Source organism: Lolium perenne, chromosome 4, assembly GCF_019359855.2.
Source record: "Lolium perenne isolate Kyuss_39 chromosome 4, Kyuss_2.0, whole genome shotgun sequence".
NCBI classification, from domain to species: Eukaryota; Viridiplantae; Streptophyta; class Magnoliopsida; order Poales; family Poaceae; genus Lolium; species Lolium perenne.
In genome coordinates, this window is record NC_067247.2 from 193,200,356 (window position 1) to 193,272,444 (window position 72,089).

Genomic DNA, 72,089 nt, shown 5'->3' on the forward strand with positions numbered 1-72,089 from the left:
TCACCTGGCTGTGTCGGCGGATTTGACCCATAGGAATAAGAATTGAAACCTCGAACCTTCGTCGTGAAATAGCAGTATGGATGTATTGATTACTTCCGGAATCTGAGACATGGTGTTGCGGCGACGCGTGTGTCCCGGCCGCCGTGTCCGATCCGATCTGGGCAGTTCGCATGCTCTTTTCTGGACGTCGATCAAGTACTTGGAATCCATATTGAAAGGAACCTGCACGCGGACAGAATAGCACATGCCCAGAAGTAATCTTCCCATGAACCAATAAACAAATCGGGAGATTGGATAGATATCACCTAATGGCCTTTTCTCGCGTGTGGCCTGGTGAAGACACATCGAAGTCGGAGGCCGAGTTCAGCGGTTCCGCGGCCGCCATGAACTCATCGCGCGTTGATTAGATGAGTTGGCCAGATGCGATCTGGCCATCGTTGAAGACGAGGGATCCCGCCCGGATCACCACTCCAAGCATCGCATGCCCCACGGTGGGCGCCACTGTCGAGGTTTTGACCACGGCAGATGCTACGGGGTAGCACATGAGAGGTATGGAGCAAGGCGGCGTTGGAGATTCCGGGAACGAGATTGGCACACGATGTACCCAGGTTCACGTCCCCTCGGTGGAGGATCGCTACGTCCTGCTAGAAATCTACTATGATCATAGTGTCGCCAGCGTTAGGCGACTTGCTTGGTGGTAGCCGCCGGAGGCGGAGGGAGAGATTGTATCTAATGAGAAATTACATGTATCATGAGATGCCCCTCTGTGGGGTGCCCCTGGTGGCTTTATATAGGCAGCCACCTAGGGTTTACAGGTATAAGGCCTCTTGGGCTTGCTACGCTTCCTTCATGAGCCTGCATGGTCCAGTCGCTCCTAGGCTTCTGTCGCCAGGGCGCTTGGTCCAGTCGCCCGCTGACTGGAGCTGTCATGGGCTGTCTTCAACTGGCGAGTGAGCTGGGTGATGGGCCCCCCCAGGGCGTATCCCCATCACTATCTCATATCGACAATGCTTAATACATGTTTACATAGTTCATCGTTTAACTCTTTTTGCATTATTATCAGAATGCTGTTGTGATGAAGCAATCTTCATCAGAAGAGAGGCCCACAAAAAGTTCTGATCTTTCTTCTGATGCATCCTCTCATAGCCGTCAACCTAGACCATTCCTTTCATCAAACAGTAAATATCTCAAGGCTGTACTTTATAAAAGACATGGTATTGCTGCTTTAAGATCTGTAGCTGATATGTTGACCAAGAGTACACAAGATTCAATCAAGGCGATTGCCAAATGTCAACGTGTTATTGATGATGCTAATAGAAGTCCTTAATGATTCTATGTAATTTTTTTATTTGGGCACATTAATTGCCTTGAAATTTTCCTAGTTATTTTATTTGTGTATGTAATTGTGTGTATCATTGATATCACATTTTAGGCTCATGAAATTTAATGCAAGTTGACTAGTCAAACAACCAGGGCCCTACAACAGATTGGACCGGCCCACTTACAGTAGTGTGGGACCCACTTTCATTTTGGGTCGGCCCACCTACTTATTGGGCCGGCCCGTTAACAGGAAAGTGGGCCCCACCTGCTTATTGGGCCGGCCCACTATCTTGTTGGGCCACCCCACTTGTTATATGGTGGACCCCACATACTAAATGGGCTGGCCCTTTAACAGGAAAGTGGGACCCACCTGTGTTTTTGGCCCGGCCCACTATCTTGTTGGGCCGGCCCACTTGCTATATGGTGGACCCCACATACTAAATGGGCCGGCCCTTTAACAGGAAAGTGGGACCCACCTGTGTTTTTGGCCCGGCCCACTATCTTGTTGGGCCAGCCCAATTGCTATATGGTGGACCCCACATACTAAATGGGTCAGCCCTTTAACTGGAAAGTGGGACCCACCTGTGTTTTTGGCCCGGCCCACTATCTTGTTGGGCCGGCCCACTTGCTATATGGTGGACCCCACATACTAAATGGGTCGGCCCGTTAACAGAAAAGTGGGACCCACATGTGTTTTTGGTCCGACCCACTTTCTTGTTGGGCCAGCCCATTTGATCTATTGTGGACCACACGTACTAAATGGGCCGGCCCAATAGCAGGAAAGTGGGACCCACATGATAATTGGGCCGGCCTAATAACTTCTTGGGCCGGCCCACTTGCTTTAAGGTGGACCCCACTTGGTAAATGGGCCGGCCCGATAACAGGAAAGTGGGTCCCACATGTCTTGTGGGCCGGCCCTTTTGCCTGTTGACCGGTCAAACGAGTGCATTCGGTCCGGCCCACATGCTTAGTGGGCCGGCCCATTGATGTTTTGACCAGTCAACCTTAGAGGTTAGGCCCGGCCCACGTAACTAATGGACCAGCCCAGCTATATAGTTGACCGGTCAAACTAAGTCAGCTGGCCCGGTCCGCAAATTTAATGGGCCGGCCCGCTTACGACGTGGCAGGCCTCGTGTGGGCCTACCATCTACCACGGGGTTTCAGCCGGTTAACGCCGTTAATCGCGCTAATCTGCGTCTGCCACGTGTCAGTTTGCATGACGTCAGCAGTCAACGGACTCCCGGAAACACTTGGGCAACGGTCCGATTTTCCGTGGCGGAAGGGCGCCCAAGCGCGACGAACCGAAAAAAACGTCGTAGGACTTTGCCTGACGCAGTTTCGACAACAGAACCCATATCGTCGGGTTAGGCCCATAGGCGACGAAAAATACCCCTTAGCGGACGATTTTGAGACGTTGTCTATCAGAACTTTTCTTGTAGTGCCACCACGGGGGCACGGGGGCAGAGATCAGGCGCGACGCGGCGACGAAATCCGGGCTCGTCGACCGTGCGTGACAGGGGCTCGCCTGTGGCTCGTGCTCCTAATGCGGGCTCGCTGGAGAATCAGCGCGGCCCACTTGATCGACCGCCGCCGCCGCCTTCTCCCCCGTCTGCGGTGGAATCCCGGGCGAGCCGCTCCTGTCCACTCCGATTTGGCCTCCTCCAGCTTCCGATTTGGTTTGCTCCCGTATGAAGAGGCGCTTTGGCGTCCGATTCGGCCTGCTCCCGCATCCACGAAGAGGCGCTCACCTCACGCGCCAACTCATGACCGGCGGCGACTTGGCCGCCGGAGCTGTTCGTGCTTGTCCGTCAGGTCGATCTTGGGAGAGCCGAATTCTACACGGCCACGGCTGGGCGTGCTGCTAACACTGGTGTCGGCGTCGTCTGTGGGGGAGGGTGAGAACGAGGAGGAGGTCGCCTTCACGCTCTGCATCGAGGAATCTCTTCACGATCTGCATCAGCCTCAGCTAGCTGGTACTCCTTCTGTGAGTAAATATTCAATTCGATACCCCTTCTTTTGAGTTTGCTTGTGTACTGCATTAGGAGTACTACTCCTGCTAAGTGAACCACGGAGTATTCTGTGAATATTGCAATTGCTACTGCCACTGCACTTCCTAACTGAATATAACTGAATTAAATGTCAATGACTCAATGTGCACTTACTTACAGGTTAGGAAGAAGCCCAAGCTCGTGTATCTCGATTACTGGATCAGATGATGAAATGTGAAAAAGTATGGTGAACGGCATGGTGCAGTCTTTGGCCTGTCTGGAGCAGTTAAAGGATTTAGAATTGCTAGCGTGGAGAGACGCGGGATTGAGGCGCCGCACGATGGTGGAGTGGGGTGTCTTGGCCGTCGTTCTCCTTCGCCGGGCGACGCAAGGCCTGATGGCGCCCCACGCGCCAAGAGCAGATCGATGCCCTACTGGTTCCCCACGCGCAGATGGCGCCTCGCCGACCGAGAGTCATGGCGGACACACAGAGGAAGTCAAGGGGCGGCGCCGTCCGTCCTCAACCGGCCACCATCCTCAGCTACAAATGCGCGTCTCCGTCCATCCTTCTCCACCACCGCGCGTTGCCGTTCGTCCTCCACACGCGCGTGCCGTCTGTCCTCGACCACCGTGCCTCGTCCGTCGACCGGAAGGCATGGCTCACGAGATCTCGTCCACCGCACCCGCTTTGGGGTTAATTGGATTTGGGATCAATTTTTTCATATGGGATTCTCTCCCGTGAATTGCTGGGATCTCGTCCTCTGCTCCGTCGGATAGTTTTTGCGGGGACCTTTTTACTTGCGTTCGGGAAGTACTAAAAGAGAGAAGAAAGAGGAAGGAGAGAGAGTGCACCGGGTCTAGAACAACAGACAAAAAAACAGATTCCGTTTGACACCGTGTGGTGCCGTCAGTTCAGAGATCAGAATGGCAGAATCTCAAAGGCGATCCAACGATAGCTGATGAGTGCTAACATATACACGCGGTCACCAAATCCACTCTCTTTTTACCATTACCAACATTCCATCTATACCCAACCTTAGCCGATGAAGCAGCCCACATAATCCCTTTCCAAAAATGGGAGCAGTGTACAAGTTTAGCATTAAAGATATTAGGAGAGAGATTATACTTATAATCCACAATTATTTCCAAATTTTATTGTCATCTAAATGATATCTCCTAATCCAAGATGACAACAAACAGAGATTAAAATTCCAAATGATATTTATGAGAATTCCCAACATTATTCCAAAAGGAACGAGCCATTTGTGAATTAATCGCTTTAATAGGCCATATAAGAAATTTGAGGAAAGATAATAAGTACATTGGGATGCTAGCAATACATGCTTGCAAAAGGATCAGCCTGCCTTTGTAAGAAAGCAGCTTAACTCGCCAACTGGAAATTCGTTTAATGATCTTATCTAGAATGGCTGTAAGGCCATCTCCAACGGGGCGACCCATTCCGCGCCCGCACGTCCGGAGGGGTCAAATCGGACAAAAACACGGCCTAGCGCGCGGACCCATCCTAAAAACGGATGGTCGCGGCGTCCGGGACGACCCAAAGCCAACCCAAATATGGGCCTCGTTTGCGTGGACGTGGACACCAGGGGCTGGCCTCTCGCGTCTTCTCTTGTCCTCCCCTGGCCCTCCTGTCTGCCTCCCAAAACACATACCCGTCGTACACATCTCCCCCCGCTCCGCCGCCACCCCACGATCATTGATTTGTGACCGCTGTCGACGCCGACCACCGACTTTGAGACGTAGACAAGCGGTGCGGCAGCATAGGACGTGGCCCGGCGCTTCCGCTTATGCTTTCGTGGCCTCGGTGCAGCGTCGAAGGACGCTGCCACCGACGTTGTGGTCCTCTCGCCGCCGCGAGACCTCCCACCGTCATCAGCTTCGTCGTTGCCAGCAAAAGTGATCTCTCGTGCACCGTGCTTCCAGGCCACAAGTCGGCGGGACGGCCATTGCCTCCAGGTCTCTATAGAGGCATTGGATTGCCCCCGCTCACGGGGTGTTCGATGAAATGGGTGAACTAATAATTTGTCCCATTTCATTTGTAGATCATGGTGGACAACAACGACAAGTTCTTCTACAAGAAATTCATTGACACGTCCTCAGACGATGAGTCTGAGGACGACTTTCTCACGGAGGCTATGTTGCTCATCCAGGAGCACAATGTCGCGCAAATCCCCGTGTACCGGGGGTCCTGGCCGGGGCGCGCGCTGGTCTTGGACCGCAAAAGAGAACACGGCCACGACATGCTCTTCTATGACTACTGATGCGTGCAGTTGACACACGTCCGTTGGGAACCCCAAGAGGAAGGTGTGATGCAGACAGTAGCAAGTTTTACCTCAGAAAGAAACCAAGGTTTATCGAACCAGGAGGAGCCAAGAAGCACGTTGAAGGTTGATGGCGGCGAAGTGTAGTGCGGCGCAACACCAGGGATTCCGGCGCCAACGTGGAACCTGCACAACACAACCAAAGTACTTTGCCCCAACGAAACAGTGAGGTTGTCAATCTCACCGGCTTGCTGTAACAAAGGATTAACCGTATTGTGTGGAAGATGATTGTTTGCAGAAAACAGTAAAGAACAAGTATTGCAGTAGATTGTATGGGATGTAAAGAATAGGACCGGGGTCCACAGTTCACTAGAGGTGTCTCTCCCATAAGATAAATAGCATGTTGGGTGAACAAATTACAGTCGGGCAATTGACAAATAGAGAGGGCATGACAATGCACATACATGATATGATAAGTATTGTGAGATTTAATCAGGGCATTACGACAAAGTACATAGACCGCTATCCAGCATGCATCTATGCCTAAAAAGTCCACCTTCAGGTTATCATCCGAACCCCTTCCGGTGTTAAGTTGCAAACAACAGACAATTGCATTAAGTATGGTGCGTAATGTAATCAACAACTACATCCTTGGACATAGCATCAATGTTTTATCCCTAGTGGCAACAGCACATCCACAACCTTAGAAGTTTCTGTCACTGTCCCAGATTTAATGGAGGCATGAACCCACTATCGAGCATAAATACTCCCTCTTGGAGTTAAGAGTAAAAACTTGGCCAGAGCCTCTACTAATAACGGAGAGCATGCAAGATCATAAACAACACATAGGTAATAGATTGATAATTAACATAGCATAGTATTCTCTATCCATCGGATCCCGACAAACACAACATATAGAATTACAGATAGATGATCTTGATCATGTTAGGCAGCTCACAAGATCCAACAATGAAGCACATAAGGAGAAGACGACCATCTAGCTACTGCTATGGACCCATAGTCCAGGGGTGAACTACTCACTCACCACTCCGGAGGCGACCATGGCGGTGAAGAGTCCTCCGGGAGATGATTCCCCTCTCCGGCAGGGTACCGGAGGCGATCTCCTGAATCCCCCGAGATGGGATTGGCGGCGGCGGCGCCTCAGTAAGGTTTTCCGTATCGTGGCTCACGGTACTAGGGGTTTCGCGACGAAGGCTTTAAGTAGGCGGAAGGGCAACGCGGGGGGCCACACGAGGGCCCCACACGGTAGGGCCGCGCGGCCAAGACCTGGGCCGCGCCGCCCTGTTGTGGCGGCGCCTCGTGGCCCCACTTCCTTTCCCCCTCGGTCTTCTGGAAGCTTCGTGCAAAAATAGGACCCTGGGCGTTGATTTCGTCCAATTCCGAGAATATTTCCTTACTAGGATTTCTGAAACCAAAAACAGCAGAAAATAGCAACTGGCTCTTCGGCATCTCGTTAATAGGTTAGTGTCGGAAAATGCATAAATACGATATATAATGTGTATAAAACATGTAGATATCATCAATAATGTGGCATGGAACATAAGAAATTATAGATACGTTTGAGACGTATCAACTACTTCCACCACAACAAGGCATTGTTCACACCGGCCTTGTTTTGTCGCTGTTTTCGGATGTCCAGACCGGTGTTCATCTAGATAATGGATGGCATCAAGGTCTACGATGACTACTTCATCGCCAAATGATACGTCTCCAACGTATCTATAATTTCTTATGTTCCATGCTAGTTTTATGACAATACCTACATGTTTTATTCATACTTTATATCATTTTGATGTATTTTCTGGAACTAACCTATTAACGAGATGCCGAAGTGCCAGTTGTTGTTTTCTGCTGTTTTTGGTTCTAGAAATCCTACAAAGGAAATATTCTTGGAATTGGACGAAATCAACGCCCAGAACCTTATTTTTCCGGGAAGCTTCCAGAGCACCGAAGAGGGACCAGAGGGGAGCCAGGGGGCCCCACCCCACAAGGCGGCGCGGCCAAGGGGGGGCGCCCCCTATGGTGTGGCTCCACCAGGACTCCCCCGAGGCTGCCCTTCCGCCTATATAAAGCCTCTGCCGCGAAAACCCTAAAGGAATAAGCCACGGGACGAGAAAAGTTACGTAGCCGCCACCATCGCGAAGCCAAGATTCGGGGGACAGAAGTCTCTGTTCCGGCACGCCGCCGGGACGGGGAAGTGCCCCCGGAAGGCATCTCCATCGACACCACCGCCATCTTCATCGCCGCTGCTGTCTCCCATGATGAGGAGGGAGTAGTTCTCCCTCGAGGCTAAGGGCTGTACCGGTAGCTATGTGGTTCATCTCTCTCTCCCATGTGATCTTTATGTGATCATGAGCTTTGTGATCTAGTTGAATATCATCTATGTGCTACTCTAGTGATGTTATTAAAGTATTATATTCCTCCTTCATGATGTAGAGGTGACGGTGTGTGCATCATGTAGTTCTTGGCGTAGGTTATGATTGTAATCTCTTGTAGATTATGAAGTTAACTATTACTATGATAGTATTGATGCGATCTATTCCCCCTTTCATAGCCTGACATGACAGTGTGCATGCTATGTTAGTACTCGGTATAATTGCAATGGTCTATTATGCACTCTAAGGTTAATTAAATATGAACACCGAATGTTGTGGCGCTTGTTAACTCCGGCTTGAGGGAGCTCTTGTAGCCCTACACAATGAATGGTGTTTGTCATCCAACAAGAGAGTGTAGAGAAAGTAGTATTTGTTTATTCAGTTATGTGATCAATGTTGAGAGTGTCCACTAGTGAAAGTATGATCCCTAGGCCTTGTTTCCAAGCACTGAAACTCCGTTTATTTACTGTTCTATTGCATGTTAACTCGCTGCCATATTTATTTCAGATTGCTATTACCACTCATATTCATCCATATCACTTGCATCTCACTATCTCTTCGCCGAACTAGTGCACCTATACATCTGACAAGTGTATTAGGTGTGTTGGGGACACAAGAGACTTCTTGTATCGTAATTGCAGGGTTGGTTGAGAGGGATATCTCTGACCTCTACCTCCCTGAGTTCGATAAACCTTGGGTGATTCACTTAAGGGAAACTTGCTGTTGTTCTACAAACCTCTGCTCTTGGAGGCCCAACACTGTCTACAGGAATAGAAGCGTGCGTAGACATCAAGCTATTTTCTGGCGCCGTTGCCGGGGAGGTAAGGTAAAAGGTATTCACATCCTCCAACTACTAAGCTATTTCCTAGCACTGTTGCCGGAGTGTGAGTGCTCGAAGATATTTCCTTTAGATCCTGCAATTATATCTTTTTGTTTCTTGTTTTCACTAGTTAGGCTTAATGGAAAACAACAACAAAATGAGAGATCTTTATGAACTTTATCTTGAATTAGGACATGATGTGTTTGAAGAGAGAATTAAAAAACCCATGGAACTTTATATGCATGCTAATGGGAATGTTATTAGTATGAATGCTTTGAACACCATTGTTGCTAATGCTATGGAAAATTCTAAGCTTGGGGAAGCTGGTTTTGATGAGCATGATATTTTTAGTCCCCCAAGTTTTGAGGAGAAATTTTTTTTTGATGATACTTTACCTCCTATTTATGATGATTATAATGATAGTGGTATTTTGGTGCCACCTACTATGGAGGATAAATGTTATTATGATTATACCATGCCTGCAATTTATGATGATTACAATGATGGTTATGGTAGTTTTACGCCCACTATTACTAATAAAATTGATTATGCTTATGTGGAGAGTAATGATACTTTTATGCATGTGAATAAGAATGTTTCATGTGATAGTTATATTGTTGAGTTTGTTCATGATGCTACTGAAAGTTATTATGAGAGAGGGAAACATGGTTATATGCATCTTAATAATATTAAGTTTCCCCTCTTTATGTTGAGAATCTTGAAGTTGCGCTTGTATTGCCTTCCTATGCTTGTTGCATTATGCTTACATGACTTGTTTATTTATAAGATTCCTTTTCATAGGAAGTAGGTTAGGCTTAAATGTGTTTTGAATTTGCTTCTTGATGCTCTCTTTTGCTTCAACTTTTATTTCTTGCGCGAGCATCATTAAAATTACTGAGCCCATCTTAATGGCTATAAAGAAAGCACTTCTTGGGAGATAACCCATGTTTTATTTTACTACTATTTTGTTGTGTCTTGGAAGTTGTTACTACTGTAGCAACCTCTCCTTATCTTTATTTTATTGCATTGTTGTGCCAAGTAAAGTCTTTGATAGTAGGGTTGATACTAGATTTGGATTACTGCGCAGAAATAGATTTCTTACTGTCACGAAATTGAGCAGCCCCGTCTGTAGGAAACTCAGAAAATTCTGCCAATTTACGTGCGTGATCCTCAGATATTTACGCAACTTTCATTCAATTTGAGCTTTTTCATCTGAGCAAGTTAAGTGCCCCAGAAAAATTCGTCTTTACGGACTGTTCTGTTTTGACAGATTCTGCCTTTTATCTCGCATTGCCTGTTTTGCTATGTTTGATGGATTTCTTTGTTCCATTAACTTTCAGTAGCTTTGTGCAATGTCCAGAAGTGTTAAGAATGATTATTTCATCTCTGAACATGTGAATTTTTGATTATGCACTAACCCTCTAATGAGTTTATTTTGAGTTTGGTGTGGAGGAAGTTTTCAAGGGTCAAGAGAGGAGGATGATATACTATGATCAAGAAGAGTGAAAAGTCTAAGCTTGGGGATGCCCCCATGGTTCATCCCTACATATTTCAAGAAGACTCAAGCATCTAAGCTTGGGGATGCCCAAGGCATCACCTTCTTCATCGACAACTTATCAGGTCACCTCTAGTGAAACTATATTTTTATTCCGTCACATCTTATGTACTTTCCTTGGAGCGTCTGTGTGCTTTTATTTTCATTTTGTTATTTTCATTCTCTGAATAAATTGGATCATACCTTGTGTGGGAGAGAGACACGCTCCGCTTTTTCATATGAACACTGGTGTTCTTAGCTTTACTTTTAATGTTCATGGCGAAGGTTGAAACTGCTTCGTTGATTGTTATATGGTTGGAAACAGAAAATGCTTCATGTGGTAATTGGTATATTGTCTTGAATTTGATACTTGGCAATTGTTGTGCTCAAATAGATCATGTTTAAGCTCTTGCATCATGTACTTTGCACCTATTAATGAAGAACTACTGTAGAGCTTATTGAAATTTGGTTTGCATGATTGGTCTCTCTAAAGTCTAGATATTTTCTGGTTAAGGTGTTTGAACAACAAGGAATACAGTGTAGAGTCTTATAATGCTTGCAATATGTTCTTATGTAAGTTTTGCTGTACCGGTTTATACTTGAGTTTGCTTCAAACAACCTTGCTAGCCTAAGCCTTGTATTGAGAGGAAAAACTTCTCGTGCATCCAAAACCTTGAGCCAAAACCTATGCCATTTGTATCCACCATACCTACCTACTATGTGGTATTTCTCTGCCATTTCAAAGTAAATTACTTGAGTGCTACCTTTAAAATTCCATTCTTTATCTTTGCAATATATAGCTCATGGGAAAATAGCCTTAAAAACTATTGTGGTATTGAATATGTTGCTATGTATCTTATTTCTTATAAGTTGTTTGTTGAGCGGTAACCATGTTTCTGGGGACGCCATCAACTATTACACCTTTGTTGGATATCATGTGAGTTGCTATGCATGTTCGTCTTGTCTGAAGTAAGGGCGATTTTCATGATCAAATGGTTTGAGTATGCATATTGTTAGAGAAGAACATTGGGCCGCTAACTAAAGCCATGAATCATGGTGGAAGTTTCAGTTTGGACACTAAATCCTCAATCTCTTATGAGAATATTATCTGTTGAATGCTTAAGCATTAAAAGAGGAGTCCATTATCTGTTTTCTATGTTGTCCCGGTATGGATGTCCATGGTTGAGATCTATTAAAAACGAGAAATCAAATGCGATTTATCTCCTTGGACCTTTGTACAGGTGGCATAGAGGTACCCCTTTGTGACACTTGGTTGAAACATATGTATGCAATGATAATCCGTGTTAATCCAAGCTAATTAGGACAAGGTGCGGGCACTATTGGTATTCTATGCATGAGACTTGCAACTTATAAGATGTATTATGCATAACACATATGAATTATTACTACCGTTGACAAAATTGTTTCTATGCTTTCAAAATAAAAGCTCTAGCACAAAAATAGTAATCCATGCTTCCCTCTGCGAAGGGCCATTCTTTTACTTTATGTTGAGTCAGTTTACCTACTTCTCTCTATCTTAGAAGCAAACACTTGTGTCAACTGTGTTCATTGATTCTTACATGCTTACTTATTGCGCTTATTATATTACTTTGTGTTGACAACTATCCATGAGATATACATGTTACAAGTTGAAAGCAATTGCTGAAACTTAATCATCCTTTGTGTTGCTTCAATGCCTTCTACTTTGAATCTATTGCTTTATGAGTTAACTCCTATGCAAGACTTATTGATGCTTGTCTTGAAAGTACTATTCATGAAAAGTCTTTGCTATATGATTCAGTTGTTTAGTCATTGTCTTTACCATTGCTTTGAATCACTTCATTCATCTCATATGCTTTACAATAGTATTGATCAAGATCATGTTGGTAGCATGTCACTTCAGAAATTATCCTTGTTATCGTTTACCTACTCGAGGGCGAGTAGGAACTAAGCTTGGGGATGCTTGATACGTCTCCAACGTATCTATAATTTCTTATGTTCCATACTAGTTTTATGACAATACCTACATGTTTTATTCATACTTTATATCGTTTTGATGCATTTTCCGGAACTAACCTATTAACGAGATGCCGAAGTGCCAGTTGCTGTTTTCTGCTGTTTTTGGTTCCAGAAATCCTACAAAGGAAATATTCTCGGAATTGGACGAAATCAACGCCCAGAACCTTATTTTTCCCGGAAGCTTCCAGAGCACCGAAGAGGGACCAGAGGGGAGCCAGGGGCCCCCACCCCACAAGGCGGCGCGGCCAAGGGGGGGCGCCCCCCTATGGTGTGGCTCCACCAGGACTCCCCCGAGGCTGCCCTTCCGCCTATAAAAAGCCTCCGTCGCGAAAACCCTAAAGGAATAAGCCACGGGACGAGAAAAGTTACGCAGCCGCCACCATCGCGACGCCAAGATTCGGGGGACAAAATTCTCTGTTCCGGCACGCCGCCGGGACGGGGAAGTGCCCCCGGAAGGCATCTCCATCGACACCACCGCCATCTTCATCGCCGCTGCTGTCTCCCATGATGAGGAGGGAGTAGTTCTCCCTCGAGGCTAAGGGCTGTACCGGTAGCTATGTGGTTCATCTCTCTCTCCCATGTGATCTTTATGTGATCATGAGCTTTGTGATCTAGTTGAATATCATCTATGTGCTACTCTAGTGATGTTATTAAAGTATTATATTCCTCCTTCATGATGTAAAGGTGACGGTGTGTGCATCATGTAGTTCTTGGCGTAGGTTATGATTGTAATCTCTTGTAGATTATGAAGTTAACTATTACTATGATAGTATTGATGCGATCTATTCCCCCTTTCATAGCCTGACGTGACAGTGTGCATGCTATGTTAGTACTCGGTATAATTGCAATGGTCTATTATGCACTCTAAGGTTAATTAAATATGAACACCGAATGTTGTGGCGCTTGTTAACTCCGGCTTGAGGGAGCTCTTGTAGCCCTACACAATGAATGGTGTTTGTCATCCAACAAGAGAGTGTAGAGAAAGTAGTATTTGTTTATTCAGTTATGTGATCAATGTTGAGAGTGTCCACTAGTGAAAGTATGATCCCTAGGCCTTGTTTCCAAGCACTGAAACTCCGTTTATTTACTGTTCTGTTGCATGTTAACTCGCTGCCATATTTATTTCAGATTGCTATTACCACTCATATTCATCCATATCACTTGCATCTCACTATCTCTTCGCCGAACTAGTGCACCTATACATCTGACAAGTGTATTAGGTGTGTTGGGGACACAAGAGACTTCTTGTATCGTAATTGCAGGGTTGCTTGAGAGGGATATATCTGACCTCTACCTCCCTGAGTTCGATAAACCTTGGGTGATTCACTTAAGGGAAGCTTGCTGCTGTTCTACAAACCTCTGCTCTTGGAGGCCCAACACTGTCTACAGGAATAGAAGCGTGCGTAGAGATCACCAAACAGGATGCAGTTGCCAAGGTAGGCCTGTCTTCGTATCAGAAATGCACGGTAATGATTAGGATGCTAGCATATGGTGTTGCCGGTGATTACGTAGATGAGTACGTCCAGATGAGCGAGTCCAGCTGCTTGGAATCAATGTACAGGTTCTGCAGAGCAGTGATCGATGTGTTTGGTGAATAATATTTGCGCCAACCTACTGCAGAGTGCACATCCCATCTGTTGTCAATCAACGCTTCCAGGTGTTTCCTGGGATGTTTGGCAGCATAGACTGCATGCACTGGCAGTGAAAGACTGCCATTTTGGTTGGTTGGGGGCCGTACAATGGCCATTCTGAGGGGTGCACAATGATTCTTGAAGCCGTTGCTTCACATGACACATGGATTTGGCACTCATTCTTCGGAATGGCCGGGTCGCACAATGACATCAATGTGCTGCAACGCTCTCCGGTGTTTGATGCGCACGGTCAGTCCCCTAATGTGGATTTTGAGATCAATGACCACCACTACAACAAGGGATACTACTTTGCTGATGGTATATATTCACCTTGGGCTACACTCGTGAAGACAATCAGTAGTCCCAATTCAGAGCAGGAGGCAAAGTTTGCCAAAGAGCAAGAGGCGGCCCGGAAAGATGTCGAGCGGGCGTTTGGCATCCTCCAAGCTCGTTGGGCTATCGTCAGACACCCTGCTAGAGCATGGAGTGTGCAAACTCTGTGGGAGGTGATGACCGCTTGTGTAATCATGCATAACATGATTGTTGAGGTAGAGCGGGACGATTCACTGTTTGATAATGATTGGGAAAGCCAGGGAGAGTTGGTTGCTCCTCAAGGTGGTCTGGCTTCATTCCAGGATATCCTCCATGTGCATCACGAAATTCGAGATCAAACGGTTCACAACCAGCTGCATGCTGATTTGGTTGAGCACATATGAACGGATGTTGGCAACAATGTTGCAAACAACAACAACGACGAAGAAAACAATGCCTAGGTCATTTGTAACATTTTACATTTTTTTGAATAAGTACTTTGTCATTTAATAGGTGGACAACAATTTTATGTAATAAATCTTGATCATTTAAACTTATTTATATATTTTTATTAATTTTATATGCCTTATATTGAATTTAAAGGCCAAATGCCAAATTCTATGAGCGTGACCCATATCTGACCGCGTTGGGTGCAGCGCGTGATCCAAAATGCCGGACGGACACCGACCACTATCCGCGCGTCCACGCGCCTACCCAAACGGACGCAAACGGACGTGCGGGCGTCCATTTAGGTCGCAGCGTTGGAGATGGCATAAGTCTTTGTTTAGGTCCATGCTGGACCCACCTAGCTGGGCCTGGGCCCGTTCAGGCCCATTATAGGCTTAGAGAAGTTCCAATAAAAGCCTCTCCCACCGTCTCCGCCTTGGCGCCCTCCCCATTTCCTTCCCAAGCAAGCCTTCCCCCATCTCCCTTCTCTCTCTCGCTCGCCGCGAGTTGGACCGATGGCGGCGACGGCGGCGCAGCAGAAGACGGCGGCGGCGGAGCAGGAGGAGGTGGAGCACGGGCCCTTCCCCATCGAGCACCTCCAGGTACTACCGCCTGCCCCACCCCATCGAAACCCTAGCCGAATCTCCCCCCGTCCGCTACTTCTCCCCCAGATGTCGTCCTCACGGTCGAGACCTATTGGGGTTCCCTGTCCGCGCGGAGGACGATTGGTCCGGGTTCGTCTCGATTCGAGGTCGCTGCTAGGTTCTTGGGGTGCAGGGTTCTTGGATTCTTGTGGGGGAAGAGCCGCAGATTCTTGATTCGGTTCTTGCCCCCCCCCCCCCCCCCCCCAAATGTCGCGCATTTCTTTAGTTTCCGGTCCTCTCGTGGGCGAATTGAAATCGTTTCCGTTCCAAGTTTTGGCGCCGCGATTAGGATTTGAAGTTGTTTCTGCAGATTCTTGGTCACACGAGCCCAGGTTATTGATTCGTTCCTGAGGTTTTTCTCCCTAAATACCGCAAGTAAGAACGTTTCTTCGGGTTTCCTGCCCGCGTGGAGGTTGCCTCGGCTTAGGGTTGCTGCTAGGTTCTTGGGCTGCAGAGCTAGAATCTTGGGGGAAGAGCCGCTGGTTCATGATTCGGTTCTTGCCGCCCCCAAATTGCGACAATGCAGCGCATCTCTTGACTTTCCAGTACTCCCGTGGGCGAATTGAAATGGTTTCTGTTCCGAGTTTTGGTGCCACGATTAGGGTTTAGGTGGTTCTACATATTCTTTGTCACAGAACCCAGGTTCTTGATTCGATTTTCTCCCTAAATGGCTTCAGGTAAAAACATTTCTTGGAATCTCCGCTGCTCTTACTGTTCAGATGACATGGTGCTTGGCCTGCGTTATATGTCTATTGCGGTTGTTTTACGTATTCTGGGCCCCAGAACGCTAAGTTCTTGATTCGTTCCAGTTTAGGCGGAGGATTCTTGCTTTGATCCTTTTGGGGGCATTTGTTCTTACAGATGCGGCTTCTGTTCATAGTTTCAATACACGTCAACCTCTACGTAGAGGCTGTTGTCTCGATTTTGCATCATGATTACCATCTCCAGTGGATTATTGGGTTCTTGCATCTAAAAATGGCTTGGAAAATGTACCCACAAGTCACCATCCGCTGTCTTCTATGCAAATTGCTCTTAGTACGGGTTGTTGCAAATCACTATGTTATTGCACACGTGAATGTACCAAAGACTAAAATATTTCATATGCGCTTGACTTGTCATATTCCTATATGAGCAGTAGTTCGAAATGAATACCTTGTTATCTGAATATGAATATTGTATCTCGTTAACTGGAAAAATGTAGTAACCATTCACCAAACGGAATGCATGGTTTAATACTCCCTCCATCCGGAAATGCATGATTTAGTGTGTAGTTACTTGAGAATCTAGACAAATCTGCAACGAGTATTTCCGGAGGGAGGAAGCACTATTATTTCCTCAAGAAGCTGTACTAGTAATAGCTTTTTGTGATGTTCTGTTTTGTCAAAGTACCTAAGTACCTTAATTGAAAAATGTAGGAACAAGTCAGCATCTGCTATTCTGCTGTCTTCCTTGCAAAATTACCCTTAGCAGGAGTTGTTGCAAATTATTACTCCTGCACATGTGAATGTACCAAAGACTAAAATATTTCACATGCCCCTGGCGTGTCATCCTCCTATATGAGCAGTATGTCGAAATGAGTACCTCGACCTTGTTATCTGAACGTTGTATCTTGTTAACCGAAAAGTGTAGCAAATGTTGACCAAACGGTATGCATTCTTAATATTATAATTTCTTCAAGAAGCTATAGTAGGAACAGCTTTTTTGTGATATTCTATTTGTCAAAGGGGCTTATGAGGATGAGCCAAGGCTGTTATAACTTATAAGATGGTTTAGGTATGCTTTTGATTTTCTCCCTAAATGGCTTCATGTAAAAACATTTCTTGGAATTTCCGCCGCGCTTGCTGTTGAGATGACAGGGTGCTTTGACTGTGTTCCATGTCTATTGCGGTTGTTTTGCGTATTCTGGGTCACAGAACGCTAAGTTCTTGATTCGTTCCGGTTGAGGAGGAGTATTCTTGCTTTGGTCCTTTTGGGGGCATTTGTTCTTACAGATGCGGGTTCTGTTCATAGTTTCAATACACGTCAACCTCTAATCGATTGTGCATCATGATTTCGATCTCCAGTGGATTATTGGGTTCTTGCATCTAAAAAACGCTTGGAAAATGTACCAACAAGTCACCATCCGCTGTCTTCTATGCAAATTTATCTTAGCACGGGTTGTTCCAAATCACTATGTTATTGCACACGTGAATGTACCAAAGACTAAAATATTTCATATGTGCTTGACTTGTCATATACTCATATTCCTATATGAGCAGTAGTTTGAAATGAATACCTTGTTATCTGAATATTGTATCTTGTTCCAAACGGAATACATGGTTTATAATACTATAATTTCCTCAAAAGCTGTACTAGGAATAGCTTTTTGTGATGTAGTGTTTAACAAAGCTTTTTTCCTGGAATAACAAACTGTACTATTTCATATGTGCTTGACTTGTCATTCACAGGCGCATATGAAACATTCAAGGCATCTGGAATAGCTATTCCAGATTCCTATATGAGCAGTAATGAAATAGTAATTTCCTCAAATTATGAGCAGTAGTTTGAGCAGTAGTTTGAACAGTACTATTTCATATGTGCTTGAAACTGTACTATTTCATATGTGCTTGAATAGTAATTTCCTCAAATTATGAGCAGTAGTTTGAACAGTCATTCACAGCTATTCCAGATTCCTATATGAGCAGTAATTTCCTCAAATTATGTTACTGCACATGTGAATGTACCAAAGACTAAAATATTTCATATGCGCCTGGCTTGTCATTCTCCTATATCAGCACTATGTCGAAATGAGTACCTTGACCAAATGGTATATGCATTGCTTAATAATAATATTAGAAGTTTTTCAAGAAGCTGTAGTAGGAATAGCTTTTTTATGATATTCTGTTTGTCAATGTGGCTTATGAGGATGAGCCAAGGCTGTTATAACTTGTAAGATGGTTTAGGTGCTTTTGATCCTCACATCTTCATTGTTATCTAATAAGCTTTTAGCTGTGACTAGTACCCTTTTCTTGTCAGCAAATGTTTTCATTAACACTGTCCTTTTGCTGTCAAGGCATCTGGAATAGCTGCATTAGATGTCAAAAAGCTCAAAGATGCTGGTCTCCACACAGTGGAGTCTGTGGCTTACACTCCAAGGAAAGATCTTTTGCAAATCAAAGGAATCAGTGAGGCCAAAGTTGACAAGATAATTGAAGCAGGCAAGTAATCATGAAGCCGAAGTTGTATTTTGCATGGAATCTCTGTTGTGTACAATAACATCCTTACTGTCTACAATTTTTTTGCAGCATCGAAGCTTGTTCCACTGGGATTTACAAGTGCCAGCCAACTACATGCACAGAGGCTAGAGATCATTCAAGTTACAACTGGATCAAGAGAGCTTGATAAGATATTGGAGGGTAATGTGTTGTCAGCTTTCACGCCTTTCCCCTTTTCCGCCGAATTTTTTTTAGTGACTTGTGATCATTCAGTATTTGTTCTGACTTACCTTCAACAGGGGGAATAGAAACAGGATCTATCACAGAGTTATATGGTGAGTTCCGCTCAGGAAAGACTCAGTTGTGCCACACCCTATGTGTTACATGTCAGGTGAGATTTTATTTACGACATTTTTTGCATTGCCACCTGAATCTTGTTGTTAATCTCATGATATGTTAATGTGATATATTTCAGCTTCCATTGGACCAAGGTGGTGGTGAAGGAAAGGCTCTGTACATTGATGCAGAGGGGACATTCAGACCACAGAGGCTCCTCCAGATAGCAGACAGGTCTCACCTTGGTTGCAGCGATTACTTTGTGCTAACATGAAATTGATTACTAAACAAGTGAATACTGTATTTTAGGTTTGGATTAAATGGTGCTGATGTATTAGAGAATGTGGCTTATGCAAGAGCTTATAATACCGATCATCAGTCCAGACTTTTGCTGGAGGCAGCTTCCATGATGATAGAGACCAGGCAAGTTCATTTCTTTCCTTCTGGGTGTATCTATGAAACTAAAGTCTGATTTTTTTGTAGATCACCAATATTAACTTATTGGTATCATTATTCTTTTAATAAGTCTAAGGGGTTGTATATTGCTGGCATAATTTAGCCCCTTGGTTGATACTTCCATTCTATATAAAAGGTTTTTATGAGACTAAAATATGCATGTAACCTTTGCAATGTAGTACTTCGAGTCTATATAAAAGTGTCACTTCAGATGAAAGAATGCGTGCAATCATGTAGATGTAATGTTAACATCGGGCCATTGTGAGTTATCTCATATGCATAGGTTGAAAAGATCCTAATTTCCCTGGGTTAAAATCAATACACACTCTGTTATGAAGGTAATAATGTTTGATGTGACTAAATTTGATCAAGGAGTACGGACAACAAGCTAAAATTTCTATTGTCACCTTCTATGTTTTTCAAATGTTACTTGTATTTAGTTCTGCTTACACATCATGTTTATTTGCTGCATATTCTTCAGACAAATAGCCTGTCTATTGTATACTGAATTTGAATGTATGTTTATTTTTCAGACTAATAGCAAGTAGCAACTGATTTCTAATTTTTAAAATCTACATGTGCAGATTTGCTCTCATGATTGTAGACAGTGCCACAGCTCTGTACAGAACTGATTTCTCAGGTAGAGGGGAGCTATCAGCAAGGCAAATGCATATGGCTAAGTTTCTGAGGAGCCTTCAGAAGTTAGCAGACGAGGTCAGGAAGTTATTCTCTTAATTGTCAACATATCCTGAATTTTGAAGTCTTTGATTATGTCTCAGGATTCATTAAGGTGGTGTTTACACTTATCAACAGCCTATCTTGATAAAGGAGCATGTTCTTTATATTTACATCAGTTGATTAAACAACCCATGTGAATGTGTTTTGGTGTGCTGAAGCTTGATTAATTGCTTGCTGCTGCAGTTTGGAGTTGCTGTGGTTATCACCAATCAAGTAGTGGCACAAGTGGATGGGTCTGCGATGTTTGCTGGGCCACAGGTCAAGCCTATCGGCGGGAACATCATGGCACATGCTTCCACAACAAGGTTCCTTTCGGAGTTAAATAGTCTGATAATTCTATTGCAACTTTGTGCCCTGTAGTAGCTAATGAGCTTTCTTTTTACTGACATGTCAATACTTTGTGGTATCAGGCTTGCTCTTCGCAAGGGAAGAGGAGAGGAGCGAATCTGTAAAGTAATAAGCTCCCCTTGCCTGGCTGAAGCCGAAGCAAGGTTTCAGTTGTCTTCGGAAGGCGTCGGGGATGTGAAGGACTGATATGGTATCTCATTTTCAGATCCGTTGCTGGGCGTGCTGATTGCCTGGTCACCATCCTATTTGCTCCTCCTTTTTTGTTTCCATAGATTGGAGGATGCACACATCTGTGAGGTTGTAGAGTGTGGCTGTTGTATAGAAGAGGGCTGTTTCTCGCGTTTGCATGTATGTAATGTAACGCATGCTACAAATATTGAATCAATTCTATAGTTGATTTGCGTTTGTACCCGGTTTGTCTTGCAATGTTTGAGATACCATCACAAGGCACGACATGCATTTGAATGAATGAAACCTATAGGACAATGAACAATGGATTACGTGAAAACTACGGCCAGAGCAGAAAGACCAGATCAATTTGAGTTCAGATTGAACCAAATGACGACGAGTTGTTGCGTATCACGACTGGGGTCTGCACCAGCGGATTCCAATCAAACATATCATGTCTAACACGAGCAAGATTACTCGTATTTATTTGATGGATTTGAGTTGAGTTGCTTTACAAGATCTCTTTGAATCTGTCGCCGAGTTGAGTTGCTTTCCAAGATCTCTTTCAATCTGTCGCCTCGCGTGGCGGCGATAATCCCGTCCGGTGCTCATATCATGCCACCGGCCAAGAAACGAGCGAGGCGGCACCGCCGTCCATGGTCCGAACTTCCGGACGACCTGCTCAGCGTCATCCTGGACCGGCTCACTCCGGCCTTCGGCGACCGCGTCCGCTTCCGCGGCGTGTGCCAGGCATGGCGCGCCGCCGAGCTTGCTCATCCGCGTCCACCCATGCCATGGCTCGTCGCCCCAGGGCACTGCGTCAGCCTGCACGACGCCGCCATCCACCGCGTCAGGCTGCCCGAAGATGCCGCTGCTGCCGTCTGCCGAGGCTCGTTCGGAGACTGGCTCGCCCTCGTGCCGCCCACAGGCCGCCCCTTCCTACTCAACGCTTTTACCATGGAGCGGATCACGCTGCCGGCGCGGAAGAAAAAGCCGATGGTTAAGTTCGCGCTGTCGTCGGCGCCGGACTCGAAGAGCTGCACAGTTGCTGCCATCCTTTACAATGACGACGACGACGGCAACTATGGAATGGCAAGCAAGATCATCGTCTGCCGTGTAGGTATAGGAGGGGGCTCCTGGCGGACCATCACCAGGACGTTCGAGCTCCACGACATCATCTTCTTCGAGGGGAAACTCCATGCGGTGGACGCAAACGCCCGCGTCCACGTCTTCCAAGATGGCGACCTCCAACGCAATAAGCCGTGCTGGCCACCCAAGTATGACAATGAACCGCAGCGCTTGTACTTTGACGACGCCAAGCTGCACCTGGTTGTCCTCCAAGGGAGGCTGCGCGTGATCGGCAGGGCCTTCGGGAGAAACCGCGTGCCCGGCTGCACACACTTCACCTCCAATGTCGGGGTGTTCGCTCTCGGCGGCAAGACGCTGGAGCCGGTCAAGGACTTTGGCGGGCACGCGGTCTTCGTCGGCGACGCATGCTGTGACGCTTTCCCCGTCGACGCATCCTCCTCCTCAGGTAGCGGCAAGATCAGAGAGAACCAGATTTGCTTCGTCGACGACGAGAAGAACGTGTCGTCGCTGGCAGCCTACGGCTGCCGGCCGCTTTTCCGGCAGCTGCAATCCTACGACGTGCAAAAGGACTGCATCCGTACATACGAGCCACCAAAACCATCATATGGGACATGGCGGTGCGTGACGGCACAACGCTTCCCGCACAAGAGCGCCATGGAACTGCCGCCGCGCGAGGCGGATTCGTGGGAGGAGCGGCAGCTGCAGGACGTGGCCAGCTGCCTGGGAGCAATCAGACGGCCCTCCTACGCAACCCACAAGAGCCGCAAACCAGGCAGGTCAGGCGTGACCGTGCGGATCTCCATCCCTAAAAGTAAAACAAAATCAGTATTCAAATACAACCACTGGAGTTTCACGCAGCGCCGGCCATCGGCCAGGGAGGCGAGACAGGCGGCGGCGCACGAGGCCGTCACGTTCCTCCGGAGCCGGTTCCGCAGCGTCTTGGACGACAGCCCGTGGAGCTCCATCCCTTACTATCATAGCTACGTTGATGAGGAGGAGGAAGAAGAAGAGGCCCACTCAGACTCAGTCTCCGACTCAGAGTCAGACTCAGACTTATTTGACTACAAACATTGGTACGGCTGGTAATTATCCAGCTGCATTTTTGGATGGGCTAAACGCTCATACAGAACCGGTATCAGACTATCAGGAGAGGGAGAGGGGAAAAAAAGGCATCCCAAGGCGGCTAGGGTTTCTGCCCCCTCCGCCAGAGCAGCCGCATTCCCCGCCTTCGATTACCTTTCAGACCTTGGAGGTGTGGTGGACTCTGCTCTTTTGTAGGCAGCTCGTTTCTTATTTTATACTCCCCCTGTTCCTTTTTATAGTGCCTATAGATTTTTGGCATTTGTTTCACAATATAAGGTTTTAGCTTAGATTTTTTCAATTACCCCCTCCCCATTCAGCACCCAAATCGTTCAGCTCCCAAATGTGTTATGGTAAGTTAGGAAGACATGGATTTCCCAAATTTTACATTGATCTCAAATCGTTCAGCTAGGGGTCTTGTGTAAAAAATACTCTTGCGCTAATTTCCGTGCCAAAAAACTATAGGCACTATAGAATGGAACAGAGGGAGTATAATTTTTTCTTTATTTACTTTGGGATATATGCTGAGTCAGCGGTATAGAACATGGGTACATGTGCGCAATATAGAACATGTGTGTACATACGTGTGTACGCCCGATTACGGATGCATATACAAAAACTCACGCAAGTACCTAAAAGGTACCAACCTTAAGAAATGCATCTCAACATGGCAAGAAACTCGTAAAAGAGGGATCTGAGACCGTTTTCAAGTTCGACCTCACCCATGTCTGTCGACTTCAATCACAACCCTATCTGACTCATAAACCCTTCCCTCTATAGATGACACACCAACAACAACAAATAATTTAAACATCGACCTTGGCCCCTATCCAGGGTTCCCGAGGCGCATGCAGCGTGCCTGAGCCCCGACGACACCAATGCTTGTATGCCTTTGATTCAATGGTCCTCTCTACACTATCCTCGCTCTGGAGGGCACGTGAAGTTGTGTGTCCGACAAATTTTCCGATTTTGTGTTTCTTGGTGGGGTTTCAGGCCAGGCTCTGCGTTTGTCATCTTTGACGAACGTTGCTACTCTGATGCGCTGATCTTTTGGGACCTTAGCACGATGATTTTCCGTCTGTCTACACCACAACGTCTACTACCAAAAGTTTTGGCTAGCTCCGGTGATGGAGGGACAAGGATGACGACGCGCCTTTGGCTCATGCCGGTGTGTTAGGTGGTATGAAGACCTATTTGTAGTTTTTATTATTCTTCAGATCTTTTGTATTTTTGTTGATGATTATTAATACATCAGTGGATGTTTTCACAAAAAAAAAAACTGCATTTTTTTGTTTGCTCTACAACATGCGCTTGATTGGAGAGATCGAGCATCTCGTGATTGTAGATCCAACATATTCCTTACCAGAAAAGCTTCAAATTGTTGCCACCATGGTTTTGTAGAATTACAGTGTTCTCGTCAAATGTATAGAAATCTTCTTGCGATTCAGGGATTTGCTCGGCCATCTGGATTGTCCACTTCACCGGTCATGTCACTGCTCGAGAAATCGTGCGGTTTTGAGTCATCTTATCCTTGTTTGATGGGAAGTAGCAGAGGTTGGGCCAAATAGCTAGGGGTACAAATGGGGTACAAAAGAGGTTTGGGTCACTATTGTGTGTGCGTGTGCGTGTGTGGGGGGAGGGGGGAGGGGGGATGGACCAAATATAGGTTATTTTAGTCAAAATTTATTAAATATGAAGTGATTTTGGGCTAAAATATTTTGGGATGGGGGGGGAGGGGACATCCCCTGACTTGCACATAGCTCCGCCACTGAGCGGAAGGCATAGCCATACATCTCTAAAGAGCTCTAAGCTCGCAATGTTTAAGGGCTTGTGGTTGCTCCTACCGTTATTATTTTAGTCCCTAATTGTCAGCATTGTGTTTCTATTCTTTCCATCGCGTGCGTGGTATATTCATGGCAGTTTTGTGCATATACCGGTGCTAAAAGCAACGTCGGTTGGGTTCAGGATCATCAGTTTGACTGTTCTTGTTAACCCCATCTTCATCAGGCGCATATCTGTGAATCAACATTATTGAGCATATCGGTGAATCAGCACATCCCCTGGTCATTTTCCAATGTTGCAAGCATGTATGTTGGATAAGTTTTTTTTTTATGTTACAGGCAGTGACACACCTTACCAACATTTTTTCCACAACCATGTGACTTGTTGCATACACTGTTTTTTTTTGCTACATTGGTGTGATCCAAATGTTACACAACTTTTGCTACACTTCGCTAGTTGTTACATATTCATAGGAGAATATTGCTAAACGATGTTACATACGTTGTTGTTTTTTGCTGCAAGATCTATCATTATTGTTTTTCAAAGTAAAAAAATGTTGTAACCATGAATGTATTCATGTCTAGTCTCACGTGCATGTAGACAAAGAGTGGCGACAACCATTGGAGTATGGTTGGTCAAGCATGAGAATGTCCCACTCACGTGAGCTAGCATATACTACCTCCATTTCAAACCCTAAGGCTTATATTATTTTTAGGAAGTCAAACTATGTTAAGTTTGACTAAGTTTTTACAAAAAATCATTAACATGCAAAATAAAAAATCAACATCATTAGATAGATAATGAAATATATTTCATATGGTTTGTATAAAATATCATATTTGTTGATAGATTTTTCTAATTTTTTTATCCAACTTTATTTAATTTGACTTTTCAGGAAAAATACATGCCTTAAACTTTGGAACGGAGGTTGTATTGCATAGCATTGGAAAGTGAGGTGCATGGTTGGTCAAGCATGAGACTAGCCCATCGACATGAGAAAACATCGTTTATAGAATTGAAATGTAAGATGGCCGACACAACTTTAAATATCAACATCTGGTACATGGGAATTGTTGTCTCCACTCGAGGAATAGTTTCGAGCCAGATCCACTAATAGAAGTCTGGTGTTACAAGTTAAAAAGGAACTGTAGTGTATTTATGCCCTCACGTTGTCCACTTGTTAGGTGTGTAGCGGAAATTCAATTCGGCTCCCGGGTGCGTATGCTCCCTATACAAAAAAATTATATTTCGAGTTGTCGAAAATTTTTGACGAAAAATTCTACATGTACATCTTCATAATATATGTGCATTTGTCAAGTTTCACGAAAAAACAATATTTTTTATGGTCTATGTAAAAAAGAGAAAAATTATCTTGTAAAAAACATTATTTTTAGGACTGAGTTTTCTCTTTTTTACACACGTTACATGACAAATCCATTGTTTATGAAACAACTTTGTGAGCGTGTAGCACGTGAAGATGTACGTGCAAATTTTTCATTTCAATTTTTTTGAAATTCCAAATATGTGTAAGATGAAATTCAAAATAGAGGGAGCATATGCTCCCATGTTCCAAAACACCACATCTCATGAACTATGTGGCTATACGAACCTTTTCCCTCACCCCCAATGCTGCGAATAGCATTCAGGCAATCGGAAGCCACCCTGATCCGTTGCATCAGAAGTTTAGCCACCATCGCCAAGCCCTCTCTGCACGCCATAGCCTTGATACATGTAAAATGCATACATTAACTTTCTAATTTATTGTACTAAAATCCTTATTACATTGTTACTTTATTATATTTATTGGAATTAACCTATTAATAGTTGTAAAAGTGCACAGGTTCTCTGCACGCAGATTGAAAGATGCCACCTGAATTATGTTAATGTGATATATTTCTGCTTCCATTGGACCAAGGTGGTGGTGAAGGAAAGGCTCTGTACATTGACGCAGAGGGGACATTCAGACCACAGAGGCTCCTCCAGATAGCAGACATGTCTCACCTTGGTTGCAGCGATTACTTTGTGCTAACATGAAATTGATTACTAAACAAGTGAATACTGTATTTTAGGTTTGAATTAAATTGTGCTGATGTATTAGAGAATTTGGCTTATGCCAGAGCTTATAATACTGATCATTAGTCCATACTTTTGCTGGAGGAAGCTTCCATGATATGATAGGGACCAGGCAAGTTCATTTCTTTCCTTCTGGTGTATCTGTGAAACTTTAGTCTGATTTTTTGTAGATCACCAATATTAACTTATTGGTATCATTATTCTTTTAATAAGTCTAAGGGGTTGTATATTGCTGACATAATTTAGCCCCTTGGTTGATACTTCCATTCCACATAAAAGGTTTTTATGAGACTAAAATATGCATGTAACCTTTGCAATGTAGTATTTCGAGTCTATATAAAAGTGTCACTTCAGATGAAAGAATGCGTGCAATCATGTAGATGTAATGTAACATCGGGCCGTTGTGAGTTATCTCATATGGATCCTAATTTCCCTGAGTTAAAATCGATGCACACTCTGTTATGAAGGTGATAATGTTTGGTGTGACTAAATTTGATCAATGAGTACGGACAACAAGCTAAAATTAGGATGTTTGAGACACCATCTTGTGTTAAAAAAAGAGATCCCTAAAGAGCACTAAGCTCCCAGGGTTGCGGGCGCTCGTGGACGCTCTGTCCATCCCTTTCGCGGGTCCCACAGCTGTGGATCGTATTCCCTTTTCCCCGAGGCCGCCGCCACGACCTGAGAGCACACGCACACATGAGTCATGACACACCCACGCCGCATCCAAACCCTCGCCCCGGACCTCCATCGCGCTGCAGCCGGAACCAGCGCGGCCCCCAGCCCCGTCACCGCCCGAACTGCTCCCTTCTCCACGGCGCCCGCCGCCTTCCGCCGCAACACTAGGCTCCTCTCAGGTAAGGCCCTCTTCTCCCTCGTCGGATTTCATTTTCCGGGCGGCTCCCGTCGCTGATCGGTTGGTGGATTGACGTGTTCCAGGGGAGAAACCGCTGACTGTAGAGTACATCGTGCCCATGGCCATGGGGCATGAGCGCGAGGAGCTGGAGGCGAAGCTCCAGGTGAGATGGATTGTGATTTGGGGTTTGTAAATTTGGGGTTTGTGTTTGGCCCTGGAAATGGGTTCTGATTTCTCGATCTGGCAGTGGTTTTTCAGGTGAAGAAGCGCTTTGACATTGATCCACCCGTCGCCCCCTTTGGTACCAATGTGAGAAGTCGATACTAGGCCGATCTTGGTTTTCTTTGGTACTGTTCTTAATATGGGCATGGGATCATATATATGCTGGTTCTATTTAGGTTCGTTGGAGTATTTTCCTGTCTAATTATTTTTTATTGTCTAATGAAATGAGTGGAATTTATAGTGCATTTATCTTCGCACTAATGTTGTCTGGTGCCCTGATGCACTTTAGAGATTGTCTATGCGCACAATTCATCATTTTTTGATTATCCATTAACAGTAGTGTATAAACTTTGCTATAAATAGCCGGGGTATTTGCCTTTTCTTTCGTTGCTTGCATACAATAGCATCAAAGGTCGTTTATGTTATTCTGTCAAAATGATCTGATGTTTAATGAAATGATTGGAATGTGTAGTGCATTTAACTTCCCAGTAATGTTGTCAACTGCTCTGATGCACTTCAGAGATTGTATATATACGATATTCGTCCATTTTTTTTTTATCATCCATTTAGTGTAGAAACTTGTGTTCTATGTAATGCACTAGGTTTTTTTTCTTCTTTCGTTGATAGCATCAGAGGTCGTTTATGTTATTCTATTATATGATCGTAATTTGCCCCCGAATTACGTGATTTTATAACTAAGATTCTAAATCTGAAATTGCTTAAACTTCTCGCATTACTGCATTTACTGTCTCAGTATCTTACGTATTTTCCGGGGCTTGTTTTGACGGGGGCTCTTTCTTTGGTTGCGGTGGCAGGTCGATTCGCTCAGCGGTGTCCTTCATTGGCTTGGCTGCGGCGGTGCGTGCGGCTTTGGGTGGCGCGGAGGTGGCGTCCCGTCTTCTCCGTGCCGCCTGCTTCTCCTCGCTGGTTCATTTCCTCTCTTGCATTCTCTGTAAAAAAATCGCGTTGGTGCCCCACTTCAGGGTGTGATTCCTGCAAATTCAGCGATTTGGGGTCGCATTTTGCTGTCGTTTCTGCCGGCGGCGCTACTTTGCCGTGCTTACTGTTTTTTGTGCGCGCATGGGCATGCTTTCTAGGGATTTAGGTTGACGGGTTGGGGATTTGAGTGCCTGGAGCCAACATGAACCCTGTATTTGGTTGGACGTTTCTTCAGTTTCATGTCCATGGGTGCATGGCTGTTTGTGATTGCAGCGGTGGCTAATGTCTGATTTACCGTAAATCGGTTTTGCCTAATGCAGGCTTACCTTTTAGGTTTAGGTGTTACCCATTTGAAGTTTACACTAAAGGATGTACAAAGAAGGCTCTGTGTACAAACCAATCAGAGGGAAGAAAAAAAAGGAGTAATTAAGCTAGCCTTTCTCTGTATCTGATAATTCTGGTATGTGATTGAGACAGTGTTTTTTATTCATATGAATTGCATCACCAGCTGACGATTAGGTATTGTATTTTCTTGAAACAACAGTTTGTTAGTTGCTTAGTGCTTCTCAATGCAGCACTGATGTTAGACGCCATTCTAATAGAATTTGGGAAGTACATGTAGTGAGACAATAGGTGTCACATATGAATGTTTTAGCTACCATAAGGATTTTGAGCATCCAACCAGCCTAGCGTTTTCAGTACACTTACCTCTATCTCATCATGCAAAATAGAATCAGGTTTCATAAGTTAAAAACATTCTACAAACTTTGCTGCATTAATTAGATCAGAGATGAGTAATGTCAATTCTGGAGTCGTATGCCTTACCTCTATAGTATGAAGGTTTAGTTGTTCGTAATGGATGGAAAATCTGGCTTTTTTGCACTGGCGTGTGCTGGTGTGTGACAGGTTGATATGTTGCATGATTCAGTTTTCTCTGTGCATGGTAGAGCTACAGATTTGGAGTGTTGCATGATTCGGTTTACTCAGTGATGGTATAGCTACAGGTTTGGAGTCAGTTTGTTTTGTGCAGTCTATGCTGCTGATTAGTGTTTACTGCTTCCAGGTGAAGCACTAGGCAGGTAGGCATGACGTTTGGCTTGTGCATCCAAGTTCCAGGAACCTCCAATGAGCATAGGTATTTATTTGAATTATAGAAATTGATGTGAACCACTGAAATTTCTACATGTCGATTTGTGATGTGTAATTGTGTGATGTTTAGTGGAGTCATTCTAAAACTTGATTCAACTTTGGTTAGTGTTTGATGTCAGAGATACGGTTCATTTAACAGCTTCATGTACATCCTTTTTGTATTTGAGTAGATATATGCCTATTATACATAGGTGAACACATGATGCATTAATAGGACGGCACAATCATATGACTAAGCGAGCAAAAAGGCTCTCTAGAATTTTTACGGTTATGGTACCACTACAAAGGTTCGGCTAGATTTGAACTAAATTTCAAAATGTTCAGATTCTTAGACTTTCCAGTATACATTAATAATTATGATGGCAAAATTATACATGGTCCACCGGTTCTCTTCTGGTCTGTTGCGTGATGTTAGCTACAGATTTTATCCATAAAAAATCTTTTTTTTGGGTCTATCAAGTTGGTTATGTGCTGTTAATCATCTCATATGGTATCATTTCTAAATGTAGGCTACCATGATGAGAATTTGGATAGGCATTTGGTACATACTTTTCTTTGTTTTTAGCATTTGTATCATCACTTCTTAGTCCTAGGCGGCTTAACGTAATGTTGGCCTAAAAACTTATTTTGAACTTCCCAAATCCTATTGAACAAATTCCCAATCTGAGAAAATAAAGAGAAATAAGTGCAGGCAAAAACATAATTCAGTCTAGAGTATTTTCTATATCCACGCTTTGCAAAAATTGGATCAAACATGGCAATGAATCAACTTATGTATTAAGGATAGTATATTACCCTCTCACTTTTAGTGTCATGTTATCCATGTAGAAATTCTTTAATCTATATGCCATGACACATCCTTCTGATGGCATCAAAGAATGGAGGACTAACTTGCTTGGTGCTGTCATGGGACAAGATATAACGATTTGTTCCCTCATATTGATTGAATCCTTCTCGCAGAAATTGTACAGAATCTAGGAAAAGTCCTGTTCACAAAACCATTTGGGCATCATGTTATGGAACCAAATATGCCCAATAGCTTTGGCTCTGGTGTGCTTAACAAAACAATGTAAGATCATTTTTGTTTGCTTGAGAATCTTATGCACCATAGGAAAAACAAATCCAGGTTAGTTTATCGTTTGAAATGTTCAATTGCCTACGCTATTCCACCACCAAGTTAGTTGTGCGATAAATATTACTTTGTCCACCCAAATTTTCTGTGACGTAATTAGTACGAGTTCAGTTTTTCGGAAGTGCTATGTTCAGGTAAGATAAATCCGAATATGACGTTCCTGTGAGGTGCTTCTGAATTGCCCCCAAAGTGTTCATTGTGAATCAAATCTGTTTTTTTTTTCTCATGGATTATGCGTCAAATTAGTAAGTGTGATTGCTATCTATAAAATCATATCTTAGATTTTGAACATTAAATTTATTAATATTATTTTTATGTTTTTATTCTGTAAGTATGAGGTGGCTCTTCTAAACTATAGTGGGCTTTGCACATGAGGCTGGTTGTGTGAAGCTGTAATTTTGCTGATATCCGGCACAAATTTCTGTTGTTTCAGTGTAGGTCTCCTATGATGATGATATTTCAAGATTCATTGAAAGTGAAAGGAAAAGAACAAACCAGAAGCCACCAGTTTTGTCGTGCATGCTTAAGATAGACTTGTGTTCTCGTGGTTAACTGGCCTCTTATTTTAGTTAGTGCTAGCTGACCTCGTGTTAGGCACTGATTACAATATGTTAATCTTTCAAATAATAATTCCTTTAGGTATCAGATTTCTATCGTGCTGAGTAATGGTTTCTCAACAATCCTGTTTATTCTCAGTGAATAGTTAAAGTTATTCACTATACTTTAAGTAATTGACGGTAACAAATCTTGTGTTGTATGCAAGAGAAACCTGAAGTCCTGAGCATCAACATAATGATTCTGCTCTTCCACTTATAATTATAGGTGTGACCATCCCATATTTAAATAAGGATGGATGATGATCCATTTATACTTCTCAATTCATTCTTCTGTAATATTTTTTCATGTAACAAATATTGTTGGGCACAGACATACAAGTGTAATGTGCCATTTATCTTTCTTGCACTAGACCATGTTGCCTTAAAACTTCAATTCAGTACACTGCTGGTATACACAATGACATATTGGTCACATTGATCCAGATTGTAGACACAATAGGTAAAAGCAATTTTGTTATTATTGGGCATATATCTCTTCTTGGAATTGTAAACCAATGCTATTATGAAGATCAATAAAGTAAATTTTATGAATGTTGCCATATTCAACAAAATTTTGAATATTTTACATAGTGGAGCGATGCATGGAAAAGCTATACAAGAAAGTTTAAATCATTGTTGAAATGTACTGTCATCTGATGGAGTAATTGTGATATTTTCCTAGGGATTGAGTATGGTTGCTTTCTTTTCTTTGTGGTTGCTCCCTTTTCTTTGCGGTGAGCATCCAGATTATATAAAAGTCATTCGATTGGAAAGAAAAACGGCGCGGCAAGACGCGCAAGGTCCATCTAGTACCATCTCAAGTCACGATACTTGTATAGAACCCAGGACAAAAAAAAAAGAACCTTGGAAAATGAATAGGGGATACGTGAAAACCACGATAAGAGCAGAAAGAAAAGATCAGTTTGAGTTGAGGATCAACCAAATGGCGATGAGTTCTTGCGTACCACGACTGGACTCTGCACCAGCGGATTGCAACCAAACATATCATGTCTAATAATAGCAAGATCACTCCTATTTATTTGACGGATTTGAGTCGAGTTGCTTTCCAGAGATCTCTTTCAACCGATCTGATCTCACCTCGGCAGCCTCGCGAGGCGGCGATAATGGCACCGCTCAAGAAAGGAGCGAGCCGCCACCGCCGTCCATGGTCCAAACTTCCGCACGACCTGCTCAGCGTCATCCTCGACCGACTCGGTCCAGCCTTCGTCGATCGAGTCCGCTTCCGTGGCGTGTGCCAGGGATGGCGCGGCGCCGAGCTTGCTCATCCGCGTCCACCCATGTCATGGCTCGTCGCCCCTGGGCACTTTGTCAGCTTCCACGACGCCGCCATCCACCGCGTCCCGCTGCCGGAAGATGCCGCTGGTGCCGTCTGCCGAGGCTCGTTCGGCGACTGGCTCGCCCTCGTGCCGCCTACAGGCCGCCGCCGCCCCTACCTACTGAACGCTTTTACCATGGAGCGGATCAAGTTGCCGCGCTGGAAGGAACAACCGATGGTTAAGTTGGTCCTGTCGTCGGCGCCGGACTCGAAGAGCTGCACCTGCACGGTTGCTGCCATTGTTGAGCATGAAGACGACTACAGGATGAGAAGTAAGATCGTTGTCTGCCGTGTAGGGCGAGGGGGCTCTTGGCGGACCATGACTAGGGCGTTCGAGCTCCAAGACATCATCTTCTTCGAGGGGAAACTCCATGCGCTCGACGCAAAAGCCCGTGTCCACGTCTTCCAAGATGAGGACTTCCGACGTGATGAGCCGTGGAGGCCACCCCAGTATAAAGAAGGCCAAGGGCTAAAAATTGGCGTCCACGTCGACATGCTGCATCTGGTTGTCCTCCATGGAAGTCTGCTCATGGTCGGTAGGGCCTTCGGGAGAAGCCGCGTGCCAGGTTGCACACACTTCACCAGCGCAGTCGGGGTGTTTACGCTCGACCTCGGAGGCGAGACCGAGACGGCCAAGCGGCCAGAGCCGGTAAAGGACTTGGTCGGCCACGCGATCTTCGTCGGCGACGCCTGCTGCGATGCTTTCGCCGTCGGTGCATCCTCCTCAGGGGGCGGCGGCGGCAAGATCAGAGAGAACCAAATTTGCTTCGTGGACGACGAAAAGAACATGTCGATGTCGTCGCTGGCCGCCTACGACCGCCGGTCTTTCCGGCAGCTGCAATCCTACGACGTGCGCAACGGCTGCCTCCGTACATACGAACCCTCACCTGCAGGGTCCCCAGGGCCAGGGACCTGGCGGGTCGGGACGGTGCAGCGCTTCCCGCACACCACGGCCATGGGACCGCCGGTGCGGACGGCGCTGCTTTCGGCGGCGGAGCTGGTGCTGTGGGACCTGACCAACTGCCTGGGAGCAAGCTACCGTCCCAACTACTACACAACGATGGTTGCAGGCGGGTCAAGCGTGACTGTGTGCATCTCCCTCCCTAAGACAGCACCAACACGCAAATACGACGACTGGAGCTTCACGCAGCACCGGCCATCGGCCAGGGAGGCGAAGCAGGCGGCAGCGCATGAGGCCGCCACGTTCCTCCGGAGCCGGTTCCGAAGTGTCTTGGACGACAGCCCATGGAGCTCCATCCCTTACTATCATAGCCACGTCGAAGAGAAGGAAGATGACCAAGAAGAAGGAGAAGAAGAAGAAGAGGCTCAACTTGACCCAGAATCAAACTTGAATTTTTTTGATCTGTTTGACTATAAACGTTGGTACACAGGGTACTAGTGCTAAGAACATCTTCAACAGACTGCGCCATATTTCGGCGATGTATATCGGCGGTTTATATAGCGCCTGGCCTATATGGCGCACATGTTGGAGATGATGCTCTAATTAGCCAGCTGCTCTTGTCGCTTCAGATGAGTACCATTGTTCTACAACATGCACTTGATTGGAGTGATCGTGTAACTCCTGATTGCAAACCAACATAGACGAGCCACACGTTTTACCACGAAAACTTTCGAACACTAGTTGCGATATTTGTAGAGTAATTTTCAGTAGACACATTTTGCCTTTGTAAACCTGATGATGAATTAGGATGTTTTCCTAAAATGTATAGAAATAGGGACTATCTATTTGGCATTCGAGTGTTTTCCTTTTGGCCATCACTCGAAAATCTGTAACCAATCACAACGTTACAGCTGTCAAACAGCTAGCTAACAACTCCCGCTTCTTTTCGTCCAGAGGGGAAAAGAACGCAATAAAGGCCACTTTACCACATCTTTTCCGTTTAAGGCTCTTAAATTTCTGCAAATAGAAACAAAACAGGTACTCAATAAGTTATATCTCAATGAAGAACTGATGACGCGTAAAGCACACGCTCGTTGGGAACCCCAAGTGAAAGGTGTGATGCGTACAGCAGCAAGTTTCCCTCAGTAAGAAACCAAGGTTTATCGAACCAGTAGGAGTCAAGAAGCACGTTGAAGGTTGATGGCGGCGGGATGTAGTGCGGCGCAACACCAGGGATTCTGGCGCCAACGTGGAACCTGCACAACACAACCAAAGTACTTTGCCCCAACGAAACAGTGAGGTTGTCAATCTCACCGGCTTGCTGTAACAAAGGATTAACCGTATTGTGTGGAAGATGATTGTTTGCAGAAAACAGTAGAACAAGTATTGCAGTAGATTGTATTTCAGTAAAGAGAATTGGACCGGGGTCCACAGTTCACTAGAGGTGTCTCTCCCATAAGACAAACAACATGTTGGGTGAACAAATTACAGTTGGGCAATTGACAAATAAAGAGAGCATGACCATGCACATACATATCATGATGAGTATAGTGAGATTTAATTGGGCATTACGACAAAGTACATAGACCGCCATCCAACTGCATCTATGCCTAAAAAGTCCACCTTCAGGTTATCATCCGAACCCCCTCCAGTATTAAGTTGCAAAGCAACAGACAATTGCATTAAGTATGGTGCGTAATGTAATCAACAACTACATCCTTAGACATAGCATCAATGTTTTATCCCTAGTGGCAACAGCACAACACAACCTTAGAACTTTCTGTCATCGTCCCTGTGTCAATGCGAGCATGAACCCACTATCGAGCATAAGTACTCCCTCTTGGAGTTACAAGCATCTACTTGGCGAGAGCATCTACTAGTAACGGAAAGCATGCAAGATCATAAACAACACGTAGATATAACTTTGATAATCAACATAACAAGTATTCTCTATTCATCGGATCCCAACAAACGCAACATATAGAATTACAGATAGATGATCTTGATCATGTTAGGCAGCTCACAAGATCCGACAATGATAGCACAATGGGGAGAAGACAACCATCTAGCTACTGCTATGGACCCATAGTCCAGGGGTAGACTACTCACTCATCACACCGGAGGCGACCATGGCGGCGTAGAGTCCTCCGGGGAGATGATTCCCCTCTCCGGCAGGGTGCCGGAGGCGATCTCCTGGATCCCCCGAGATGGGATCGGCGTTGGCGGCGTCTCTGGAAGGTTTTCCGTATCGTGGCTCTCGGTACTGGGTGTTTCGTCACGGAGGCTTTAAGTAGGCGGAAGGGCAAGTCAGGAGGCGGCACGGGGGGCCCAGACCATAGGGCCGCGCGGCCAGGGCAGGGGCCGCGCCGCCCTATGCTCTGGCTGCCTCGTGGCCCCTCTTCGTTTCGTCTTCAGACTTCTGGAAGCTTCGTGGAAAAATAGGCCCCTGGGCGTTGATTTCGTCCAATTCCGAGAATATTTTCTTACTAGGATTTCCGAAACCAAAAACAGCAGAAACAAAGAATCGCACTTCGGCATCTTGTTAATAGGTTAGTTCCAGAAAATGCACGAATATGACATAAAGTGTGCATAAAACATGTAGATAACATCAATAATGTGGCATGGAACATAAGAAATTATCGATACGTCGGAGACGTATCAGCATCCCCAAGCTTAGTTCTGCTCGTCCCGAGCAGGTAAAACGATAACACAGATAATTTCTGGAGTGACATGCCATCATAATCTTGATCATACTATTTGTAAAGCATATGTAGTGAATGCAGCGATCAAAACAATGTATATGACATGAGTAAACAAGTGAATCATAAAGCAAAGACTTTTCATGAATAGCACTTCAAGACAAGCATCAATTAAGTCTTGCATAAGAGTTAACTCATAAAGCAATAATTCAAAGTAAAGGCATTGAAGCAACACAAAAGAAGATTAAGTTTCAGCGGTTGCTTTCAACTTGTAACATGTATATCTCATGGATATTGTCAACATAGAGTAATATAATAAGTGCAATAAGCAAGTATGTAGGAATCAATGCACAGTTCACACAAGTGTTTGCTTCTTGAGGTGGAGAGAAATAGGTGAACTGACTCAACATTGAAAGTAAAAGAATGGTCCTCCATAGAGGAAAAGCATCGATTGCTATATTTGTGCTAGAGCTTTGATTTTGAAAACATGAAACAATTTTGTCAACGGTAGTAATAAAGCATATGCATCATGTAAATTATATCTTATAAGTTGCAAGCCTCATGCATAGTGTACTAATAGTGCCCGCACCTTGTCCTAATTAGCTTGGACTACCGGATCATCACAATGCACATGTTTTTACCAAGTGTCACAAAGGGGTACCTCTATGCCGCCTGTACAAAGGTCTAAGGAGAAAGCTCGCATTGGATTTCTCGCTATTGATTATTCTTCAACTTAGACATCCATACCGGGACAACATAGACAACAGATAATGGACTCCTCTTTTATGCATAAGCATATAACAACAATTAATAATTTTCTCATTTGAGATTGAGGATATATGTCCAAAACTGAAACTTCCACCATGGATCATGGCTTTAGTTAGCGGCCCAATGTTCTTCTCTAACATTATGCATGCTTAACCATAAGGTGGTAGATCTCTCTTACTTCATTCAAGACGGACATGCATAGCAACTCACATGAAATTCAACAATGAATAGTTGATGGCGTCCCCAGTGAACATGGTTATCGCACAACAAGCAACTTAATAAGAGATAAAGTGCATAATTACATATTCAATACCACAATAGTTTTTAAGCTATTTGTCCCATGAGCTATATATTGCAAAGGTGAATGATGGAATTTTAAAGGTAGCACTCAAGCAATTTACTTTGGAATGGCGGAAAATACCATGTAGTAGGTAGGTATGGTGGACACAAATGGCATAGTGGTTGGCTCAAGTATTTTGGATGCATGAGAAGTATTCCCTCTCGATACAAGGTTTAGGCTAGCAAGGCTATTTGAAACAAACACAAGGATGAACCGGTGCAGCAAAACTCACATAAAAGACATATTGAAAACATTATAAGACTCTACACCGTCTTCCTTGTTGTTCAAACTCAATACTAGAAATTACCTAGACCTTAGAGAAACCAAATATGCAAACCAAATTTTAGCATGCTCTATGTATTTCTTCATTAATGGGTGCAAAGCATATGATGCAAGAGCTTAATCATGAGCACAACAATTGCCAAGTATCACATTACCCAAGACATTAATAGCAATTACTACATGTATCATTTTCCAATTCCAACCATATAATAATTTAACGAAGGAGAAACTTCGCCATGAATACTATGAGTAGAAACCAAGGACATACTTGTCCATATGCTACAACGGAGCGTGTCTCTCTTCCATAAAGTGAATGCTAGGATCCATTTTATTCAAACAAAACAAAAACAAAAACAAAACGACGCTCCAAGAAAAAGCACATAAGATGTGATGGAATAAAAATATAGTTTCAGGGGAGGAACCTGATAATGTTGTCGATGAAGAAGGGGATGCCTTGGGCATCCCCAAGCTTAGACGCTTGAGTCTTCTTGATATATGCAGGGGTGAACCACCGGGGCATCCCCAAGCTTAGAGCTTTCACTCTCCTTGATCATGTTGCATCATACTCCTCTCTTGATCCTTGAAAACTTCCTCCACACCAAACTTGAAACAACTCATTAGAGGGTTAGTGCACAATAAAAATTAACATATTCAGAGGTGATACAATCATTCTTAACACTTCTGGACATTGCATAATGCTACTGGACATTAATGGATCAAAGAAATTCATCCAACATAGCAAAAGAGGCAATGCGAAATAAAAGGCAGAATCTGTCAAAACAGAACAGCTCGTATTGATGAATTTTAAAATGGCACCAGACTTGCTCAAATGAAAATGCTCAAATTGAATGAAAGTTGCGTACATATCTGAGGATCATGCACGTAAATTGGCTTAATTTTCTGAGCTACCTACAGGGAGGTAGAATCAGATTCGTGACAGCAAAGAAATCTGGAACTGCGCAGTAATCCAAATCTAGTACTTACTTTTCTATCAACGGCTTTACTTGGCACAACAAAACACAAAACTAAGATAAGGAGAGGTTGCTACAGTAGTAAACAACTTCCAAGACACAAAATAAAAACAAAGTACTGTAGGTAAAAACATGGGTTATCTCCCAAGAAGTTCTTTCTTTATAACCATTAAGATGGGCTCAGCAGTTTTAATGATGCACTCGCAAGAAATAGTATTTGAAGCAAAAGAGAGCATCAAGAGGCAAATTCAAAACAAATTTAAGCCTAACATGCTTCCTATGAAAAGGAATCTTGTACACAAATAAATTCATGAAAAGCAAAGTGACAAGATCAGGAAGATAAAACAAGTGTAGTTTCAAAAATTTCAGCACATAGAGAGGTGTTTTAGTAACATGAAAATTTCTACAACCATATTTTCCTCTCTCATAATAACTTTCAGTAGCATCATGAGCAAACTCAACAATATAACTATCACATAAAGCATTCTTATCATGAGTCTCATGCATAAAATTATTACTCTCCACATAGGCATAATCAATTTTATTAGTTGTAGTGGGAGCAAATTCAACAAAGTAGCTATCATTATTATTCTCATCATCAAATATAGGAGGCATATTGTAATCATAATCAAATTTATCCTCCATAACAGACGGTACTAAAAGACCAATATCATTATCATAAATAGGAGGCAAAGTATCATCAAAGTAAATCTTCTCCTCAATGCTTGGGGGAATAAAAAGATCATGAAAACCAGCTTCCCCAAGCTTAGAACTTTCTATATTATTATCAACAATGGTGTTCAAAGCGTTCATACTAATATTACTACCAGCATGCAAATAAGATTCCATAGGTTTTTTAATTTTCGCATCAAACAATCCATGTTTTAAATCAGGAAATAGAAATAGAAGCTCATTCTTGTCCATTATGCCAAACTAGTGTAATAAAAACATGCATGATATTAAGTAAAGTAAAACAAGTAACTAATTTTTTTGTGTTTTTGATATAGCAAACAAGATAACAAATAAAGTAAAACTAGCAACTAATTTTTTTGTATTTTGATTTAGTGCAGCAAACAAAGTAGTAAATAAAACTAAGCAAGACAAAAACAAAGTAAAGAGATTGAGAAGTGGAGACTCCCCTTGCAGCGTGTCTTGATCTCCCGCAACGGCGCCGAGAAATTTAGCTTGATGACGCGTAAAGCACACGCTCGTTGGGAACCCCAAGTGGAAGGTGTGATGCGTACAGCAGCAAGTTTCCCTCGCAAGAAACCAAGGTTTATCGAACCAAGAGGGAGTCAAGAAGCACGTTGAAGGTTGATGGCGGCGGGATGTAGTGCGGCGCAACACCAGGGATTCCGGCGCCAACGTGGAACCCGCACAACACAACCAAAGTACTTTGCCCAACGAAATGCTGAGGTTGTCAATCTCACCGGCTTGCTGTAACAAAGGATTAACCGTATTGTGTGGAAGATGATTGTTTGCAGAAAACAAGAGAACAAGTATTGGCAAGAGATTGTATTTCAAGAAAGAGAATTGGACCGGGTCCACAGCTTCACTAGAGGTGTCTCTCCCATAAGACAAACAAGATGTTGGGTGAACAAATTACAGTTGGGCAATTGACAAATAAAGAGAGCATGACCATGCACATACATATCATGATGAGTATAGTGAGATTTAATTGGGTATTACGACAAAGTACATAGACCGCCATCCAACTGCATCTATGCCTAAAAAGTCCACCTTCAGGTTATCATCCGAACCCTCCGTATTAAGTTGCAAAGCAACAGACAATTGCATTAAGTATGGTGCGTAATGTAATCAACAACTACATCCTTAGACATAGCATCAATGTTTTATCCCTAGTGGCAACAGCACAACACAACCTTAGAACTTTCTGTCACTGTCCCAGGTGTCAATGCAGGCATGAACTCACTATCGAGCATAAGTACTCCCTCTTGGAGTTACAAGCATCTACTTGGCCAGAGCATCTACTAGTAACGGAAAGCATGCAAGATCATAAACAACACGTAGATATAACTTTGATAATCAACATAACAAGTATTCTCTATTCATCGGATCCCAACAAACGCAACATATAGAATTACAGATAGATGATCTTGATCATGTTAGGCAGCTCACAAGATCCGACAATGATAGCACAATGGGGAGAAGACAACCATCTAGCTACTGCTATGGACCCATAGTCCAGGGGTAGACTACTCACTCATCACACCGGAGGCGACCATGGCGGCGTAGAGTCCTCCGGGAGATGATTCCCCTCTCCGGCAGGGTGCCGGAGGCGATCTCCTGGATCCCCCGAGATGGGATCGGCGTTGGCGGCGTCTCTGGAAGGTTTTTCGTATCGTGGCTCTCGGTACTGGGGGTTTCATCACGGAGGCTTTAAGTAGGCGGAAGGGCAAGTCAGGAGGCGGCACGGGGGGCCCAGACCATAGGGCCGCGCCGCCCTATGCTCTGGCTGCCTCGTGGCCCCTCTTCGTTTCGTCTTCGGACTTCTGGAAGATTCGTGGAAAAATAGGCCCCTGGGCGTTGATTTCGTCCAATTCCGAGAATATTTCCTTACTAGGATTTCTGAAACCAAAAACAGCAGAAACAAAGAATCGGCACTTCGGCATCTTGTTAATAGGTTAGTTCCAGAAAATGCACGAATATGACATAAAGTGTGCATAAAACATGTAGATAACATCAATAATGTGGCATGGAATATAAGAAATTATCGATACGTCGGAGACGTATCAAGAACTCACATATTATTTCCAAATGCGCATGTTAAAGTGAAGAACTCACATTTTTTTATGTAAAACTCCATAAGTGGCTTATCAAAATTGTTATCTCTCACATTGTCCTGTTAAAACAAAACAAAAGCACATATAAATTATTATTAAATGTTAAAAAACTGAAACAATATACCAAACAGAAAATGAATGCATATACACAAAAAAGAACCTTAGACACAGGATTGCAGAAGTCTTCTTCATTGTCTTCTGATTAATCATCTTCCTCGATGTAAGAATAGATGTCTCTACTTGCAAAGTTTGCGTGAAGTTATCAGAAACTTGAACAAAAAGATAGAAACTCAAATTATCAATAAAATAACTGGGCTTGCTGCCTGAAAAATCATGTATATATTATGCATATACACTGTATATGTTATGTATCCATACACTTGCTGGTTGATGCTATATACACTACATATACACTTGTATCTACACTACATATACACTTGTATCTACACTACATATAATATTCAGTCCCAAAAATGTGGGTACTGATCTGTCTGTGAGGGACTCAAATTCGCCCCACTAGAACAACACCAAAACAATAGAAGCCTACATGCACGATCTCCTTTCTGACCGCCGACTACAGGCGGCGATTTCTTCTCTTCCACCCCGCTTCTCTGCCTCTTTGGTGTTCCTCTCGCTGTGGATTTTGGGTCGGAACGAGAGAAAATGGAAACAAAATAATTCAAGCTCCCAATTGCAGTAGAAACAAGAACACTACTGACTACTAACAACAAGGTACTAGAACTCCTTCCAATCATCAAAATCATCAAAAAAGGCCAACAGATTCTGCATTTTTTGATAGTAGGATCCAGCGAAGAACCAGAATATACAAACCTACACTAATGCATTGAGCATATACAACTATTTAAAAACTGAAAAAGAGAAAGAATATGCATATACCCTGGAGGCTTGAGGACTTGCTAATACAAACAATGCACCTACATTGTGTATACATTGGAGCTGATATATACAATGCATCTACGATTGTATATAAACTCTATTTACTTGCATATACACTGCATTTACATATAAAACAAACAGTATATGCATCCAAAAATATCAATGAGCTAACAGAGAGGCAATCCACACTCTGGAGGCTTGATGACTTGCTAATATAAATAATGCACCTACATTGTATATACATTGGACTTGCTGATACATACAATGCATCTACGATTGTATATAAACTCTATTTACTTGCATATACACTGCATTTACGTATATAAAACAGACAGTATATGCATCCAAAAATATCAATGAGCTAACAGAGAGGCAATCCACACCGTGGAAACTTGATGCCTTGCTAATATAAGTACTATATTAAACCTTAACAACTTCGTTTTATCTCAGTTTTTTGATTAATTTTTTGCCTATCTGTCATGCTAACACGTGTTTTAGTTTGCTAAATTGCTGTTTCATGTGTACTTATGGGGGTGTTTTGCAGTTTGTGAATATTTTGACTCTACGTAGTTATTCCTTTGGTGCTTACTTCTGGGTGGGTGTAGTGATTTTTCCTACTGCACCACTGTTGCTTGGTGGGTCCCGACTGTGTGGTAAGCGGTGCGGTGGTGGGCTGTCGGCTTCTTAGCCAGGTGTCATTCGTAGTTGTTTCTTGGCTTTTCTTTTTCATCTTTCTGGTTTCGGCCGTCAAATCTTCTTTTCTTTCTTCGTCTTCGTTTTGTCTATAATGGTGAGGGGATCGGGATGTGGGTCTGTGCGTCCGCCTGTACGTGCCGGTGGTGGCGTTCCTGCTCATGGAGGAGTCGTTGGTGGAAGACCAGGTGCTAGCGGTCAGCGTCGCGGTGCTGGGGGTTCCGGCCGTGGGCGGTCCCGTGGTCCGCTTTCCGCTCGGGGCGGTGGTGTTGGTAGGCGACGCCACCCATGGCGTTCTCAGTCTCCGTATTTTGATGGCGCTGCAAGTGGTGATGGCGGCCAATCTGGGCAAGCCGGCGCCGGCGACCATGTGGAGTTACCCCCGGGGAGCTCTTCCGGGATGGCAGCCGTGCCGTCGCAGCCGCCGTGAAGGCACTTCAACTTCCCCGACGAGGGTCCACATCGGGGAGACGGAATCGATCTCATGAGCTGGCCCGCCGTGTGGCGGTGTGGACGCTCGACGAGCCTCCCGATGGCAACGAGCTAGCTGGGCCACTTTAGCACCAGCCACAAGATGGAGAAGGCCAGCAACCGGTGGAGAATTTGGTGCGCTGGTATGAAATCCTCCATATCTTCTCCCAGCTTTCCATAAACGCTCTTGGTGGTACACCTCAATCCCTTCCTCTCTATTGCATCTCAACTCCTCTTCCTCTCTCTCTCTGGCAGCGACATACGGGACGAGTACAGGACGGCAACATCAACCACGCGATCGACGGCGGCACCAGCGGCTGTGCGTGCCTAGGTAGGCCTGCCCAGACCACCCCCTCCTCCATCCCCGCAACCCTAAGCCTAAGAACGCAAGGAGCTGCACACACAGCTAGCGATTATGATGGTGGTTGTGTTACACGTCTGACGTGAAATAGGTGACCCCCCTCTTTCTCCTCTTCCATGTTTTTACAATGGCTGCTTGCACGCCATATGTTTGATGAAATGAATACTCGAAATTTTTGTTGTTGATGACAACCATTTGATACTGGAATAATTAGTAGGCTTGACCAAATAATGGTTGATTATTTCTGTCCACCACTCTCCTGGAAGGTTTACTGCATGCCAAATTAAGTTTGTGGAAAATTGACAACTTAGCTTATGCTGGGAACATTAGATAATTATATATGAGGTTGTGCCTTACCACTAGGGAGCCCTGCAGTTTCTTCGGTTGATAATTAAATATGATTGAGGAATTGTTTTTCTTTTGCAGCACGAGGCAGACCGCGGTGACTGGGACCGCCATCATCCCTTTCAAAGAAATGAAAGAAGAGAGCACTGTGGCGTTCCGACGATCATGGCTTCGCCACCCATCCCGGCTTTCTGTCGGTGGATCGTCCAACGAGGCTTGCCGCTGCTCTTTCTTACCTTCTGGCTAGATGATTTCCTTCCATATGCTACCATCATATTCTGTGTTCCATCCCCATCATGGAATTGATCCAGCAAAAAGATATGATCCAATCTAGCATGTCCAACTCTCCTAGTGGTATTCCTCTCAAACCCTCTAATGTCAGTTTCCAAGTCCTAACCAATCCAGCATGTAAATTATACTATATGGTTTTACCCCCACGATGGTTGACTTAGCAGAGGAGAAAAATGTATGGGCTCTTTGAAGCAAATTGGGTGGTCATCGACACTTCCCAACTTCCTACGCCGCCCATTCAACAGGCAAGAAATTCTATATCCTTGAATTCTTTGCTCTAGATAAAATTACTCATATAAATATACAATTTATGTCAAATGCAAACTCCAGATTTTCTATGTTACTTCTGCACTTTTATCAATCTAGATTTATTGCGCTTGCATTGGATGTGTAGGTAAATTAGGGTAGGCTGATCTTAAATTCTTCCATCAAATTTATTACGTCAACAGCAAAAAGTCCAGATGCACAATGTAGGCAAACATGGACAACTGGTATGGACTGTTTGATAAAAGTTACTAAATGGTATGATCCTCATTTTCCATATTTACATATAGACTGGATGATAACAGATAACAGTTACTTCATGATATGATATTCTTTGCCCGTATTTTACGTACTCATTTAATTTTGTATGAGCTCCTATAGAAAAGTGACTGAGATCTGGTGGTCTTCACTGTAGATTTTCATTCTTAGAGAGCATTGGACATGTCCGAGTAGATTAGACTTTCATGGGTTATTGGGAACCTAATAGAGCCTTTTGTATATGTTCCAGTTATGCTCTTAAGGACCATGCCCATGAATTAACAGAAAATGAGTATGGAGTATTCCCTATTTATTATTGCGTGAAGCACTACAAGTAGTTTGCTATTATGGGGGAAAATCAGTTATGAGCTAGGTAAACAAAAACCATTCTATTGCAAGCGAAACAGCAAACAACCATATTGTACATCATCTCTAGCACAATATTTAGTGGAACACTCGGATTAGATGGGCTACCTTAGGCTTAATAAAGAGCACATCTTTTGCCTGCTATCATTGATTAGAAATAGTAATCCCCTGCTCCTAATTAATATACAAAATAGTTGGATCCTCACAGGATTTCTTCACGTGTATGGGTGTAATTATTCTTACCGTGAATCCAATTCACGACCTTCGATTATTCGTCCACATATTAGATGATAAATGAGTAACATATTATACATGTCAACAAATCTATATTCTAGAGCCGCCGCCGGCAGGACTACGATAGCAACCTTCACCGCAAGCCCTCGATCTCTGGAATGGCGCCACGGCACTCCTGACCCGCCGCTCCCAGTGTGCTCGCACGCTACTCGCATAATATAGTGTACGGAGAAGTGCTCGGTCATGTCTAGGCGTTTCATTTAATATGTGCTTATTTTCTTACATTCTTGCTTTCTCTGTGTACATATTTCGTCTGTCTAACCTGACTAATATTCCCATTCATTGTCCTTCGTTTTCCAGAGATTACTTTATGATGAAGCTGTGAGATTTTCTGTCCTTTTTGTGCTGAAGTACTTACTGGCTCGCTTGCTGAGAGCAAATATGTTAGTCTATGCATACGCTTTTTTATGTGGATATTTCTTTTCTCGGCCTTTCACATTATTTAATAGGCGTACCCTCTATATCTCAGAGGTTGATTTTTCCTCTTTGATTGTTATCTTCGTGCAGATTCTACTATTCACTGAAAGAGCCACGCTTTCAGTCCATTTCTATGTCCAACTCTTTCGTGTCTACAAAGTTTAGCTGGCTCCATGTGGGGTATTGCATTGCTCTACTTCTGTCTGCATACTTGCCAGCTAATGCGCTGTGTGCGTTATCTTGGTACCTAAAATGTAAGGGAGCTTAATATGAGACTCAAAAAATCTGGAGCTCATAGTGATAGTTTCTTGGTTCTCAAGCTATCTACGGAGGCTAAAGTCAGCTAATGAACATAGTTTACATAGAAAAGACATATCAGCAGTACTTAGTTTAGGCAACGTCCTGACGGCAGGCAGACGACTGCCTTCCCTGACTGTCTCCTCTGTATTGTGTAATTCAGAGTATCTGCAATGCTCGAATGTGTCAAGAGTTGTCTTTTCCCCCTGTTTTGATGTTGCTTTTTATTGTTACCGCAAGTATATGGCATGACATGCTGATGCTATTCTGAATGCTATTCTGAATGGAACGCAATCCTTTGCTCTTCGTTTTCTTAAGCATACGAATATTAACTGAATCCATGGACCATGGTGGCTCACGCTTATCCTCAGCCGCCTGAAGTTCCTTGCTTCTCTTTCCCTGCCGCACCTTCTCGCTCATGCCTCAAATGCGTCGGCTCCAGCACTAGCGGCATCCTCCGTGCCAGGCCGACAAGGCGCCTAGGCTGAGGACGACCTCGCCACCCGCAAACTAGAGCCTAGATCAGCTGCAAGATGTCTGGGTTCGGCGTCATGCCAGCGGGTCGCTGGCGTGGGTCGAAGAAGAAGCAAGTGGAGGGCATGCTGTCTCGACCCCTGCTATGCAACGTCCGCCTCCGCCCCCCTGGTGCCTCGGTTAACTTTCTCCTCCGCTCTCATATACATGACTCCTACCATTTTGCTCCCCTGGATTGCCCACTTGGTTCTTTTTTCTTATTCGCGTTTTGATCTCTGCATCATGTAGAACAAAGAATATCATTAAAATTACTTTTTTCATAGATAATCATTAGAATTAGCTAGCTACATGTGGGTTGCCTTCGCTGGCCTGGCCCATTTAAACAATTCGTCCAAATTGTTAGTCAACATGTTTTTACACATCCTCTACCACACGTCGTGGCCATTATTCTTCAGATAGAACGCTCTGTAAACTATAGAATCACACTCCAAACTGAAATAATTAATTAACACTGATTATTCACGCAGAAAGGTTAGTGTCCTGGGCGCGGCGTGCCGCCGCGCTTACGCTTGCTAGTATAAACAATGCACCTACATTGTATATACACTGTACTTTCTGATATATACAATGCATCTACGATTGTACATAAACTCTATTTACTTGCATATACACTGCATTTACATATAAAACACATAGTACATGCATCCAAAAAAAAATCAATGAGCTAGTAAGTAACAGAGAGGTGACCCATACCCTGGAGGCTAGAAGACATGCTAGTATATCAGCAAGTACAATCCACCACAGAGAACACAAACATTTCTGCATTTTATACATGTACAATGAAGAAAAATCATGCATGAGACTGCATTCCCAATGAATAACACCTCCATAATCCAAAACAAAAAGGGACTACAGGGGACCTAATCCCCTCATAGATTTCCTCTCCACAAAACACCACCCTCAGATTTCATCTCCACAAAAAAGGGGACACCCACCTCACTCAGGCCCCTGCCAGTCGGTAGGCCAAGGTGGTGCCCCTGTACAGACAACACCAGCATCAAAGCCGACACCCACCTCCACCGCGCTCAGAAACAAACACCACGGTTCCACCTCCACCGTGCTAAGGTACAAAAACCACAGGGAGCAAAAAGGCGACACACACAATGCATATACATCTGTATATATTGGGAAATTTGCATCTCTCCACATTGTAGAAATACACATGTTCTTTGCATGTACAGAGTTAAATAAGTAAAATTATGCTTGCAAGGATGTATATGTACCAAAACAAAAATGTATTTACAGATAGCCAATTTTATTCCAAAGCCCCCCCCCCCCCCCCCCCACATAGAATACTTCCCTACAACAGTGTGTATATACCATATACCTCTATACATATTTTGCATATACAAAAAATGTATCTATCGATAGTCATTTACTAATTTACTTCGTCCAGAAGCGACAGTAAGAACAGGTCAGGTGCCAGATGCAGGTACAGGGTGAAAACAATGTACCCATTTTTTGTGCACCCCTCTGCTATGTGCTTCAGAGGTTAAACTAGACGCAGTGCAACACAAGTATCTATTCAGTCACGCAGAATAATCTAGCAGAGCACAAACTAGCAGTACTACCTCTTCATCATCAATCATCAAAAGCCAGAAGCCAAGGTGCTCTGCAGAACTGATGCAAAACACTCTGAAAAAAGGGACGAAAATCCACCATTATCATGACCAATTTAAACACTTCCCACACCTCCAAAAAATATCCTCATGGGACTGCTTCATGCTACTAAATTACTCCCCAAAACATACACAGAACACTTGCGGCTAATGGATTTCATCCGCACATGAACACCCAGAAGCATCCACGGGAAACCCCCATACTGTTCACCAAACCCTACGGAGCAAAAACATCTAAACCTATCCACGAATCTCCTGCACACTCACGGCCTTTCCTGTTACTGAATTCGCCTCATCATGGAACAAAACAACAGATCCACGAAAAAATCCGCCGACCAAAACCTCGCCACCCACATCACCAAACACCTAGACGGCTAGAAATGGTACACGCAGGTCGCTTACCACTCACGGAGTCGTCGTTGACGACCAGAAGAACAACGAGCTTACCTTGGGGCCGAGCTCGACGAACAACAATGGAGAAGCCCCCCAGCCCCCCCCCCCGCAGGTTGCGGAAGGCGCAGCAAACTGCGCTCGACCGCGGCGGACGGGCTCGTCTCCGACCATGACGGCGATTTCTCCCCTTCCGCGCTGCTCTCTCCCCTTCCCCGCCGCTCTCTCCCCTTCCCCGCCGCTTCTCTGATAATTTGTGTTCCACTCGCGAGGGATTTGGGTAGGGAAGTCCGAGCGAAAAAACCGATGAAAACAAAAAAACAGAAAAATACAAAAACCGCGCAGAAACCGGTCAACCATGGGTGAGCCAAACAGGACTGGCCAGCCGGGTGAAAAATACATGTTAGGAAATTCGAGTGATGGCGAATTATAAAACAACCGAGTGATAAACAGCAAAAGTGTAGAAATAATGCTCTTGCAATTCAGGGATTTTGCTGGCCCTTCCAGATCGTCCACTTTACCGGCCATGTCACAGCTCGAGTAGCAATGCAGTTTTGGCCATCTTATCGCGTAAGTCCAGGTTTACGCCTAGTTTGGTTAAATCCTGCCCGGCAGGGCGTAGGCCCGCGCCAGGATCAGTCTGGCCAGGAATCAATCTCGGACAACGCTAAGACTGCTCATAGTGGGAGTAACATAGGTAGTAACATCACACACCCCAAAGCATTTTGGTGACATGGCATGTCAATAAATGAAGAAAGAGAATGGAGTGGTAACTAGCTATGTTACCATAACATCACACTTCTCAAGACAAAATGAGTCTACAATCTAATAAATATGGCATGTATGACACCACATATATGTAACTACCCATTATGAAGGTAGTAACATAGGGTAGTAACATACACCATGTTACTACTCTATGTTACTCCCCACTATGACTAGTCTAAAAAAACAGCGTTCAGTTAAACCCAGTCAAGATCTAGCCGCGGCCTAAACCACCCCAATCTCGGTACAATCATTGGGACAAAAAAACATCTAGTCCCACAATGTGGAAACTATTCCCTGTGTGGTCATCCCGAATTGCTGCAAAAAAAAGCACACCACTCCTTTCTTGTGTTCCGATTTCGAGGCGGCGCTGGCGGGGATAGAGGGACTTCGGTGAGGATTGTGTGGACGTCGGCTGCACAATTAGCCAGAGGAGACGGGCGTTCCCCCTATCCTCACAAATGCCTCTATGAAGCCCACCCTAGCATATGCGAGGTCTCGTCTCCCCTCGCCGCTCCACTCCGGAGAAGATGAAGCAGCGCTCCGTCGCATTTATCTCTCTCCAGTGAAGTTCCTTGGGTATATTCTCGGTGATCTTGCGATTGGTCGCTGCCAGCGGTTGTTAGGATTTCGCTAGTTACTCTCGGATCATTGAGGAATATTCATGAGTACACGGGGAATTATCGTCTCCACTAGAGGAATTGTTTCGAGCGAGATCCTGTAATAGCGGTCATTTGCTAGTACAAGTTAAAAGGCAGTTGTAGGTTCCTGGAGATCTGGGTTAGACAAATCCAAAACTTCGTCATAAGCCGAACCTAACTCCATCCATTGATGATTCCGATAACCCGCACGTATACGCAAGCCATGTGTGGCCATTTGCAATCCAAGTCACCTGCGTCAATCACCTATCAATGTTCTTTCTTCTATCCAAGTTTCTTAAAGCGGTGAATATCATCTTTTTTTTGGGAGTGATGTTTTGGCACATGGGAGCGTATGCTCCTTTTATTTTGAAATACATGTTAGACACATTTTAAAATGTCAAAAAAATTGAAACAAAAAATTTGCACGTACATCTTCATGTGCTACGCGCTCACAAAGTCGTTTCATGAAAAATCGACATGTCATGTGGCGTGTGTAAAAAAGACAAAATTCGGTGCTGAAACAAAGACTTATCACAAGATAAATTTTCTCTTTTTCGTTTAGACTACAAAAAATATCATTTTTTCGTGAAACTTGACGAATACACATATATTATGGAGATGTACATGTAAATTTTTTTATCAAATTTTTTTAACACTTGAAAATATGTTTTTATGATAGAGGGATCATATGGACCCGGGAGCCGAATTGAGTTTCTGCTTTTTTTTTTGCTAAAGACTATCATCATATTAACCCTACATGCTTATTATATTAACCCTACCCATCACCCAAATGATACATATTGCTCACTTAGCGTGTGCAGTATACAAATTTTACTAGGGAATCATCATGCATCTGTTCTGATTAGCACATAGTGTTTTGTGGTGTGTCTTTAGAAATGCCCCACCCCCCCCCCCCCCCCCATCCCACCCGCGTGACTTCGACCCTGCCGCCACCGAGCGAAGCCCGGCCATGGACGCCGCCTCCGGCCAGTCCCAGGCCTTTCCTGTCCCGGTCGAAATTCCCACCACCGCCGCCCAGTTCCGGCCAAAATCGAGCGCCATCGCCGAAGCAGCAATCTCTAGAACCCCGGCGGGCCGACAGGTCTTTACCGTGCCACGCACCTGCACTGCGCCGAACTCCGATGTTGTGGTGCCGCCAAAGATGAAGGAGGCACGGCCGGTAACGAAGCCCAAAACGGCCATCTCGAAGAGGCCTGCGCCGACGGCGCCTGCGTCAGTACCTACCGCGCCCGCCCCCACAAGACCGAAGAAGAAGGCTGCTGGCGGCCGCGGAAAGCATCCGCCGCCTTCCATGGACAGCACCGGCCAGTTCATCGCCCCGCATCAGCCTCCTCCATCGCCGCATGTCGTCGAGGAGCCAGCAACCCATACGCGCCACCGACCGACCGCAATGTGGTCGATGAAAAGACCCGAAGGTAACTTTTTTTTCTTTTTTCTCTTCCTTCAATTTAAAAAAATAAAATGATGTAAAGTGGAGCCTTAGCCTAGATACCTAAAGAGATCTTGTGAGGACATCATAAACCATAGAGTAATCCCTACCTATATATAGAGGGCTCAAGTTGAAGTGTTACACTCAAGCAAATTGAGCAAGCACTTGATCTTGGGGATAAGAGTCAAATCTTCATAGTCAAACCTTTGATAAGTGATACGTCTCAAACGTATCTATAATTTTTGATGCTCCATGCTTGTTTTACACCAATTTATATATGTTTTGCTCATACTTCGTTGCAGTTTTATACATTTTCCGGCACTAAGCTATTAACAAGATGACACAGTGCCAGTTCCCTATTTTCTGTTGTTTTGTATTTCAGAAAAGTTGTATAGGAAATATTCTCGGAATTGGACGAAACAAAAGCCGAAGTCAATATTTTTCCGTAACGAAGACAGAGTCCAGAGGGGGGAGGGTCGAAGAAGTGGCGCAGGGCAGCCAGACCACACCTCGGCGCGGCCTGGCCTTGGCCCGCGCCTAGGGGTGGTGTGGGCCTCCTGGCCTCCACCTACCTCGCCTTACGCCTATTTATTCACGATCTCGAGAAAACCCTGAACACCCGAGACTCCGTCCATGAAAAGTTCCGTCGCGTCCGCCATTGCAGACCCTACCTTGGGAGGGTTCTGAAGCTCTTCCCGGTACCCTGCCGGAGGGGGAAATCATCACCGGAGGCATCTACATTGACATGCCCGCCTGCGAAGTGATGAGTGAGTAGTTCATCCCTGGACTATGGGTACATTGTAGTAGCTAGATGGTTGTCTTCTCCAATTTGTGCCTCATGTTTAGATCTTGTGAGCTGCCCTACATGATCAAGATCATCCTTATGTAATGCTATATGTTGTGTTTGCTGGGATCTGATGAATATTGAATACTATGTTGATATCGATTATATATTCTTGTCATATGTTATTTGTGATCTTGCAAACTCTCCGTTGCTAGTAGATACTCTGGACAAGTAGATGCTTGTGACTCCAAGAGGGAGTATTTATGCTCGATAGTAGGTTCATGTCTCTAGTTTTCTGGAAGAGTGAAAATAAATTCTAATATTGTAGATGTGTTGTTGCTACTAGGGAGAAAACAACAATGTTTTATCCGAGGGTAATTCTATTGTTTATTTTACACATATTTCTTAATGCGATAATCTGCTTCTTGCAACTTAATACTGGAAGGGGTTCGTACGATAGCCGGAAGGTGGATTATTAGTCATAGACGCAGTTGGATTACGGTCTATGTATTATGTTGTAATGCCCCAACGAATCTCATAGTAATCATCTTGTCATGTATGGTCGGTATTCTGTCAATTGCCCAACTGTAATTTGTTCACCCATCATGTTATTTATCTTTATGGAGAGACATCTCTAGTGAACTGTGGACCCCGGTCCTTTCCTTTACACTGATAAATTCATCCATCAATCTTGCTCTGTTTACTTACTGCAAGCACTGTTCTCTTTAATTACTGCAAACATCTCTTTCCACCTGATACGTCTAATCCTTTGTGTTCAGCAAAACCGCTGAGATTGACAACCTCACAGAAAGTTGGGGCAAAGTATTTTGGTTGTGTTGTGTGCAGGTTCCACGTTGTTGCTGACGCCGGTAGTGCGTCCTGCCAATAGTCAGCCAGCAACACCTTCAGAAGTCACACCTTTCTCCTACTGGTCGATTAAACCTTGGTTTCTTACTGAGGGAAAACTTACTGATGTGCTCATCATACCTTCATCTTGGGGTTCCCCAACGGTGTGCAATCTGCGCTCATCAAGCTAATTTTCTGGCACCGTTGCCAGGAAGAAAGTGGATTTCTGCAAGGGGAGTCTCTCATCTCCAATCTCTTTACTTTGTTATAGTTTTGCTTAGTTTATTTTACTTTGATTTATTTACTTCTTTATATCAAAAATACAAAAAAATAGTTTTTATTATAGCTGTTATTTCTGTTGCTTAGTTTTAATTTTGCTAAAATGGGTTCCGCTGAAAATACTAAGTCGTGTGACTTTACTAGCACAAGCAACAATGATTTTATTTGTACACCTATTGCTCCACCTGCTCCCGAAGCAGCCTTCTATGAAATTAAACCTGTGATGACGCGTAAAGCACACGCCCGTTGGGAACCCCAAGTGAAAGGTGTGATGCGTACAACAGCAAGTTTCTCTCAGTAAGAAACCAAGGTTTATCGAACCAGTAGGAGTCAAGGGCCACGTGAAGGTCGTTGGTGACGGAGTGTAGTGCGGCGCAACACCAGGGACGGCACCAACGTGGAACCTGCACAACACAATAAAAATACTTTGCCCCAACGTAACAGTGAGGTTGTCAATCTCACCGGCTTGTTGTAAACAAAGGATTAAATGTATAGTGTGGAAGATGATGTTTGTTTGCGAAGAACAGTAGAGAACAATGATTGCAGTAGATTGTATTCAGATGTAAAGAATGGACCGGGGTCCACAGTTCACTAGTGGTGTCTCTCCCATAAGATAAATAGCATGTTGGGTGAACAAATTACAGTTGGGCAATTGACAAATAGAGATGCATACATATCATGATGATTACTATGAGATTTAATCAGGGCATTACGACAAAGTACATAGACCGCTATCCAGCATGCATCTATGCCTAAAAATTCCACCTTCGGGTTAGCATCCGCACCCCTTCCAGTATTAAGTTGCAAACAACAGACAATTGCATTAAGTATGGTGCGTAATGTAATCAACACAAATATCCTTAGACAAAGCATTGATGTTTTATCCCTAGTGGCAACAACACATCCACAACCTTACAACTTTCTGTCACTGTCCCAGATTCAATGGAGGCATGAACCCACTATCGAGCATAAATACTCCCTCTTGGAGTCACAAGTATCAACTTGGGCAGAGCCTCTACTAGCAACGGAGAGCATGCAAGAACATAAACAACACATATATGATAGATTGATAATCAACTTGACATAGTATTCAATATTCATCGGATCCCAACAAACACAACATGTAGCATTACAAATAGATGATCTTGATCATGATAGGCAGCTCACAAGATCTAACATGATAGCACAATGAGGAGAAGACAACCATCTAGCTACTGCTATGGACCCATAGTCCAAGGATGAACTACTCACGCATCAATCCGGAGGCGGGCATGATGATGTAGAGCCCTCCGGTGATGATTCCCCTCTCCGGCAGGGTGCCGGAGGCGATCTCCTAAATCCCCCGAGATGGGATTGGCGGCGGCGGCGTCTCTGGAAGTATTTCCGTATCGTGGCTCTCGGTAATAGGGTTTTCGCGACGGAGAGTTTAAGTAGGCGGAAGGGCAGAGTCGGTGGAGGCATGCGGGCCCCACACCATAGGCCGGCGCGGGCCCCATGCTGGCCACGCCACCCTATGGTATCGCCACCTCGTGGCCCCACTTCGTATCTCCTTCGGTCTTCTGGAAACTCCGTGGAAAAATAAGACCCTGGGCGTTCGTTTCGTCCAATTCCGAGAATATTTCTTGTGTAGGATTTCTGAAACCAAAAACAGCACAAAACAGGAACTGGCGCTTCGGCATCTCGTTAATAGGTTAGTGCCGGAAAATGCATATAAATGATATAAAGTGTGTATAAAACATGTGAGTATTGTCATAAAACTAGCATGGAACATAAGAAATTATAGACACGTTTGAGACGTATGAAGCATCCCCAAGCTTAGTTCCTACTCGCCCTCGAGTAGGTAAACGATAACAAGGATAATTTCTGAAGTGACATGCTACTATCATAATCTTGATCAATACTATTGTAAAGCATATGAGATGAATGAAGTGATTCGAAGCAATGGTAAAGACAATGACTAAACAAATGATCATATAGCAAAGACTTTTCATGAATAGTACTTTCAAGACAAGTATCAGTAAGACTTGCATAGGAGTTAACTCATAAAGCAATAAATTCTTAGTAGAAAGTTTTGAAGCAACACAAATGAAGATATAAGTTTCAGCGGTTGCTTTCAACTTCAACATGTATATCTCATGGATAATTGTCAACACAAAGTAATATGATGAATGCAAATAAGCAAGTATGTAGGAATCAATGCACACAATTGACACAAGTGTTTGCTTCTAAGATAGAAAGAAGTAGGTAAACTGACTCAACATAAAGTAAAAGAATGGCCCTTCGCAGAGGGAAGCATGGATTACTATTTTTGTGCTAGAGCTTTCTATGCCGCCTGTACAAAGGTCCAAGGAGATAAATCGCATTTGATTTCTCGTTTTTGATAGATCTCAACTAAGGACATCCATACCGGGACAACATAGAAAACAGATAATGGACTCCTCTTTAATGCATAAGCATTCAACAACAGATAATATTCTCATAAGAGATTGAGGATTAATGTCCAAACTGAAACTTCCATCATGATCCATGGCTTTAGTTAGCGGCCCAATGTTCTTCTCTAACAATATGCATACTCAAACCATTTAATCATGATAAATCGCCCTTACTTCAGACAAGACGAACATGCATAGCAACTCACATGATATTCAACAAAGGTGTAATAGTTGATGGCGTCCCCATAAACATGGTTACCGCTCAACAAGCAACTTATAAGAAATAAGATACATAAGCTACATATTCTTTACCACAATAGTTTTAAGGCTATTTTCCCATGAGTTATATATTGCAAAGACAAGGAATGAAATTTTAAAGGTAGCACTCAAGTAATTTACTTTGGAATGGCAGAGAAATACCACATAGTAGGTAGGTATGGTGGACACAAATGGTATAGGTTTTGGCTCAAGGATTTGGATGCACGAGAAGTATTCCCTCTCAGTACAAGGCTTTGGCTAGCAATGTTGTTTGAAGCAAACACAAGTATGAACCGGTACAGCAAAACTTACATAAGAACATATTGCAAGCATTATAAGACTCTACACTGTCTTCCTTGTTGTTCAAACACTTCACCAGAAAATATCTAGACTTTAGAGAGATCAATCATGCAAACCAAATTTCAACAAGCTCTATGGTAGTTCTTCATTAATAGGTGCAAAGTACATGATGAAAGAGCTTAAACATGATCTATTTGAGAATAACAATTGCCAAGTATCAAATTATTCAAGACAATATACCAATTACCACATGAAGCATTTTCTGTTTCCAACCAAATAACAATGAACAAAGCAGTTTCAACCTTCGCCATGAACATTAAAAGTAACGCTAAGAACACCAGTGTTCATATGAAACAGCGGAGCATGTCTTTCTCCCACACAAATAATGCTAGGATCCGAGTTTATTCAAACAAAAATAAAAACAACAACAAACAGACGCTCCAAGTAAAGCACATAAGATGTGACTGAATAAGAATATAGTTTCACTAGAGGTGACCTGATAAGTTGTCGATGAAGAAGGGGATGCCTTGGGCATCCCCAAGCTTAGATGCTTGAGTCTTCTTGATATATGCAGGGATGAACCACAGGGGCATCCCCAAGCTTAGACTTTTCACTCTTTTTGATCATATTGTATCATCCTCCTCTCTTGATCCTTGAAAACTTCCTCCACACCAAACTCAAAACAAACTCATTAGAGGGTTAGTGCATAATCAAAATTCACATATTCAGATGTGACATAATCATTCTTAACACTTCTGGACATTGCCCAAAGCTACTGAAAGTTAATGGAACAAATAAATCCATTCAAGATAGCAAAAGAGGCAATGCGAAATAAAAGGCAGAATCTGTCAAAACAGAACAGTCCATAAAGACGAATTTGTTAGAGGCACTTAACAGGCTCATATGAAAAAGATCAAAACTAATGAAAGTTGCGTACATATCTGAGGATCACGCATGTAAATTGGCAGATTTTTTTGATTCTTCTACATAGAGATCTACTCAAATTCGTGACAGGTAGAAATCTGTTTCTGCGCAGCAATCCAAATCTAGTATCAACTTTACTATTAGAGACTTTACTTGGCACAACAATGCAATAAAGTAAAGATAATGAGAGGTTGCTACAGTAGTAACAACTTCCAAGACTCAACAAAACAGTAATACAAACATACATGGGTTATCTCCCAAGAAGTGCTTTTCTTTAACGCCTTTCAGCTAGGCGCAGAAAGTGTGAATCAAGTATTATCAAGAGATGAAGCATCAACATCATAATTTTCCTTACAAACACAACTTGTTGTAGAGGGTACCTTAGATGCCCCATTATCTAAATTTCCCATAGTGGTACTAAGGGTTTTATCAATTTTAGGCTTATAATAATTCTTTGTTTAGGCACCTTAGAGACATACATGAATTTTTGCTCTTTACCCACATAAGCTTTCTCCTTAAACTAAAGAGAAGAAAAAGTTGAACCCAAGGTTCCCATAGCTTCTTCAAGTTCACCAATCCTATGGGTTTGATTATCATGAGTAGCACAAGTTTCTAAAACGGCAATTCTCTCATTAATTCCACTTAGAGATTTATCAAGTTTATCAGTGTTATCAAGTAATATTCCCAATTTAGTCTCAACACTTGGAAGATTTTTCTCTATGGCTTCCAATTTTTTCATGACGTCCTCAAGAGAGATTTCAATTTTAGCTTCATTAACAGGTGGTATTCCAACTAGACTCTCAATGATGCAACTAGCTTCTAAAGCAGGAGTACCTAGGAAATTACCCCCTGAAAGAGTATCAAGAACATACCTATTCCAGCTAGATATACCAACATAAAAGTTCCTAAGTAGGATAATAGTGGAGTGTTTCTTAGTGCACCTATGATGAGCATCACTAATTCTATACCAAGCATCTTTAAAACATTCTCCCCCTTGTTGCTTAAACGAACGAACTTCCACTTCCAGATTACTCATTTTTGGCAATAGTAAATAAAGCAAACTAAATAAAGTAGAGTAAATGCAAGTAACTAATTTTTTTGTGTTTTTGATATAAAGAACGCAAACAAGACAAATGAAATAAAGTAAAGCAACTATTTTTTTTGTGTTTTTGATATAAGAAAGCAAACAAGACAAATGAAATAAAGTAAAGCAACTAATTTTTTTGTGTTTTTGATATAAGAAAGCAAACAAAACAGAAAGGAAAGCAAGACAATAAACAAAGTAAATAGATTGGATGTGAGAGACTCCCCTTGCAGCGTGTCTTGATTTCCCCGGCAATGGCGCCAGAAAAAGAGCTTGATGACGCGTAAAGCACACGCCCGTTGGGAACCCCAAGTGGAAGGTGTGATGCGTACAGCAGCAAGTTTCCCTCAGTAAGAAACCAAGGTTTATCGAACCAGTAGGAGTCAAGGGCCACGTGAAGGTCGTTGGTGACGGAGTGTAGTGCGGCGCAACACCAGGGATTCCGGCGCCAACGTGGAACCTGCACAACACAATCAAAATACTTTACCCCAACGTAACAGTGAGGTTGTCAATCTCACCGGCTTGCTGTAAACAAAGGATTAAATGTATAGTGTGGAAGATGATGTTTGTTTGCGAAGAACATTAGAGAACAATGATTGCAGTAGATTGTATTCAGATGTAAAGAATGGACCGGGGTCCACAGTTCACTAGTGGTGTCACTCCCATAAGGTAAATAGCATGTTGGGTGAACAAATTACAGTTGGGCAATTGACAAATAGAGATGCATACATATCATGATGATTACTATGAGATTTAATCAGGGCATTACGACAAAGTACATAGACCGCTATCCAGCATGCATCTATGCCTAAAAAGTCCACCTTCGGGTTAGCATCCGCACCCCTTCCAGTATTAAGTTGCAAACAACAGACAATTGCATTAAGTATGGTGTGTAAGGTAATCAACACAAATATCCTTAGACAAAGCATTGATGTTTTATCCCTAGTGGCAACAGCACATCCACAACCTTACAACTTTCTGTCACTGTCCCAGATTCAATGGAGGCATGAACCCACTATCGAGCATAAATACTCCCTCTTGGAGTCACAAGTATCAACTTGGCCAGAGCCTCTACTAGCAACGGAGAGCATGCAAGAACATAAACAACACATATATGATAGATTGATAATCAACTTGACATAGTATTCAATATTCATCGGATCCCAACAAACACAACATGTAGCATTACAAATAGATGATCTTGATCATGATAGGCAGCTCACAAGATCTAACATGATAGCACAATGAGGAGAAGACAACCATCTAGCTACTTCTATGGACCCATAGTCCAAGGATGAACTACTCACACATCAATCCGGAGGCGGGCATGATGATGTAGAGCCCTCCGGTGATGATTCCCCTCTCCGGCAGGGTGCCGGAGGCGATCTCCTGAATCCCCCGAGATGGGATTGGCGGCGGCGGCGTCTCTGGAAGTATTTCCGTATCGTGGCTCTCGGTAATAGGGTTTTCGCGACGGAGAGTTTAAGTAGGCGGAAGGGCAGAGTCGGTGGAGGCACGCGGGCCCCACACCATAGGCCGGCGCGGGCCCCATGCTGGCCGCGCCGCCCTATGGTGTCGCCACCTCGTGGCCCCACTTCGTATCTCCTTCGGTCTTCTGGAAACTCCGTGGAAAAATAAGACCCTGGGCGTTCGTTTCGTCCAATTCCGAGAATATTTCCTGTGTAGGATTTCTGAAACCAAAAACAGCACAAAACAGGAACTGGCGCTTCAGCATCCACTACTAGAAAACAGGTAATCAGTAGCGCGCCACTTTTTGCTATCAGTGGCGCACTAGTGGTGCGCCACTACTATCACGCCACTGCTAACAATTAGTAGTGGCGCACCACAAGTGCGCCATTGGTATGGTTCATAGTAGTGGCGCACCATGACATGCGCCACAGATACAAGCAAGTGGTGCGCCACTACGGTCCTAAAACGTCCACAAATACAAGCTAGGGGTGCGTCAGTAGGTTCCTGCAAGGTGCGCCACTACTAGTGTGAAAAAAAGACAAAAAAAGGGAGAACAGTAGCTTTTACGGCTCTGATGCTCGCACGATCCTGTCTCGTTTTCTACCGCGGTAAGAAAATCAAAAAGTACTTAACATTTATTACACAACTAAAAGTACAGCCAGTATGTAACTTTGCAACTAAATCCCTAAAAGAAAAACAAAAAAGCAATCAGGTCACTAGAGCACGCCGGCTTCCTGCTCGCGCATGGCGCCGGCGGAGGCAGGCGTCGACGGCGGCCGGTGGAGCTGTAGATCCGTTCGTCGCCGCGCTGTACACCGTCGCTCCCCTCCTCCACCTCTACGCCCCTGATCACGTAGATCTCGCCGCGGGGGCGGGGAGCGCCACGACGGCGAAGGACCTGGCGGCGGCGCCGCCGCAGGGGACGAGCGGCAGCAGCAGCCACCGGCGCGAGAACGGGTCCAAGACCTGGCCCGTGACGCCGCCGACATCCGGGGAGCGGGGGCTGGGGCTCGGGCGTGGGGAGGGGAGGGGTTGGCGCCCGTGCTTGGGACTGGTGGTGCTCGTCGGGCGGCGGGGCACGCCGGCGAGGGCGCCGGCGCTCGTCTCGTCGAGGGAGCCGCCGCCCGAGGAGCCAGTGCGCCGGCGCGGTGGCAGGGGAGCACTCGGCTGCAGTGAGGGTGGAGGCCGCGCGCGCGCCATGGAGAGCCAATGGGGATGGAGGGGCGGAGATGCGGCGAGGCTCAGGCCGGCCCGGCCGGCGGTGCGGCTGGAGGGGCAGAGGTGCAGCGAGGTTCGCCGGCCGGCGGCTGTCGGTTGGTCAAATTATTGGAGAGGAGCGGCTGTTCTGTAGTGAGGAAAGAAAGAAGGGGCAGCGCACGGATAGGGTTGGTCGTGCGGTGTGGGTTGGGCAGCGCAAAGGCCCGTGACTTAATTACTGGAGAGAGGAGAAGAGAAAATGGGCGGTGTGGGTGGGTGGGTCGTTCGGTGCACAGTCGCGCACGAGGCAGAGTGCGCTATTGCTGTTTACAGGATAGTGGCGCACCACGTGAAGTGCGCTATTGCTCTTTACAGCATAGTGGCGCACTGTATATATGAGCGTCATTGTTATTCGAATAGTAATGGCGCACCTATATGTGATGCGCCATTGCTAACCTAAGACCTGTCTATAATTCAGCTCAAAAGTTAGTAGTGGCCTATCAATACACTAGTGCGCCATTGGTAATAAGTTACTAGTGGAGCACCACTTTTTGGTGCGCCACTGCTAGATAGCAGTGGAGCACCTGTGTAGTGGTGCGCCACTACTAGCAATCTTACGGCTAGGCCTTTTCCTAGTAGTGATCTCGTTAATAGGTTAGTGCCGGAAAATGCATATAAATAATATAAAGTGTGTATAAAACATGTGAGTATTGTCATAAAACTAGCATGTAACATAAGAAATTATAGATACGTTTGAGACGTATCAACCTGCTTTATTAAATCTTGTTATGAAAGAGCAATTTTCTGGTGTTAGTACTGAAGATGCCGCTTCTCACCTTAATAATTTTGTTGAACTTTGTGAGATGCAAAAATATAAGTATGTAGATGGCGACATTATAAAACTGAAATTGTTTCCTTTCTCTTTGAGAGGTAGAGCTAAAGATTGGTTGCTATCTTTGCCTAGAAATAGTATTAACTCTTGAGTTAAATGCAAATATGCTTATATTGGAAAATATTATCCTCCTACTAAGATTATATCTTTGAAAAGCGAAATAATGAAATTTAGACAATTTGATAATGAACATGTTGCTCAAGCTTGGGAAAGAATGAAATTTTTGGTGAAGAATTGTCCCACTCATGGACTGACTACTTGGATGATCAACCAAACTTTTTATGCAGGACTGAATTTTTATTCAAGAAACCTTCTGGATTCAGCTGCTGGAGGTACGTTTATGTCCATTACTTTGGGGGTTGCAACAGAACTACTCGATGATATGATGATAAATTACTCTGAATGGCACACCGAGAGAGCTCCACAAGGTGAGAATGTAAATTCTGTCGAAGAATCCTCCTCCTTGAGTGATAAGATTGATACTATTATGTCTATGCTTGTTAATGGTAAAGCACATGTTGATCCAAATAATATTCCGTTAGCTTCTTTGGTTGCTCAAGAAGAGCATGTTGATGTGAACTTCATTAAAGATAATAATTTCAACAACAATGTTTATAGGAATAATTTTGGTAGCAACAATTATATGCCATATCCTTCTAATATGGTAATGCTTATGACAATTCTTTGTTGGAGATATGCCCAAGAGGCAATAATAAAGTGATTATTATATATCTTTGTGTTTATGATAAATATTTATATACCATGCTATAATTGTATTAACCGAAACATTGATACATGTGTGTTATGTAAACAACAAGGAGTCCCTAGTAAGCCTCTTGTATAACTAGCTTGTTGATTAATAGATGATCATAGTTTCGTGATCATGAACATTGGATGTTATTAATAACAAGGTTATGTCATTAGGTGAATGATGTAATGGACACACCCAATTAAGCGTAGCATAAGATCACGTCATTAAGTTCATTTGCTATAAGCTTTCGATACATAGTTACCTAGTCCTTTCGACCATGAGATCATGTAAATCACTTATGCTGGAAGGGTACTTTGATTACATCAAACGCCACTACGTAAATGGGTGGTTATAAAGGTGGGATTAGGTATCCGGAAAGTATGAGTTGAGGCATATGGATCAACAGTGGGATTTGTCCATCCCGATGACGGATAGATATACTCTGGGCCCTCTCGGTGGAATGTCGTCTAATTAGTTTGCAAACATATGAATGGTTCATAAGAGACTACATACCACGGTACGAGTAAAGAGTACTTGTCAGGAGACGAGGTTGAACGAGGTATAGAGATACCGATGATCAAACCTCGGACAAGTAAAATATCGCGTGACAAAGGGAATCGGTATCGTATGTAAATGGTTCATTCGATCACTAAGTCATCGTTGAATATGTGGGAGTGATACGTCTCCGACGTATCGATAATTTCTTATGTTCCATGCCACATTATTGATGATACCTACATGTTTTATACACATTATATGTCATTATTATGCGTTTTCCGGAACTAACCTATTGACGAGATGCCGAAGGGCCAGTTGCTGTTTTCTGCTGTTTTTGGTTTCAGAAATCCTAGTAAGGAAATATTCTCGGAATCGGACGAAATCAACGCCCAGCATCTTAGGATTGCATGAAGCTTCCAGAACACCCGAGAGTCGCCAGAGGGGGGCCACAGGCCCACCAGACGACAGGCCGGCGCGGCCAAGGGGGGGCCACGCCCGCCTGTTGTGTCATCGCCTCGTCGACCTTCCGACTCCGCCTCTTCGCCTATATAAAGGTCCCTGACCTAAAACACGATACGGAAAAGCCACGGTATGAGAAACCTTCCAGAGCCGCCGCCATCGCGAAGCCAAGATCTGGGGGACAGGAGTCTCTGTTCCGGCATGCCGCCGGGACGTGGAAGTGCCCCCGGAAGGCTTCTCCATCGACACCACCGCCATCTTCATCAACGCTGCTGTCTCCCATGAGGAGGGAGTAGTTCTCCATCGAGGCTCGGGGCTGTACCGGTAGCTATGTGGTTCATCTCTCTCCTATGTACTTCAATACAATAATCTCATGAGCTGCCTTACATGATTGAGATTCATATGATGATGCTTGTAATCTAGATGTCATTATGCTAGTCAAGTGGATTTTACTTATGTGATCTCCGGAGACTCCTTGTCCCACGTGTGTAAAGGTGACAGTGTGTGCACCGTGTGGGTCTCTTAGGCTATATTTCACAGAATACTTATTCACTGTTATGAATGGCATAGTGAAGTGCTTATTTATATCCCTTTATGATTGCAATGTGTTTTGTATCACAATTTATCTGTGTGCTACTCTAGTGATGTTATTAAAGTAGTTTATTCCTCCTGCACGGTGTAATGGTGACAGTGTGTGCATCGTGTAGTACTTGGCGTAGGCTATGATTGTGATCTCTTGTAGATTATGAAGTTAACTATTGCTATGATAGTATTGATGTGATCTATGCCTCCTTTCGTAGTGTGAAGGTGACAGTGTGCATGCTATGTTAGTACTTGGTTTGGTTATGTTGATCTGTCATGCACTCTAAGGTTATTTAAATATGAACATTGAATATTATGGAGCTTGTTAACTCCGGCATTGAGGGTTCGTGTAATCCTACACAGTTAGTGGTGTTCATCATCCAACAAGAGGGTGTAGAGTCTAGCATCTATTTATTTATTCTGTTATGTGATCAATGTTGAGAGTGTCCACTAGTGAAAGTATGATCCCTAGGCCTTGTTTCCAAATACTGCAATCATCGCTTGTTTACTGTTCTGCTGCATGTTTACTTCCTGCAATATTACTACCATCAACTGCACGCCAGCAAGCACTTTTCTGGCGCCGTTACTACTGCTCATATTCATCTATACCACCTGTATTTTACTATCTCTTCGCCGAACTAGTGCACCTATTAGGTGTGTTGGGGACACAAGAGACTTCTTGCTTTGTGGTTGCAGGGTTGCATGAGAGGGATATCTTTGACCTCTTCCTCCCTGAGTTCGATAAACCTTGGGTGATCCACTTAAGGGAAACTTGTTGCTGTTCTACAAACCTCTGCTCTTGGAGGCCCAACACTGTCTACAAGAATAGAAGCACCCGTAGACATCAAGCACTTTTCTGGCGCCGTTGCCGGGGAGGAAAGGTAAAAGGCATTCATACTCCGGTCCCAGGTAACTAAGTACTTTTCTGTTGCCGTTGTGTGTGTGCTCGAAGCTATTTCCTTTAGATCCTGCAATTGCATCTTTTTGTTTCTTGTTTACACTAGTTAGGCATAATGGACAACAGTGAGCTTCTTATTCTATTTCCTGATTTAAGACATGGATGGTTTGATGCGAAAATTAAAAAACCTATGGAACATATTAGTATGAACGCTTTGAACACCATTGTTGCTAATGATATGGAAAATTCTAAGCTTGGGGAAGCTGGCTTTGATGAGCATGATATTTTTAGTCCCCCAAGCATTGAGGAGAAAATTTACTTTGATGATACTTTGCCTCCTATTTATGATGATTATAATGATATTGGTCTTTTAGTACCGCCTACTATGGAGGATAAGTTTAATTATGATTACAATATGCCTCCTATATTTGATGATGAGAATAATAATGATAGCTACTTTGTTGAATTTGCTCCCACTACAACTAATAAAATTGATTATGCTTATGTGGAGAGTAATGATACTTTTATGCATGTGAATAAGAATGCTTTATGTGATACTTATATTGTTGAGTTTGTTCATGATGCCTCTGAAAATTATTATGAGAGAGGAAAATATGGTTGTAGAAATTTTCATGTTACTAAAACACCTCTCTATATGCTGAAATTTATGAAGTTACACTGGTTTTATCTTCCTATGCTTGTTACTTTGCTCTTCATGAACTTGTTTATTTACAAGATTCCTATGCATAGGAAGCATGTTAGGCTTAAATGTGTTTTGAATTTGCTTCTTGATGCTCTCTTTTTCTTGAACTCTTATTTCTTGCGCGAGCATCATTAAAATTGCTGAGCCTATCTTAATGGCTATAAAGAAAGAACTTCTTGGGAGATAACCCATGTGTTTATTTCACTACAGTACTTTTTTTTATATTTGTGTCTTGGAAGTTGTTACTACTGTAGCAACCTCTCCTTATCTTTATTTTATTGCATTGTTGTGCCAAGTAAAGTTTTTGATAGCTAGGTTGATACTAGATTTGGATTACTGCGCAGAAACAGATTTCTGTCTGTCACGAATCTGGGCAGAATTCTCTGTAGGTAACTCAGAAAAATCTGCCAATTTACGTGCGTGATCCTCAGATATGTACGCAACTTTCATTCTATTTGGGCATTTTCATCTGAGCAAGTCTGGTGCCATTTTAAAATTCGTCTTTACGGACTGTTCTGTTTTGACAGATTCTGCCTTTTATTTCGCATTGCCTCTTTTGCTGTGTTGGATGGATTTCTTTGTTCCATTACCTTCCAGTAGCGTTGAGCAATGTCCAGAAGTGTTAAGAATGATTGTGTCACCTCTGAACATGTGAATTTTTGATTATGCACTAACCCTCTAATGAGTTTGTTTTAAGTTTGGTGTGGAGGAAGTTTTCAAGGGTCAAGAGAGGAGGATGATATACTATGATCAAGAAGAGTGAAAAGTCTAAGCTTGGGGATGCCCCGGTGGTTCATCCCTGCATATTTCAAGAAGACTCAAGCGTCTAAGCTTGGGGATGCCCAAGGCATCCCCTTCTTCATCGACAACTTATCAGGTTTCTTCTCTTGAAACTATATTTTTATTCGGTCACATCTTATGTACTTTACTTGGAGCGTCTGTTTGTTTTTGTTTATGTTTGAATAAGTTCATCCTTGTGTGGGAGAGAGACACGCTCCGCTGGTTCGTATGAACACATGTGTTCTTAGTTCTATCTTTAATGTTCATGGCGAAGGTTGAAACTGCTTCGTTAATTGTTATATGGTTGGAAACGGGAAATGCTACATGTACTAATTGATAAAATGTCTTGGATAATTTGATACTTGGCAATTGTTGTGCTCATGTTTAAGCTCTTGCATCATATACTTTGCACCCATTAATGAAGAAATACATAGAGCTTGCTAAAATTTGGTTTGCATAATTGGTCTCTCTAAGGTCTAGATAATTTTTAGTAAAGAGTTTGAACAACAAGGAAGACGGTGTAGAGTCTTATAATGTTTACAATATGTCTTTTATGTGAGTTTTGTTGCACCGGTTCATCCTTGTGTTTGTTTCAAATAACCTTGCTAGCCTAAACCTTGTATCGAGAGGGAATACTTCTCATGCATCCAAAATCCTTGAGCCAACCACTATGCCATTTGTGTCCACCATACCTACCTACTACATGGTATTTATCCGCCATTCCAAAGTAAATTGCTTGAGTGCTACCTTTAAAATTTCCATTCTTTACCTTTGCAATATATAGCTCATGGAACAAATAGCTTTAAAACTATTGTGGTATTGAATATGTACTTATGCACTTTATCTCTTATTAAGTTGTTTGTTGTGCGATAACCATGTTCCTGGGGACGCCATCAACTACTCTTTGTTGAATATCATGTGAGTTGCTATGCATGTTCGTCTTGTCTGAAGTAAGGGCGGTTTTCACAATCAAATGGTTTGAGTATGCATACTGTTAGAGAAGAACATTGGGCCGCTAACTAAAGCCATGATTCATGGTGGAAGTTTCAGTTTGGACATAAAACCTCAATCTCTTATGAGAATATTATCTATTGTTGAATGCTTAAGCATTAAAAGAGGAGTCCATTATCTGTTGTCTATGTTGTCCCGGTATGGGTGTTTAAGTTGAAGAATGATCAAAAGCGAGAAATCCAATGCGAACTTTCTCCTTAGACCCTTGTACAGGCGGCATAGAGGTACCCCTTTGTGACACTTGGTTGAAACATATGTTATGCAATGATAATCCGTGTTAACCCAAGCTAATTAGGACAAGGTGCGGGCACTATTAGTACACTATGCATGAGGCTTGCAACTTGTAAGATATAATTTACATAACACATATGCTTTATTACTACCGTTGACAAAATTGTTTCTTGTTTTCAAAACCAAAGCTCTAGCACAAATATAACAATCAATGCTTCCCTCTGCGAAGGGCCTTTCTTTTACTTTTATGTTGAGTCAGTTCACCTATCTCTCTCCACCTCAAGAAGCAAACACTTGTGTGAACTGTGCATTGATTCCTACATACTTGCATATTGCACTTGTTATATTACTTTACATTGACAATATCCATGAGATATACATGTTATAAGTTGAAAGCAACCGCTGAAACTTAATCTTCCTTTGTGTTGCTTCAATACCTCTACTTTGAATTATTGCTTTACGAGCTAACTCTTATGCAAGACTTATTGATGCTTGTCTTGAAGTACTATTCATGAAAAGTCTTTACTTTATGATTCATTTGTTTACTCATGTCATTACCATTGTTTTGTCGCTGCATTCATTACATATGCTTACAATAGTATGATCAAGGTTATGATGGCATGTCACTCCAGAAATTATCTTTGTTATCGTTTACCTGCTCGGGACGAGCAGAAACAAAGCTTGGGGATGCTGATATGTCTCCGACGTATCGATAATTTCTTATGTTCCATGCCACATTATTGATGATACCTACATGTTTTATACACATTATATGTCATTATTATGCGTTTTCCGGAACTAACCTATTGACGAGATGCCGAAGGGCTAGTTGCTGTTTTCTGCTGTTTTTGGTTTTAGAAATCCTAGTAAGGAAATATTCTCGGAATCGGACGAAATCAACGCCCAGCATCTTAGGATTGCATGAAGCTTCCAGAACACCCGAGAGTCGCCAGAGGGGGGGCCACAGGCCCACCAGACGACAGGCCGGCGCGGCCAAGGGGGGGGCCGCACCCCCCTGTTGTGTCATCGCCTCATCGACCTTCCGACTCCGCCTCTTCGCCTATATAAAGGTCCCTGACCTAAAACACGATACGAAAAAGCCACGGTACGAGAAACCTTCCAGAGCCGCCGCCATCGCGAAGCCAAGATCTGGGGGACAAGAGTCTCTGTTCCGGCACGCCGCCGGGATGGGGAAGTGCCCCCGGAAGGCTTCTCCATCGACACCACCGCCATCTTCATCAACGCTACTGTCTCCCATGAGGAGGGAGTAGTTCTCCATCGAGGCTCGGGGCTGTACCGGTAGCTATGTGGTTCATCTCTCTCCTATGTACTTCAATACAATAATCTCATGAGCTGCCTTACATGATTGAGATTCATATGATGATGCTTGTAATCTAGATGTCATTATGCTAGTCAAGTGGATTTTACTTATGTGATCTCCGGAGACTCCTTGTCCCACGTGTGTAAAGGTGACAGTGTGTGCACCGTGTGGGTCTCTTAGGCTATATTTCACAGAATACTTATTCACTGTTATGAATGGCATAGTGAAGTGCTTATTTATATCCCTTTATGATTGCAATGTGTTTTGTATCACAATTTATCTGTGTGCTACTCTAGTGATGTTATTAAAGTAGTTTATTCCTCCTGCACGGTGTAATGGTGACAGTGTGTGCATCGTGTAGTACTTGGCGTAGGCTATGATTGTGATCTCTTGTAGATTATGAAGTTAACTATTGCTATGATAGTATTGATGTGATCTATGCCTCCTTTCGTAGTGTGAAGGTGACAGTGTGCATGCTATGTTAGTACTTGGTTTGGTTATGTTGATCTGTCATGCACTCTAAGGTTATTTAAATATGAACATTGAATATTGTGGAGCTTGTTAACTCCGGCATTGAGGGTTCGTGTAATCCTACACAGTTAGTGGTGTTCATCATCCAACAAGAGGGTGTAGAGTCTAGCATCTATTTATTTATTATGTTATGTGATCAATGTTGAGAGTGTCCACTAGTGAAAGTATGATCCCTAGGCCTTGTTTCCAAATACTGCAATCATCGCTTGTTTACTGTTCTGCTGCATGTTTACTTCCTGCAATATTACTACCATCAACTGCACGCCAGCAAGCACTTTTCTGGCGCCGTTACTACTGCTCATGTTCATCTATACCACCTGTATTTCACTATCTCTTCGTCGAACTAGTGCACCTATTAGGTGTGTTGGGGACACAAGAGACTTCTTGCTTTGTGGTTGCAGGGTTGCATGAGAGGGATATCTTTGACCTCTTCCTCCCTGAGTTCGATAAACCTTGGATGATCCACTTAAGTGAAACTTGCTGCTGTTCTACAAACCTCTGCTCTTGGAGGCCCAGCACTGTCTACAAGAATAGAAGCACCCGTAGACATCAGGGAGCCATTATGGATCTCCAGATCCCGCTATTGGTTATTGGTCGGAGAGAAGTCTCAACCATGTCTGCATAGTTCGCGAACCGTAGGGTGACACACTTAAGGTTTGATGTCATTTAAGTAGATATGGAATTATGGAATGGAGTTCAAAGTTTTGTTCGGAGTCTCGGATGGGATCCAGGACATCATGAGGAGTTCCAGAATGGTCCGGAGAATAAGATTCATATATAGGAAGTCATTTTACAAGTTTGAAAATGATCCGGTGCATTTATGGAAGGTTCTAGAAAATCGCTATGGAAGGCGGAGTACCGGAGGGACTCCACTAGCATGGCCTGCCAACCCTAAGGGGGTGGAGTCCCAGGTGGACTCCACCTAAGGTGGCCGGCCACCCCACCTCAAGGAAAGGTGGGAGTCCCACCTTGAGTAGGACTCCCCCCTTGAGTAGGTTTCCCACCTTTGGGAAATAATAGTTTGACTAAAATTTGTACCATCACCACCACCAGTAGTAATGAATTTTCAAATTCTAGTCACTCTCCTACTATTAATGGTAAAATAATTGGTGCAGGAAAAGTCCCCACTCCTTCTACAAAATTGCCTAGAACAACTGAAACTGCTCCTGATAGGCGTCATGAATTTTTTTCAGAGAATGGGAGACAATAGTCCTCTTACTTTTGATAATAATGGGTTTTATTTTGATGATTGCAATATCTTTGAAGTAATTAAGTTCTTACAAAAGCTTGCTAGAAGTCCTAATGCTAGTGCTATAAATATGGCTTTCACGAAGCATATTACAAATGCTCTCATGCAAATTAGAGAAGAGAAATTAAAGCGTGAAGCTTCTATTCCTAAAAAGTTAGAGGATGGCTGGGACCATCATTAAGATGAAATTATATGGCTTTGATTGCAATTCTTTATGTGATCTTGGTGCAAGTATTTCTGTTATTCCTAGAAAAATCTATATTATGCTTGATTTGCCACCGTTGGAACAATGTTATTTGGATGATCATCTTGTTGATAGTGCTGCAAAGAAACCTTTGGGGAGAGTTAATAATATTCTTATTATGGTTAACAATAACCTTGTCCCCGTTTATTTTGTTGTTTTCGATATTGATGCAATGCTTCTTGTCCAATTATATTGGGAAGACCGTTTCTTAGAACTGTTGGTGCTGCTATTGATATGAGAGATGGGATTATTAAATATGAATTCTCACTCAAGAAAGGTATGGAACACTTCCCTAGAAATAGAAATAAGTCACCTTATGACTCTATTATTAGACCAAATTATGATGTTGATGCTTCTTCACTT

General features: G+C 43.6%; 3 protein-coding genes and 1 long non-coding RNA gene across 15 annotated transcripts; all 4 read left to right on the forward strand.

Annotated features, from left to right (window-relative positions):
* Positions 1 to 15,181: 15,181 nt before the first annotated feature.
* LOC127295313 (DNA repair protein RAD51 homolog A) lies at positions 15,182 to 20,871 on the forward strand. Its single transcript, XM_051325245.2, has 9 exons — positions 15,182 to 15,348; positions 18,443 to 18,587; positions 18,675 to 18,785; positions 18,884 to 18,975; positions 19,060 to 19,154; positions 19,230 to 19,343; positions 19,961 to 20,090; positions 20,298 to 20,419; positions 20,525 to 20,871. The coding sequence occupies exons 1-9, from the start codon at positions 15,262 to 15,264 to the stop codon at positions 20,646 to 20,648; spliced, it is 1,020 nt and encodes a 339-aa protein (XP_051181205.1). The 5' UTR covers positions 15,182 to 15,261; the 3' UTR covers positions 20,649 to 20,871.
* Positions 20,872 to 27,225: 6,354 nt separating this feature from the next.
* LOC127295310 (uncharacterized) lies at positions 27,226 to 32,100 on the forward strand. Of its 6 annotated transcripts, none has more exons than XM_051325242.2 (6): positions 27,226 to 27,511; positions 27,594 to 27,673; positions 27,769 to 27,819; positions 28,548 to 28,659; positions 29,735 to 29,806; positions 30,781 to 32,100. In XM_051325242.2, exons 1-5 carry the CDS (start codon positions 27,361 to 27,363, stop codon positions 29,752 to 29,754), a joined length of 414 nt encoding a protein of 137 aa, XP_051181202.1. In that variant the 5' UTR covers positions 27,226 to 27,360; the 3' UTR covers positions 29,755 to 29,806; positions 30,781 to 32,100. The 6 variants fall into 6 exon arrangements, with proteins under 6 accessions (XP_051181202.1, XP_051181201.1, XP_051181203.1 ...); XM_051325241.2 differs by having other exon boundaries at positions 31,386 to 32,100; XM_051325240.2 differs by having other exon boundaries at positions 27,228 to 27,511; positions 28,548 to 29,806; positions 30,781 to 30,889; positions 31,386 to 32,100.
* Positions 32,101 to 32,500: 400 nt separating this feature from the next.
* On the forward strand, positions 32,501 to 34,775 carry LOC127348910 (uncharacterized). The gene has a single exon (XM_051374768.2). It carries the CDS (start codon positions 32,556 to 32,558, stop codon positions 34,281 to 34,283), a length of 1,728 nt encoding a protein of 575 aa, XP_051230728.1. The 5' UTR covers positions 32,501 to 32,555; the 3' UTR covers positions 34,284 to 34,775.
* Positions 34,776 to 43,252: 8,477 nt separating this feature from the next.
* On the forward strand, positions 43,253 to 46,810 carry LOC127295309 (uncharacterized). 7 transcript variants are annotated; one of them, XR_011743189.1, is made up of 6 exons: positions 43,254 to 43,853; positions 43,966 to 44,162; positions 44,498 to 44,770; positions 44,872 to 44,952; positions 45,102 to 46,272; positions 46,397 to 46,810. It is a non-coding gene; the product is annotated as an uncharacterized lncRNA (long non-coding RNA). The 7 variants fall into 7 exon arrangements; XR_007847703.2 differs by having other exon boundaries at positions 43,253 to 43,853; positions 44,872 to 46,272; XR_007847701.2 differs by having other exon boundaries at positions 44,498 to 46,052; positions 46,190 to 46,272.
* Positions 46,811 to 72,089: the final 25,279 nt, after the last annotated feature.

Coding starts and splice junctions, on each gene's coding strand:
- LOC127295313 (XM_051325245.2), top strand. CDS start 15,262: ATGGCGGCGACGGCGGCGCAGCAGAAGACGGCGGCGGCGGAGCAGGAG. Junction 19,155..19,229: donor CTCCTCCAGATAGCAGACAG/GTCTCACCTTGG, acceptor ACTGTATTTTAG/GTTTGGATTAAATGGTGCTG. Junction 20,420..20,524: donor GCACATGCTTCCACAACAAG/GTTCCTTTCGGA, acceptor TTGTGGTATCAG/GCTTGCTCTTCGCAAGGGAA.
- LOC127295310 (XM_051325238.2), top strand. CDS start 27,361: ATGACACACCCACGCCGCATCCAAACCCTCGCCCCGGACCTCCATCGC. Junction 27,674..27,768: donor AGCTGGAGGCGAAGCTCCAG/GTGAGATGGATT, acceptor GTGGTTTTTCAG/GTGAAGAAGCGCTTTGACAT. Junction 27,820..28,547: donor TCGCCCCCTTTGGTACCAAT/GTGAGAAGTCGA, acceptor TTGCGGTGGCAG/GTCGATTCGCTCAGCGGTGT.
- LOC127348910 (XM_051374768.2), top strand. CDS start 32,556: ATGTCTAATAATAGCAAGATCACTCCTATTTATTTGACGGATTTGAGT.